The sequence below is a fragment of the Lygodium microphyllum genome, chromosome 6 (genome assembly GCF_053477565.2).
Source record: "Lygodium microphyllum isolate KBCC chromosome 6, Lygodium_microphyllum_v1.1.10, whole genome shotgun sequence".
NCBI classification, from domain to species: Eukaryota; Viridiplantae; Streptophyta; class Polypodiopsida; order Schizaeales; family Lygodiaceae; genus Lygodium; species Lygodium microphyllum.
Genome location: NC_141140.1, coordinates 34235536 through 34307624, shown reverse-complemented (window position 1 = coordinate 34307624; position 72089 = coordinate 34235536). Strand labels below are relative to the sequence as shown.

The following is a 72089-nucleotide window of genomic DNA, read 5'->3' as shown; positions in this document are numbered from 1 at the left end:
ATTCGGATTATTCATAGCTATTCCTTGATTTCCATTTCCATTGGCCAACGCCAAATTATTTTCCGAAACCAAACCCATATTAAGATTGGTTCAAGAGGCATAAGCCACTTGTAGTTGAGATTCTACTTCTTCTGCTCAACTAATGGCAGTGTCTACATCTGGCAAAGTGACACTACTCAACTGCACCTGGATATTGAAATCTAGACCATGCAAGAAATATTGCAGTTGGGCAGTTGCTGGAATAGGGATAGAGGCTTGCAATTTGTGAAAGACCTCTTTTAACTTCTTGGCATATGCTCAGATATCCTCATGTGGCTCTTAACATCTCACGTTTAATACACGCAGCCAATATTGACCACCCCTTTCAAGGGCAAACTCCCTTTGAAAAGCTTCGAAAAATTAATCAATGGTAGTTATGGTTTCCGCCTCTCAGACATGATACCATATGGCAGCTCTTCCTTTGAAAGTCATATTAAAGAACATCACTAGATATCTTTCATCCTAGATGCGACAGTTGAACATCAACTTTTGGAACTTGTTAATGTGCAGTTCCACATCCTCCTCCACTAACCCATTGAAGATGGGTAGGGGGAAACCTAAAGCTGGCAAATCCACCGTTCCAATAGGTATGGCAATAGGTTGTGCCGCCATGGTAACAATCAGATTCGCTACAATTACAGGGGTTCAAACAACTAGAACTAGAGGTCCACTCGAAGTGGAGGGACTGATTGGAGGGGGGGAAAGCTAAATCTTCCTCCCCATAATGGACTATGTGCCAAGCTAGGGTTATTAAATCCTCGCCCTTGCAAAAACCATTTTTCACCTATCATAATCAGTCAATAATCATAGATTAGAAAAAAACCTGTTTTTATGAATAAATAAATAGAAAAATAGAAAAAATGAGAGAAAAATAGCTTTTCGTGCTTCAAAAAAAAAAGAGATTAATGTTTGTGGATGTTTAGCAAGGTTGAGGAATGAGGTATAGCCTCAACTCATCCTTGTTTGTATGTTTTAGTACATTATTATTACTTTATACATTGAAAATTTTTATTAAAAAAAACCCTACACCTATGCAACGATGCAACACATAAACGGTAGGGGGAAAGAGGGGTTGTGGAAGCGTCCAAGTGTTAAAAATGATGCAAAGTCTGATCTTTTGTTTGTGCATGTCATATAGGTGATAAAAACTTAAGTCTAAATAGACTAGTAGCACGAGGAAACTCGGTGCTAGTCTCTAGCAATGCAGCAACAACACATAGATTGAAAATCATTGAAGGGTTGATTTTACACTCCACTTTGCTGAGTTGTTTTAGAATAAAATGTTTGTGCATAATAGGAATCCACATTTGCATTTTGCATACCACATGGTATAAAACCTTGGATGTATAGCACATGTATACCAAACATTGACCAACGCTGAGAGTGTGAGAAAGTCCTTGCTGTAGATAGAGGAGCGGTTCCTTGGGGTAAGTTCAGTGAGGAAATATCAAATCCTTGATTGTTTGATATATCAAACATTGAAGCTTGTACGCCTTTTCTTTAGCGCATCAAGGGGCCAATCCCCAAGATGTAGGAGAGCTGCAGTGTTTCAGCCGAGAGGTTGCCCCTCCTGTGTATGTAATACATGATATATTATACCAATGTGTATGGGATCTTCCTCTGAGGAGTAGGGGAAGGTAAATGTTGGACGGTGTCCTGTTACAAATGCAAATTTCGATATTAGAGTTTAGTGTAGCATGTGCCTTAGATGCTCCTGGTCACAAGGCCATGTGGGATATCTTGTGTATCTTCTCCTGGTCACAAGGCCATGTGGGATATCTTGTGTATCTTAGAGGCTACTGTTGGGCCTGCCATCTCACGTCCCGATAGGTGGCCGCGAGGCCGTGTAGGATTGCAGGTGTCCACTTTTTTGTGAACTTCATTGTCATGAAGGGAGTGGATTGTGATATTCTATTAGGCCAACCTTGGATGTGCAACAAACGAGTAAAAAAAGATTGGGGCAACGGTCTGATCTTCCTAGGCAAACAAACGGAAGCAGTAAGGGTAGAGATGAATACTTGGAAGACTACGCTAGTTGACTGAGATGCCATCTCAGCCATGCTGAAGGGTGATGTGCAAGTTAGAAAAATGTACTCACCAAGTATATCCCTGGATGAGCGAGATTGGATGCATGTGCTAGCTATAATCAATCTGTCATAGTGAGGAGTACGAGCAAGCTGCTAAGGCAATTGGTAAGCCTAGTGACACGCCCCCAATACCAATCTGCATGATGGCCACCATCACGAAAATTGAAGATGAAGATGAGGAAGTGGTGCACCTGCCTACCCTACGCATATAAGTGACTGCCCAAAAGACATACATCTTTGGCATACACATTGACGAGGGAGCTAAATGTAACATCCTTATGCACAATCATTAGACCCTCATTAGTTAGCCTCATTGCTCATCCCCAACTATACCCTACCAACCCTAAACTCAATTCATTTGGAGGACAATCCTACTCACTATTGGCAAAGTGCAAAATAGTGATCTCTATCAAGACTGACACTGCAATGTCGACTATGACTCACAATGCATTCACCTTACCATTGGCAATGTTCAGATAGTGATGGCTTTCAGCAAGGGTGCGTAGCTCCATCAAAGCCTACAATGCCACCAATGGAGGAACCTAATCCAAGGTCTAAGGAGGGGGGTTGTAACTTGACCCATCCTGCAAAGACAAGTTGGCTGCAGCCTAAAGAAGACACATCCAAAACCATTGAGCAGGAGTTCAATTGGGTGCCCAAACAACAACCGCAACCACCTAGAAGCCAACCCTCACGAACCTGTGACTACAAAATATCACGTCCTAGGCCTACAAGGCAAAGCTAGCACTACCAAAGTAGATGGACAGTTAAGCCACTATGGATATCCAAAGACTTATTGCGTGCTCAAGCTACTACGAAGGCAAAAACTAGATTTGGTTGTCCAAGTCCAAGAACGGTACGCATGCTCCTCAATCCAAGCCCTTTAGCCCATCTCCACAAAGTGGTGAGCCAACTAGGGATGAGAAATCCATTGCTTCAAAAAGCACCAAATCCATAGAACTTCACGGAGTCTATCAACCAAAGCCGCAACAACTAGTCGGTCCTAGGTCAACTCAACCTAACACTTCCAATGTCCTAACTTCTCCACAATCCAAGAGCAGTATATCAACCAAGTCGTCTAGGACCAATCTATCACACAAGTGGCTAACAAACTCCCCATTGAACAACCCATAAGACATGCATCATTAGTTGAGTTATCCAACTCATCCAAACCCCAACCTCCCATAGACCTCAAACTCTCCTATAAGCGTAAATATATCCTTACGATGGACATGGATCTAGCCACAAACATGAGGACGGTTTAGTCACCTATATCAGATACTTCGATGCCACGTTCACCATGCTAGCCAAGAACTATGAACGACTAGCTCCTCGATAAGACATTAGCAATGGAAGTGCACTCCTTTCCATGCACTTAGGAGAACTATGAGTTCATGTTTGTCAAGATTCCCGAGGTAGCCAAGGAACTGATTGACAATGAGATCTCTTGGGAGCAAGCTTGCACACAACGACTGATCCCATCATATCGCAGGAGCAAAGTCACTGCAACAAGCCAAGAGCTAGAAGAGCTTACAAAGCTAGCCGACTCTGACTCCTCATTCTTGAGGAGAAATGGTATTCTCTTCGACTTCAATGGGAGCAAGAGAGCTGCCAAATCATGACCAACGTTGAGCAATGGCGTGCCATCAAAACCTCAGGGTATGACTCCACTTATGTAGCTCCAATCTCCTATAGGGTGTTGACCACCATTCGTAACCGACCCCTAGAAGAGCATCTCCTGACCCACCTGTATTTAGATCACATTCTGACTGAGGAGGAGTTGCACATTGCCAGTCGAATAAACTTCGGTGACTTCCTCATAAATGTTCTCACCTACATCACTCAAGTTGTCAAGAATGGCATGGTGGGGGGAGTTGCTCAAGATGATGCGTCGAACACACACATAATGCACAAGGAGAAGCTCACTCAAGAGACAAGAAGAGAGATGGAGGTCAAAACGTTTTCTTGCTGATTTCTTCTTCTTCTTCCACACACTTTACAATGTACACAAAGTATAGATAAGATACAACATAAAAGGAAAGTGGCCTACTAAGTCAAACAATGCATAACCGACTACACTAGTCGACTGGCGCTATAACTATGCCAGCTGTAAATAGGTATAACAACCTGAATATAATAAGTAATGAGTTAGTGGCCATGTGAGAGTCATAATGACCACCAACGTGCTAAGTGTAGACGTGTGGACCCATCTAACCAGGCGGTCCATCATCAATGTCCTCATGTGTTGAGCTTGTCATCTCAATACTCCCCCTCAAGCTCAACTGTATCTCTGCAACTCCAAGTAAGCTTCGAAACTTTTGAAGCTTCTCTGTACCCAATGCCTTCATGAAGATGTCAGCTATCTGATCCTGTGTGCTGACATACACCAAGTCAATCTCACCTGCTAGTACCTTCTCTCTCACAAAGTGGTAGTGTACCTCAATATGTTTTGTCGTGGCATGGAACACAGGGTTCCTAGCCAACTGTATACTGCTCATGTTGTCACAATAAATGACAACTAGACCTTCCACCTGCACATCCAAATCAGCCAATAGCTTTTGTAGCCATACTACCTCACATGCTGCAATAGCAGCACCTCTATACTCAGCCTCTATACTCGACAAAGAACCTGTAGATTGCTTTTTGATGTTCCATGCAACTGCTGCACTACCAAGAGAGAACATGTATCCGCTGGTAGATCTTCTATCAGACATACTACCATCCCAATCTGCATCTGTGTATCCAAACACATGTACATCTGTACCTGCCTCATAGAAAAGTCCATAATATAATGTGAACTTCACATATCTCAATATGTGTCTGACTGCATCCAAATGTGGCTTTCTAGGTACTTACATAAACTGACTCACAAGACCAACAGCGTAGCTCAAGTCTAACCTTTTAATGGTCATGTAGATCAAACTCCCCACTATCCTCCTGAACATAGTAGGGTCTTCTATCTCATCCCCAACATCAGCACTCAGCTTTACATTCTGCTCCAACGGGACTGAAAGTGGTTTGCATGCAGTCATACCATACTTGGACAACATATCCAAGCCATACTGTCTTTGGGACAGCCATATACCATCATCACATCTGATCACCTCAATTCCAAGGAAGTACCTTAGCTCACCTAAATCATTCATCTCAAACTTCATCTTCAAACAGCCCTTGACTTTAGCAATCCCACTATCACTATCACCTGTAATAATCAAGTCATCCACATAGATGACTATGATGACCAAACATGCATCTCTCTTTCTCACATAAAGTGAGTAATCAGCATCAAAAACATAAAAGCCAATATTGACAAGATACTCTCTGATCTTGTCAGACCATGCTCTAGGTGCTTGCTTGAGCCCATAGAGTGCCTTCTTCAACGTGCACACATACGTGGGATGCTCTAAATCTTCATAACCTGCTGGCTGATCCATATACACTTCTTCTTGCAAATCACCATGCAAGAAGGCATTCTTTACATCCACTTGCTGCAACCTCCAACCTTTGGCTGCTGCCAAAGCAATCACATATCTGACAGTTGCCATCCTAGCAACTAGACTGAAGGTTTCATCATAATCTATGCCATATGTTTGGGCATAGCCTTTTGCAACCAGCCTAGCTTTGTATCTGCTAATAGAACCATCTGCATTGTGCTTAATCTTATAAACCCACTTACATCCAATAGCTTTCTTTCCCTTCGGCAATGATACTAGATCCCAAGTCGTATTGGCCTCTAATGCAGCCATCTCCTCATCCATTGCTGCATCCCAATGAGCATGACCAACAGCCTCCTCAAAACATGTGGGCTCAACATCCTCAACTATTTTCACCATATAAGCATAATGGTGAGCTGCATAACCTTCAAAACCAAATCTTTTAACAGGGTATCTCACCCTGCTAGACCTGCGTACCATTGGATCACTCAATGGAGTCTTTGGATTAACGCATGCTCTCTACACACCTGGAGTCCTCACTGAAGGAATGCCAAGCTCATCATCCAAGATCTTTGAGCCACTGGAGTCTCCATCAAGAACTGCATCAATGCCTTCTAATACTTTATTCTTTTCTTTGTCTTTACCTGTAGTGCTACTAGATGCACCTAAAGATGTAGAGGTACTCCTTAGTCTCCCAGACCAAGGACTACTAGATAATGTCTATGGTCCACTAAGAGTCCGTGATTCTTGCTTTTCAGCCTGCACATGAGTATCATGATCATCATCAACATCCAATGCATCACCACTAGATGCATACCAACTACTCATTTCATCAAAGATGACATCCCTGCTCACTCTGAACTTACATGTGACAGGGTTGTAACAGCGATACCTTTTCTGCTCTAAAGAGTATCCAATAAAGATACACTTTTCAGCCTTTGGATCCAGTTTCTTCTGCAACTCATCTGGCACATGAACATACGCAATGCAGCCAAATACTTTCAAGTGTGAGAAATCAGGCTTCTTACCTGTAAAACATTCTTTGGGGGTCATACCATGAACTGCAGTTATGGGAGTTCTGTTCATAATATAAACAGCAGTATGAACAGCCTCAGACAAAAAATGCTTAGGCATATTCTTTTCAGCCATCAAGGCGCGTGCAACTTCTGCAATATGCATGTTTTTCTTTTCTGCAACCCCATTTTGCTGTGGGGTATACCTACATGTGAACTGTCTCTTTATCCCATGAGACCTCAGAAAATCACTGAACTCATTTGAGAGGTACTCTCCCCCTCCATCTGACATCAAGCACTTTACTTTTAAGCATGTTTCTCTTTCAACTGCAACCTTGAAAGTTCTAAAGTGCTCAAACGCGTCACTCTTTTCCTTCATAAAATATACCCACAGCTTTCTAGAACAATCATCAATGAATGTGACAAAGTATGAACTGCCTCCAAGAGATATATTTTGTGTAGGCCCCCAAATGTCTATATGCACAACATCAAGGATATTTCCGCTTACATCTCTATCATGTGAAAAGGGTTGTCTTGCCTGCTTACCAAATTGACATGCTTCACATAACTTCTAAAATTCTGCAACTCTAAATGTAGGCAAACCTGTAACCAACCCTTTGAACTGCATTAATTTCAGCCTCTATACATTTGCATGTCCAATGCGTTTGTGCCAAATTTCAATGTCTGCAACAACACCTTTTCCTTTTGCATACATAGCAGCATTCATGGGTAGAAATTCCAGCATCCAAAGTAAACATACGTCCAACTCTACTTCCCTTTGTTACCAACCTGCACTTATCATTGAAGTCTTCTACAAAGCAGCCCTTTGCATTAAATCTGACTTGCAGCCCTTGCTCTACCATTTGACCGACTGACACCAAGTTCTTTGTAATAGATAGCACATGTAATACATCTGAAAGACTCTTTGTCTTACCATCATACAAGTACAAGGGAACTTTTTCAATGTGTGAAATTGGGTGGCATGAATCATCACCTGTCTACACATAACCTGCATTTTGCAAATCCTACATCTCTCCAAACCATTCTGCATGGCTGGTCATATGATTGGATGCACCTGAATCAACATACCAAACATCTTCAGGTGTTCCCTTTCCTGTAACAGCATTCAGCATATGCTGCATAACAAACAAACGTTCATTTTTGTCTTCATTCTGTCGTGAAGACGATGTATAGTTTCCTTGCTGCAACTTACCACTCCGAATATCATCTTTCTTAGCATAACATTGGGCTGCAATATTACATATTTTGCCACAGTAGTGACACACAATACCAGAGTTGTTAGAACCTCTGTTCTGCCATTCACCTCTTCCTCTAAAGCTCCCCCTGCCTCTAAAGTTACCACGACCTCCTGAAACCTGCATATCGCCAAATTGCTGATTCAATCTATTTTACTGGTTGTCACTACCACGTCCTGTACCATGGCCTCTTGAAGAGAACCTGCCACGTCCCCTTTCTGAACTAGAGTAGAAAGCCTGGACCTGTTCACCACTTCTTTCAAATGTCTCACTCTGCATGTTGATTTCTTCAGTGATCATTAGAGAGACCAACTCATCGAAATCTGGGAATGGCTTTCTAACATATACGGAAGTTACAAAAGGCTTCCAAGCCATTTCATTGTTAAGTCCACCCAAGGTTAACGACACCAAATCATCATCATCGGGCATTGCATCAATCGCTACCAATGCATCTGCAATGCTCCTTATCTTCAATGCATACTCATTGATAGACATCTTCCCTTTCTTTAATGTATTCAACTCTTGCTTGAGTTAAATCTTTCGCGCCTTTGCATTTACAGAAAACATACTTTCAAGTATGGTCCAAGCTGCATATGAATTCTCTGCATTTCTAATGTGTCCCAGTATATTATTGTCAATTACTGCAGACAACCAATACATGACCTTTTTATCCTTTGCATTCCATTCCTTCCGTGCCTTTGTCTCTTCGGTAGTTGGAGGATCACTCACCTCCGGCTCCTTTTCTTCACCTGAAACAAACTCGTAGAGGCCTTTTCCAATAAGGAAATTCGTGACACGGAACTTCCATGAAGGGTAGTTGTTCTTTTCGAGCTTCTCAATGATGGGGCTTCCACTGTTCTCTGCCATTATCACAGAACTAATACCAAACAACAAGCAAATCTTCTGCAACCCTCAACCTGTAGTGCACAGCAATACACCAGACAACCTTTTTCACTGTCTGCTCAACAATACATGCAATCTGCAACCAGTTTGCAGATAAACCTTGTGTTTAATCACTGGTAAACACCTTTGAACTTACAAAACTGAAATCTGTAACCTGTGCACCTACTTTCGGTCAATACAGTCAAAGTCACAGCGTACCCTGAAACTGCTGTCCGCAACCTTGCGGCTCTAAAACGGGCCCTGAAATGGCCTCAAATACAACGCTCTTCTTGCACACCAAATCTCACTGCAATCTGAGACTTTTGCTCTGCCCTGCTTCCAGTGCCTCCACAGGCACTATCCAAGAGAAAGAGTGGAAGGATGGGAGAGCTTCTTACCCGTGGCTTGCTTGCTCGAACCTTGCTTCTTCTCATTTGCTTCAACCTTCGAAATCAGCCTCTCTCAGTGGTGCAGCTCTGATACCATGTCAAGAATGGTGTGGTGGAGGGAGTTGCTCAAGATGATACGTCGAACACACACAGAATGCACAAGGAGAAACTCACTCAAGAGACAAGAAGAGAGATGGAGGTCAAAACGTTTTCTTGCTAATTTCTTCTTCTTCTTCCACACACTTTACAATGTACACAAAGTATAAATAAGATACAACATAAAAGGAAAGTGGCCTACTAAGTCAAACAATGCATAACCGACTACACTAGTCGACTGGCGCTATAACTATGCCAGCTATAAATAGGTGTAACAACCTGAATATAATAAGTAATGAGTCAGTGGCCATGTGAGAGTCATAATGACCACCGATGTGCTAAGTGTAGACGTGTGGACCCATCTAACCAGGCGGTCCATCATCAATGTCCGCATGTGTTGAGCTTATCATCTCAACACAAGTAGGCATCCATCCTTTCGACATGGACCACTCTGCTAATCTAGAATACAATCTGAACTTCTATGATTGGCTCGTGAGAAAGTAAAACGCTGCGAGCACACGCTAAATACCCTTGACCTCTCAAACCTTAATCCTATGAAGGATTCTTCTCAATTATAACGGGGAGGAGGTAAGGTGAATCAAACATGTAAGGTGAATGAAACATGCAATGAAAAAAACCTCAATCAATAGCCAAAATCAGAAAATAGTGGATGAAAATCAACTTGTAATTGAGGAAAAGCATCATAAAGTTTTAGAAACTGATAGAATTGCTTAAAGGAAAAGTCTCTTTTTATACTTAAGCATTTCAATTGCCCATAAGCACATAATCTTTTCGCAAGAAATTGTTTTAAGATAACTAATTGTGATCATGGCTTCATGACACGCACCTATAATGGCACGACATGAGAAAACCAGCAAGTTATCATTCTTGGATGAGGAGCAGGCTACGTACGGTCTCTCAGTGGAAACAAGGGCCCACAACCACTTCAAATTCAAGCACATCCTAAATTTAGAAGACATCGTAATGAGAGAGCCAGTCATCAAGCAACTCACGAAGTAGTGTAAGCTACAAAAGTACATGGAGAAGGTGGGCCAAGCCGTCAATGACGAGAAGTGTGCAAAATTCCTTTGGACTTTCAACAGGAACCGCAACACCGTCACCGTGCGAAAAGGAGAGGAAACTCACCAAGTACAGATTAAGTTGACACTCGAGTTGATGGAGAAGGCATTGGGCATAGCCAAAAACAAGGTGGAAAGATGGCCGAAGAGAGACGTATATGCCTTGCTAGGAATAGACAAAGTGATGGTCCACACTAACGATGCTATCAACTTGGCTAATAATCCTGATCCAAAAATCTAGCTACATGCCAAAATGGTGTATGCACTGTTCTCTGGCCAAAGGTACAACTCACTAATGAGCCGGATCAATGTGCCTATACTAGAGAGCATCACCGCCAGATCTCTACATGAAGTAAACCTGAATGGGTTCATGCGAAAAACCATTGAGTCTTCAACAAAGGCATTGGCAACAGGAGGAAGATCCGTAGGGGGGGAGTACCCTGCTTCTAAGGCAACAAGAAAGGCATCATCCTCAAAGGCCTTGACCTTGGGTTTGGTGGGGTCCTAACTACTATCATCAGGAAAGCCTTGGGGGAAGGACAAGGAGAAGGAGAAGGAGTTGACGAAACACCTGACCGGTCGCCTCCCTACTACCAGGAATGAGAACAATCCAGTGAAAGAACAGTGAGTGACGGGAATGGAGATAAGCAAGCACCATCTAGCCGGGAAGCGGCCAAGAAATCAAAGAAAAAGACTCCATAGAAGAAGGCCAAAGACGAGAGCAAGATAAAAGAAAAAGTGAATATGACAAAAGTCCAAAGGGAGTCCAAAAGTACCGAGAAAGAAGAAAAAGAAGAGAGAAGAAGGAGATGAAATGAATAAAGGAGGAATCTAGGAAGGCTGAAGAGGAAAGGAGGAGGAAAGCAGAATAGGAGGCTAAGGAGTTAAGGAGGAAGGAAGAAGAAGGCATAGCCCTCACCATGTGCCTCTTAGTGGAGTAACCTTCAAGGGCAAAAGAGTTGGCTACCAGGAGTCCACCCAGATGTGAAGGTCCAAGCACTAACTCCAAAGCACCCAAAATCGTGCCACCCCTAGTAATAACCGAGGGTAAGGGAAAGGGTCTAATCAACCCCATCCCACCTTTCCTACTACCCACCACCCTAGTTACTACACCCACCCAAGGCTCCTCTACCATGGTGGATGCTAGCAATCTTGTTTGCTAGGTGCAATTTCTGGTCAATAAAGAGACAACTCACAGTGCAAGTGGAGAAACCCCTATGAATGGAGCTAAAAGATGGCTATTGTGGATGTAGAGTCCAGACATGACTCCAAAAGGCATAAAATAGAAGCATCAATGACCACGACCCCCATCGCACTGCCATTGTCTAAAACTACAATGACTATGTGCAAGAACTCCTCTCACAACTAGAGCAAGAAAAAGAAGACAAGAAAATAGCCATCGATGAGCTCGAGGTCGAAAGGGTGACAATGGTAGCTTCTCAATTAGAAAGAACTTGTGAAGTAACCATGCATCAAAAAGAGATCAAGGAGCTAAAAGAGAAGCTTGAGGCCAAGGGAGGAGAAGAAGAGAGGCAGCAAGCAAAGCTTATGGCAAAAATGCACAGCCTCATGAGCCTCCAATGCCATTACCATGAGCTGGTAGTGCTATATACCAACCTACAAAAGGAAAATGAAAAGATCCAAAATGTCACGGAGCAACTACTAGCAGTGGTAGAAGAAGAGAGAAGCCGACAAAACCAAAAGCATATAGAAATTTTGAAAAAAAGGATAGCCTCAGAGCTTGGAGAGCAACATCGCTTGGAAAGAGAAATTGAGGAACATGAGAAGAGGCTAAGGGCATTAGCCTGCAAGCACAACAAAAGCCTAGAAGAAATGGAGAAAAAAGCAAATGAATGGGTGGATAGGAGAAAAGAAAGGATGAGAGACTTAGCGCATCGGATAGCCCTTGCAGAATGCGACAAGATGTTGATCAGGGTAGAGGCCACACAAGTGACTTTGGAAGCCCAACAACGCACCTTTCTCCACACTCTCTTGGATGCCAGGAAATCTGAGAAAGAGGTTGTTGAGTCATTAAGGAGAAAGTTGGAGAAGTTGGAGATCAGTTGCAGGGCTCTAAGGCATGGGCTGCATGTCCAATCACAAACTGTAGGGCCCAAAGAAGCAAATCCACTAGATCACAGGGGAGAAAAGAGGCAAAGGCTGACTAAAGACACATGGGCAAGTTTTGAAAGGGGACAACAAGACCCAGATCCTTAGTAGGAGGTTTTTTAGACAAGACCCTACTTCGCAAGAATGCCACCCCCCACCACTCTTTTTTAACCTCAAATTCCAGCAAAGATTTCTATGCAATGGCTAGATCAATGATGCACAAAAAAAAAGTCGCAGTCATTACACCTACGGGTCCTAACGTTAGAAATGTTCGGTGGCTTTCGATCAGCTGGCTCCATCCCTAGTCCCTAGCCCATTTTGATTCCCCACTTCATGCTGCTTAGGGCACCTCAAGGGCAAGACTTCTAGACCCGTCTCCCTAAGCCACACAATGCACCTACAATGATGCACAAATTGGGTCCTCAAGTGTAGGACAGCCCAACTCCCAGTTCCACTAGCACCGAGTACAATGCACCACACAGTAAGGTAGACATACCCCCAGATAGTGTACCTTCTTTTCTTTTTAGGTAAATACAAATGTTGCAAACCTACCAACTTCAGAGGCCCCATCATCCACTCAATTAACTCTCAGCCCCCACCACCTCAACTGATTGATTAGTTTCTTCCCAAGACCAATCCCCAACCATGAAACCCCATCATCATCGACTTACAAGATCATTGTTGCACGACATGTCACCAAGTAGCCAAAACAAAGGTTAGACCTCGGTTCTTCATCTTTCTTTCTTTCTTTTTGTGCATCTCCTTCAAAGAGTAGATGTCCTTGTAGTAGGGTTTTTGGGTGTCTCTATAATCATCGCATAGACTAGTTGGATTGGTACAGAGGGTCCTCTATTCTGATTTTGATTCAAAGCTCTTGTTTGGACTATTGAGTTGATTCCAGTCAGTAGGGTTCCACTATTATTGCCAATTTGCCATTGGAAAAACTATTTGAATCCATGATATTGTGGTTGAACCATCATTTGAGACACTATCTATGGCCATTGTGGATTTGGTGCACTATATGGAGGCACTGTTGGTATCTATAGATAGGGGTAGGGAATAGTCCTTGGGACTAAAATTGGTGGATATACCATTCCTGGCATTAGAAGAGGTAGGGCTCCTCTTCCTGAGGTTATAGACAACATTACTTCAACTTCATCATACAATCTTGCACCTTTCATTGCAATTTGTAGATTCGCTAGTCTTAACAATTCCATGAACTTTCAAACCTTTGGTTGTAGGCCTCTAAGAAAAACTCTGTTTTGAATACCTTCATCCAGGTCCATGTCTTCAATATGGATTCCGTTCTATAGGCATATACTTTCACTATTATTTAGAGAATTGACTTAAATTCATGAACTCCTTTGGCATCTGCTCTTCAAAACCTTCACCCCATAATTTGGTGAAAAAGGCCACCTTCAGGTCATCCCATGTGCCAAAAGTTTCTACTACTTGTCTCTCATACCACTAAAATATTGTGCCTTTGAAAGTGGTGGAAAATATTGCCAACTAATGCTTTAAGGTTTTAGCATTATTGGCTACACAAGCTACCATGAACTCACGTACATGAAGATTGGGATCTTCATTGTACTCTTCCTTGAAAATTGGCAATGGGACTACATTCGTTGGCCTTCCATCGATATTTCTAGGATGGATTTGGCTAGGAAGGGGATCTTGATTTGCCATTGGGACTTCTATAAAGAGTGTTGCAAGGGCGTCAAAGGAGGCTTCACTTGCTAGCTCATTCTTAGCTTTGATTTTTAGTGAAACTTGAACCCTTGTGGAGGGGAAGATGGACCATGTTTTGTATCAATTCTACCAAGTGAGCTTAAGTGGTGCCTCAAGCTCGCAAGGGAAACTGCAAAAGAGAGACAAGAACAATGACAATTTTATTGTAGGATTCAAAAGTGTACTCGATCTCATCGATACATTGTAGCTTGCATGTTGCATTTCAAAACATAAAGATCTTCAAGTGAAGGAACTACCAAGTCAATATGATGGTTACATAGGCTTTGAGTTGACACGATGAGTAATGTATGGCATGGAGAAGTGAAATGATTGCCATCCATGGACAAAATATATGACCTCTAACTATGATCTATTTGACTGTGTGGTTCGGTTCACCAAATGCTCTGGATATTTGAGATGTGCAAATGAGGATTGGTTGCTTTATGCAAGAATGTGTTACCATAATGAGAATCAGTGGAGGGGAAGACTGAAACAATCATGTCTTGTTCGTTTTACTGGGCAAGAATATGGTTCATTAGTGTGTAGGCACTATGGGCAAGGACCTCAATGTGTGTCCATATGCCCTACTATTATTTACTATTGCATGCCCAAAGATCATGAAACAACAAGTAGGTGTGTTCTTCATCTTAGCAGTCACAATCATCCATATGAAGAGGGTCAAAATTGGCTACATGTAGAGACTAGAGGAGAGTGTGATCTCAAAAGCTAAATCTAATCCTTTCACTCCTATAAAGAAATTGGAAACTTTTATGGCAAAGGACACGATATTTGAGATGTTGGTCGAAGAGAAGAGTACAAATGGCAATGTGATTGAGGATCTAGAGGTACTTAGACTATGCCAACATGCACAAAGCATCACATCCAAGGCTTTGGAGGCTCTATTGGAATTGAAGAACAAGTGTAGATATCCATTCATTCATACTATTTTATTTCTGGGTCAGTTGGAATCAAGAGACTAGCCTGATGTATTTAAGATGTCAATGAAGGGTCTAGGGGTGGCCTAGACCTAGTAAACAGAATGCAACTCGGTGGGAACCTTGAGCACATGTGAGTGCATTTTGATCATGTGTATAGGATTCGAGGTTGGCCAACAATGTCGGCCCATGTTTATGATCCATACATCCTAAACCTTCTCACCAACATGTGAATTCCAAGCTGAGGATAAAATTTCTCAAATAATATTCTAAAGGATGTTCAACGCTATGGTGGAAAGGAGAGGTTTTCAAAAGCTTGAGTTTTGAGGATTCATGCATGGGATGATGAAGCACAAGCCAATTGGATTGCTATTCACATTGTTTAATTTGGAGGGGTGAAGAAAATAGTGTAAGAGAAAGAGAGAAATTGTGTGTTTCATTGGGAGCAAAGCATGATTATGCATACCAAGATATGTATCAAACCCTCCTTACATGAAGATCATAAAAATTTGTGTCAAAAATGAAAAAATGCATCATTTAAAATGCTACTACCATATGCATGTAGGAGCTTAGAAAGTTTTGGGCAACATGGCATGTAGTGGACACTAAGATCCTTACTCTTGAGACATGGTTGACATAATGGGATACAAGAGCGTTTCATGGGAAAGATTGATCTCATCTGGTGCATAGATCGGATGCCGTATACGTGCATAGCGAGCACCGGAAGGTCCCCAAGAACAAAAGAACTCTACTTTTACACAAAAAACAAGAGAGAAGACTTGCACGACATGAAGCAAAAGACTAATTGGGTACAATCTCTCCCCATTTCATAGACAGGATGTACATGTAATTGGCCTCTAAAAGGTCGTAACAAATTACTAGGAAAAGTGTTGTGGATTTTTCAGTATCGTGGTAATTCTAATTTAAATGCATTGTCATTGATTTTGTAAATGATCTTGAAAGGTCCATAAAATCTAAGACCTAACTTTACAACAGGGTGTTTGTTAACACTTTGTAATCTTCGTTTTTCAATACATAACCAAACATAATCATCAACTTTGAAACTTGTAGCTTTTCTTTTCTTGTTGGCTTGTTTTGTATATGATTGCTGGGCTTTTGCAATCATATCTTTAACTTCATCAAAAATAGTAACATGCATGTTAGCAATATCATCAGCAACTTGAACTTTGTTTGACAATGATGTAACAGATGTAGATAATCTATATCCATAAATAATTTCAAATGGTGCTTTCTGTGTAGTTGTATGTGGTGTGTTATTGTATGCAAATTAAAGTAAATGTAAATGTGTATCCCATGTTTGTGGTTTTGAAATTGTGTATGCATGCAAAAGATCTAAAATGGTGCTGTTAGTAGCGTCTGTTTGCCCATTTGTTTCAGGATGAAATGTAGATGAAAAATCAATCTTTGTTCCTTAATTAGCAAACAAAGTAATCCAAAATTTATTGCAAAATCTAGAATCACGGTCAGAAATAATAACTTTTGGCAAACCATGATTAGTGAAAACAGTTTTCAAGAACAATTGAGCAGCTTGAGATGCAGTTAATGTTTTCTTGTATGGAATGAAATATGCTTGTTTGCTAAACCTATCGACAATAGTCCAAATCATGTCATTATTAGCTTTAGTGTTAGGCAAACCAGTGATAAAATCCATTGATATATGTTCCCATGGTCCTTCTAAAATTGGTAAAGACATTAATAAACCATATTGTTTACCATGGTGACGTTTAACTCTTTGGCAAATTAAGCATTCAGATACAAAGTTAGATACATCAGATTCCATATGTGGTCAATAAAAATCTTCAATCAATGTACGCAAAGTAAAAATAATTCCTCTATGGCCTTAGTATGGGGGACAATGAATTTCATGCAAAACAAATGATCCAAATGGAACAGTTATACATAATTTTTTTTCATAAAACATAAATCCATCAGTGTAAGACAATGAATCAATGGGAATCTAGTTATTTATAACTAATTTATTCCAATCAGCTTGAAAACTAAGGTCTTAGTCATAGGTATCTTTCATAGGAAGAAGAGAGTCAAAAGATATCACAGAGATATTATGGATAGTCGGTCTTCTACTTAAAGCATCGGCAACAACATTCTCTTTTTCGAGTTATATTGTATGAGTGGATAAAAACTTTGAATAAAAGCAGCCCATTTAATGTGTCAATCAAATATTTGTGATTGACTAAGAATATATTTAATGATTTGTTGATCAGTTTTGATCATGAATTTAGATCCCATTAAATAGTGTTTCCATTGACGTAAAGCTTGTACTACAGCTAGCAATTCCTTATCATAAGTAGAATACTTAAGTTCAGAGGGTTTAAGTTTGCAGCTAGAGTAGGCTATTGGATGAGAATCTTGCATAAGGACTGCTCCTATTTCGGATCCACTAGCATCAGTGACTACTAGGAAAATTTGTTTATTGAAGTCAAGTAATTACAATACAGGAGCATGAGTTAAAGTATGTTTCAGTAAATCAAAGGACTTTTGTTGATTATCTGACCAATGATACACAATGCCTTTCTTTAATAATTTTGTCAAAGGTAATGCAAGCAATGAAAATTTTCTCACAAATCTTTTGTAAAAGCTAGCAAGACCTAAGAAAAAACGTAATTCGTACATAATTTTAGGTATTGGCCACTTCAAAATTGCCTCTATCTTTTTAGGGTCAACTTTAATACCTTTAGATGAAACAATGTTCTAGGTATTCAATTTGTGTTTGGAAAATTTCACTCTTTTCAGAATTAGCATATAAATGATTCTCTTTCAATAATTTGAAAACCAAGGATAAATATTCATAATGCTTGTTCTCATTCTTACTGAAAACTAATATGTCATTAAAGAAAACAATGACACAATGTTGATGCTTTAAAAATATGTGATTCATCATACGACTGAATGTGGCTAGTGCATTAGTCAAATCAAAAGGTATAACAAGGAATTCATAGTGTCCAAATTGTGTTCTAAATGCAGTTTTGAAAATATCAGATGTGTCCAATCGTACTTGATGGTATCCAGATTTAAGATCTATCTTGCTAAATATTGCAGATCCTTGTAGTTTGTCCATTAGATCATCTACCCTAGGAATCAGATATCTATTCTTAACAATGATCTTATTTCGGGCACAATAATCAATGCACATCCTATAGGTATTATTTTTCTTCTTCACTAATAGGACAGATGCACCAAATGGAGAACTACTAGGTCTAATGAGTCCTCGGGTTAACAATTCTTCAACTTGGACTTGAATTTCTTTTTGTTTAATTTGGTTAGTCTATATGGTGCTTTACATGGTGGTTGTGATCCAGGAATTAGGTCTAATTTGTGATCTTCGAGATGTATAGGTGGTAAGTCAATGGCAAAACAATCTTGAAATTGTGAAAGAAATTGTGCGTGCTTAGGATGCATTTGATTTTCTTTAGCTTCAATTTCATTCGACCATATTAAATAGGATTTGCTACCTTTTTGTAATGCACATTTAACCTGTGTATGACTAAGCAATGAAAAATTATCAAAAGTGTGCATACCAAGCAATGTGATTTGTTTTCCATTAGAATGAATCTTCATTGAATGCGTAAAATAATCTATATCGGAATTGTACTGATGACGCCAAGGCATTCCTAAGATAATGTTACTAGATTGCAAAGACACAACTAAGAAATTTCTACGTTCAACATAATCACCAATTTGAATTTCTAAGTCATGCACTTCTTGTATTCCATTGTATCTAGTGTCTAAGAATGCAGCCTTGATGCGATAATGAGTAGAAACAGTATGTAAATTCAATTATTTGACCAATTTTGTAGAAATAAAGTCGTATGTGCTCCCTCATCATATAAAACAATCTTTTCTTTACCATGCGCAAGACATTTCATCATTAATAATGAATGGGGATTTGGCATACCTGGTAAAGTATCTGAAGTAGTACCGATATCGTCATCGTCCTTCGTGAAATCTGACATTTCTTCATGTTCTTCATCTTCTGTCGCTCCCAAATAATTGATGTGTACAATTGGCTTTTTGGATTGACAATTCGCCGCTAGATGCCGAGGTTGATGAAATTTGTAACAGACTGTGGATTTGGCTTTAAACACATTATTGGTAATAGTGGAAAGTTTAGGAATGTTGGGATTTGGCTGGAGAGATGGCTTAGGGTTTGGATTTGTATTTGATGGTGAAGCAGATGGTCGTGTCCAAGATTTACAGAATGAAGATGGAAGGAAACGATTTTGATTGAATCTTCGAAAATTTGAATTGAATTGTTTTGAACCAAAGTTACCATTAGTTTGAAATTATTGTGGTCGCTTCTCTCGTCCTCAAATTTTGTCTTCAACATCATGGGCCAAGGAAATTGCATCTTCGAGAGTCGTTGGCTTGAACATATTCACCTCCGCATAAAAATGTCCAAGTAAGCCATACATAAACTTGCGTTTATGAATTGTCTCAGGTACATCTTCGAGCATTCGAAGTTGCAATAAAGCATTCCAAAAACTCTTCATATATTGTGAAATAGACTCACGATCCCTCTGTTACAAAAGATCCCATTGTTTGATTGTTTTTTTGTGAAATTGGGATTGAAGAAAATTCTACAAAAATTTCCTTTGAAAAGTCTCCCAAGTTGTAGGACAATCAATGCTCTTGCGGACAACAGTCCACCATAGGGATGCTCTGTCCACTAGATGATTAGTGACACACTTAATTTTGTCTTTCTCAGCATACTGTTCTTCATGAAAATAATCATCAAATTGACTTATAAAAGCAAGTACAGTCTTTCCATCGTGTGACCCATTAAAAGTATAAAATTTAAAATTTCTTTTACTTATCTTTGCTTCTTTCCGAATAGATTGTGCTTCAAGTGTTGCATCAATTGTACGCTGTATAAGATCTTCAGATTGCGGTCCATCTTGGTCGGCGGTAGATCATTGCAGATTGGCCAATTAAGCTTGCAAAGTTTGACATGCTCTTCGTTTCTCTTGAAGTTGTATCATAATCAAATCCAATTTTTGCTCCATCGTTGGTTCGGGCAAATCACCTTTAGCCATAAAATCTTCCATGGTTTGATCGGACATGCTGCAAAATTCCAAAAGACCTCACACACTCGAAATCTTGTTAGCAGGATGAGCATAGCTCAAAGTCGGATTTACAAGGCTTATTTATTTTTTTTAAATGGATTTTTGTAGTATTGCTTCTTTTTCGATACAGAATTTGATATCACGATCGTCTTCCAAGAAGATAATTCGTGCATGCTGACTGCATATAGCAATCTGTTTTGCTAAAATTTGGCTCTGTCAGTCCACAGGTGCGAACAAGGGCTTGCCAGAAAGCTAATAATCCGTTTGAGACTAGATGTGTATAAACAACCACTATGGGAGAGGTTGAAACTTAGGAATTGGTAACCTTAGTAGTTTTAAACTTTAAAGCTCTTAGTTTTTTTTTTAAAACTAATCGTTTACTGTCGCCGTGATAAGAGGGGCCGTTTTTTTTTAACGTTGTTCTTCATGACATGCTCTCGCCACAAAACGTCAAATTCCAAGAGCTTTAAGCTCTTACAAGCTTTTAAAGCTTATCTCTAACTTAAATAATGATAACCAACTTCTTCTCTTATCTGTGAATAGGCAACTTGATGTAGGAGTTTATCTGCTGGTCCTCCGCCTGTAGAGGCTGGTCCTTCATGATCCAACAGCGTAGCAGGGGGTTCTTTACTACTAGGAACGCGCTGGTATTGACGGATTGCTACGAGACTGACTGTAGAGCTCGATCGCTCCAAAAGCTCCCCCTTTGTGCGAGATGGTAAGCGATTGGAAGCCCTCAATCTCAACTTCGCTTTGATATCACTGGTGCACAAATCGGATGTCGTATGCGTGCGTAGCGAGTGCCAGAAGGTCCCCAAGAACAAAAGAACTCTACTTTTGCACAAAAAACAAGAGAGAAGACTTGTACGACATGAAGCAAAAGACTAATTGGATACAATCTCCCCCATGCCTTGTGTGAGCGCTCCACAAAGCATGTATTTGATATATTATTCATCTCTAAGCTCAAAAAATAGTCCAATTTACAATTAGCACGCTTTAGCTTTTATGTTTGCTTTTGTTCCACTAAAAATTAAAGCTATTGAGTATCCAAAGAGTCAGACTGTGCCCAAATACAATGTCTAATAATAAATATTTAAATCGTACGTCCATACGCATACAAAGTAATAAATAAATGTCAAGCACTTCAATAAATAAGCGCGTCAAAATAAATATTGACGCCACGTGTAAGATGTGCATCCATCAAAAATAATATTTTTTTCTACATAACTTGAATACACGCTATTGCTAAGTGCTTTTCAATGTCACCGCTGCCTACTCTCTACACATCAACTGAAGCATTCACAATTGTTAGAAAATAATAAAAGTAAAGTGACAAAAGTGAATACTTAGCAGTCTTCAGCTACAAAATAAATAAATTGGTTAGAACTCAAGCTTAACCTTAATTTATTATGAGTGTGCACTCTAAGCTCATAAACGTCTATTAATTTAAATATGTATTTTACGAAATCACCCGCTATGGAATCACCCACTTGCACATTAAATTAATAAGACATCCGAAAAGGACAGATGTCTCCATCAACTTTTCGCACAAGGAATCCACCTTGTGTATGAGCTCTGACAACAAATATAATTTTACGGAATCCACTGCAAAACCTCATGGAATCTGCCGTGGAATATACCTCCTAGCATCATCATCTTCCTTAGACAAGTCTTCAATATTTTTCATAAGTAGCTTTAGTTTGGCAATAGCCATCTTAGTATTACTTAAGGAGATATTATAGATTTTAAGCAAACATAGAGGTCCATATAGCCAAGAGCAACCAAATCAAGGTGTCATCTACTGTGCTACATCAACATACAATATACTTTTAGCAAAAACATATTGGTTCAAAATAGTTGTGATTAATGTATAGGGATTAAAAATAAAGCTTAATGAAGTTGGCGGCATTTCGCACCAACTTCACAAATCAATGTTACTCCAAAGCAATAGAATATGTCACATCAAGCAACATATAGAATTGTACAAAATATTTAAAAAATATAACTTTTGATAAATAATTTGTAATTGTATACATCAATTTGAAAAGAGAATACCTCATAAAAGTTGTGAAGTACTGCCTTATCATTTTGGTACCATAAAACAAGATAAAAATTGCTTGAAAGTGAGATAGACCATTCGTTACCTACAATCCAAACAAGTAAATTGTTGGTAAGAACTAAGTGACATATACATGTGACATAGGCATCAATAATAATTCCTAGTTGTTATCCATGTCGCCCTTGCAACTAGGTGTATTATCATGTTAAATTCCATTTTCATAAATATTGAGATTCAATAAGATAGAAAGAAAAGGAAAGGTGACCAAATTTTACTCAATTGTTGCAACATTAATAGCAAGCACTTAGCTCCAAGAGGGAGTGATAAAAAGTCTTCATGAAGGCTAGGGAAGTTATGCTTGTAAGATAGGTAAGGTATCTAATGTATAGCCCCAAAATTAGGGCATAAGAATTATGTAAATGTTATCAACAAGTTATACATCTTAATAAGATAGTGAGATATGGAAAAGTAAGATATATAGATAGGGTGGCATATTAATGGCTACAGGTAGGCACTTACTCGTCAACAAGAACCTTAAGCAAGTGTGCTTCATATTGAGTCCAAAAAAAAAAGTTAAAGTTGGAAGAGCTATCAAGCTTTAAAAATAAATCCCATGAAAATAAGTTGTCATGTTGCAAATATATCATAAAGATAGCTCATTAAATTTGCAATACTATATAGACATAAATTAGCATGTATCTGGCTCATGACACAAATACTACAATAAGCAAAAGAATATTGTGACCTTATATTTAATTGTTGATGCAAGGCCATTGTGGGTAATTTACAATCTTAATAATAACTAAAGCATGCTTACAATGAGCCATTATTCTACAGCATGCAATCATTTCGCCCAGTGCAATCTATTATCTACTTCAATCCTTTCATATAATGGAACATTATAATGCTCTCTGTATTAAAGTATCATAGTAAAGAGCAAATGCAATAAATTGCGCAACAAGTGAACTACTAAATGTATCAATATCATGACATTATTGGTGATAGACATAGCAAAATCAGTCAAGTTTTACCAATCAATAAGTTAGTGGCAAAAGAAGATTCTACAAAGCTCGTGAGGATGAGAGAAGGAACTAACAAGATAACCATCATCACATCCAAAGATGTTCCACGCTTAGTTTGTGAATAGGGAGAGTGATTGTCAAATCAAAAAAAGATAATAAATTAAGGGTAAAAGAGGATATTTACATGTGTATAAAGGAAAAACCCTAAAATTTGAAGCAAGGGTGTCTTTTGAGTGCAAGCACCACAAGAACTTGGTCAAAAAATAGTGAGCCACAGCATGAGCAATGAGAAGGGGGAAGAGGATAACTCCTCTAAAACTTATTGATGGGAATCCATTTTTACCTCAATTGTATTGCGTGCGTGCGTGCGTGCGTGTGTATGTGTGTGTGTGTGTGTGTGTGTGTGTGTGTTGCTTTTAATTTCTATGGACACCAATAGCTTATATTTGCCCAACACAGAGTGAATAGGCCTCTATATGGATTGAGTTTAGTGTCCAAGGATACTAGGGAATTGGCCTACATAATGCCAAAACTCATAGGGTAAGTGTGTTAAAATCCAAGTCTTCATTGATGAGGGTGTCTACTAGGTTTTTCTTATTAGCTATGAGTTTAAGTCAAAGATAAGCTAGTGGTACAACCAAATCATCTTCTTCATCCAAGTTACTAATTAGGACTACTCTTACTTTGATGTTATCTAGCTTCATTGAGTGCTTGTGGTTTTGCTACAAAGAATTCAATTATGTATTTTAATCACCAATATCTTTGATAAGTCCTAGTGATTGTTTATATTTTGGACTTTCCTACAATATAGTATTTCTTGATGTGACAACCATTGAAGTGGACAATCTCTTTTCCTTAAAGGGTTTCTAGTTCTACATTCCTAATTTGGCCAAATTCATTGACTTAGTGAGATCCCAACCCTCTAATTTTAGCTTCTATTTTTGTTCCTTTAGCAAATAGAGGAGAAATATCTCCTAAAGAAGTGAGAGAGACACAAAAAAGGAGATATGAAAAGATAAATACAAATAAAGAGAGATGGATAGAAGAGATATATTTATTTTTTTGTATTCAAAAACTTTTTAGCCTAGGAGACAATTCTAGCCTTCAAATTTTTCAAAATACCAATCTATCTCTGTACACACACACACACATTTTTTTGTTTATTTATGTAGAGATACCCTCCCCTATGTTGCAATCTTTTTGTGCAGCAAAGTATATATATGTCTTATCACTCAATCTTCACATATTGTGTGTGTATGTGTGTAAATACACATGAAGTGTTTCTATGTATGTATATGTATACATGTGTGTGCGTGCGTGTGTGCGTGCGTACGCGCGCGTGTGCGTGTGTGTGTGCGTGTACACACATACATATGCATATATGTGTACATATATGGATATCTATATGCATATAAATGTGTACACACACACACACACACACATGTATACGGGTATCTCTCTCTCCCTTTGTGTATGTGTGTATGTACACATTTATATGCATATAGATATCCATATATGTATATGTATGTTTGTGTATATGTGTGTATCAACTTTGTCATCTGTAACCATATTTCTTTTTAAATAATGCAATTGCAAAAAAAAAGTTATGCATAACAATAAGCTACACTCCACTCACATTGCAATATACCATACCAAGGAATGTATGTATGTGTCTTGTTACCCCATCTTTGCACATTGTTTGGTTCTCTCTCTCTCTCTCTCTCTCTCTCTCTCTCTCTCTCTCTCTCTCTCTCTCTCTCTCTCTCTCTCTCTCTCTCTCTCTCTCTCTCTCTCTCTCTCTCTCTCTCTCCCTTATTCAATTATAGAGGATAGGCATGAACATATTGACTTAGGGTAAAAATGTCTAAGTTTCTATATAATACAATTTGTAGAAAGCAAGACACCAATATTTGTTCTTAGAGACGAGGCAAGCAATACAAATTAATACATACAATAGCACTTTACAATATGGTTATTTATGTATATAATGTAGGTGCACGTTGTACATGCACTAGTATACATATAGACGAACAATAGTTACAAGGGATTCATCCCTCCAAATTTTATTAGTGATGAGATTGCCATGGCTAATTGGATACAAGCTACTACCAGAAGTCTAAAAAGAGATGGGCATGTGATTCTTTTTCTTCCAATCTTAAGATAGAATCCAAAGACAAGCTTTTTTTAAACTACAAATATTTGTGAAATTATCTACAAAGTAACATGCAACTTATCAATGCTTTCTAGAGGGCATTACTATAGACCTTACACACAAGAATGGAACAAAATTACAGACTAAAATGCAAACTATGGAGATCTTGTATCAACAGCAATGTAAGATGATAGAAAGGTCATGCTTACATCAACCAACCCAAGATGAAAATCTATTTAAAGAAAAGGTATTGTAAGAAACAAAGATTTCTTTCATTGTAGTAGCCTATAGTCGTTTTCTCCTAATATTACATATCTAACTTCTTTGCCCATAGCTACCCCTAGCAACAAGGAAGCTTTTCATATTTTCTCTAATCAAGATGCTTCTATATAGGTGGCTAAGGCAAAGAGGGTCCTTGCAAATCTTGCCCTTGAAACTAAGCAAATACTAGATCATCATGAGACCAAGGCTCACTAAACTCCTTAGAAAGGGACGTTATCTCTAGAGCTTGGTCTAGAAGAACAACTTGAAGAACCTACTTCAACTTCTAAAGAAATAATGCAAGAGAAAGATGTGTGTATTAGTACTTGCCTTCAAGTCCAATCAAAGAATATGTAAGGCAGTAGGTCTTGATCAACGACAGGGAAAGAAACAAGGAAAGCCACAATTCATAAAACGTTTTCTAGTACTAAGTTGCAACGCTTCTACCCTCAAGCGACCTTGTTAGTTGAAAGCAATGTGGAGAAGCTCTTAATAAACCCACCCAATTCTTTCATGTTCCCCTCGTCTGTTAAGAGAAATGCAATAGACAATATCCTTTTGGATTTTTAACTACAATATCTCTATGCATTAGCCATCTTTCCTAAGAGTGTTCAAGAGTTTGTAAGAGAACACTCATTCTATGCTCCACCTATGGACGTGGATTGACATTTTTTTTTACTATATTGCAATTTTTAAATGAAAATATATTAATTAATGTATTGTATTTCATTGCAATATGACATCCCTTTTATGTCTTACATTGTTTCATTTTTACCAAGTACTAGATGTTTCAATCCAAACATAAAGAAATTTTTATTTAAGAAACACATGAACAATATTCATTACTTAATCTATGGTTTTATCAAGCCATATGAGAAAACAAGGTTGTTGTATATGATTAAATAACTACATATAGTTTGTTTACTTTAAGAGTGAGGGAAAACAAGGATGAGAGAATTCATGTTTGGTTTTATTATTTATCTATTAAAATGGATGAGAGAGAGAGAGAGGGACGAGATAGAGAGAGAGAGAGAGAGAGAGAGAAAGAGAAAGAAACAAGGCACAAAAACAATCTATGAGAGAGAGAGAGAGAGAGAGGTAGTGGTTGTGGCAAGAATGACAATAACGACAACAGCAATAGCATTGGTAGTGGTAGTGGTGGTAATGGTGGTGGAAAAGGGTAGACTATGTTAAAACACACACAGAGGGATTTCCAAGAAAACACTTGCTTCAAAAGCGTGCTTCCCCAAAAAGGAATGAAATCAAAGGGAACTAAATGTGCAAAGTATAGAGAAAGAAGGTAATGATTTAAGACCTAAGCTCCTTACAAGTCCCAACCTCTAGTTTGGTGAACCTTGGAAAAGGATACTAAATAAAGCAACATGGGTTAAAAAGCTAAAACACAGAAGAAGCAAAGTGTCTTCTAGCCATGGGCATTCAACCCATCACTTGCAATGGATGTTAGAAATAAGCTAAAACGCGGAAGAAGCTAAAACACAGAAGAAGCAAAGTGTCTTCTAGCCATGGGCATTTAACCCACCACTTGCAATGGGTGTTAAAAAGAAGCTAAAACATAGAAGAAGCAAAGTGTCTTCTAGCCATGGGCATTTAACCCATCACTTGCAATGGGTGTTAGAAAGAAAGGGGGAGGAGAGGGGGACACAAGTAAAGTATGGAGTGAGTAAAGTTTGTCAACAAATCACACCAAATGGATATATATTGATATTCGATGGTACACTTTGGCTAGCAAGAAAAAGGTGAAGTGAGGGCTTCATGCTAAAACAATAAACACATGTAAGCAAACACGAGCCTAAAGTGGACACAATATACAAAGCATGGAAACTACAAATACCAAGGGATCAATTGAAAATTCTTAAGAATCAATGGACCTTCAAGCTACCACTAAAGGACAAGGTCTTTGTATGGAAAGGTAGCCATGGGGGCTCTCTAATGGTAAATGCTTTTGTAGGAGAGATAAATCACTAAGACCACCCTTTTGGAATGGATGTAAAGGTTCCAAGGCATAACAAGACATTCTATCTCCTCTTAGTTGAGATAGTGGAGTTTTGTATATTTCACAAGCTTGGATTGCATGGTATATACAAAGAGTTTTAGTTATTAAACTCTCAATACCCTAGCTCTTCAAGCTTTTGAAAAGCTAGAGTGAGGCTTGTTGGGGAGGATAAAAGCAAAAGTCAATTGACAGGTGATAGTATACATAGCTAGATGGTGTTGCAATATAGCATGTATGCTAGGAAAGCTATAAAGAGAATTTGGCTTCAAGTGTAGAATCGATAGCTTAGCCAAACATGCTCAACCTTTGTACCTAAAGTTAATTTTAATGTTATTATCTTTTAGAGCTTAAAAAGTGTTTATAACAAATGTTAGATTTGTATGGAAGGTAGTCATGGGGGCTCTAGTAGCAAGAAATTCTCTCTCACCTTAGTTTTTCAAGGTTGAGAACGTGAGGTAGTGGAGTTTTGTATATTGAGAGGCTTGGATTGCATGGTATGTACCAAGAGTATTAGTTATCAAATTCAAAATCTTGGCCCTTCAAGTTTTTGGAAAGCCAAGAGTGAGACTTGCTTAGTGGGGACAAAAAGCAGAAGTCAAGTCAGAGGTGTAGGTAGTATACAGAGCTAGATGGTATTGGAGTATAGCATGTATGCTAGGAAAGATGGATAAAAAGAATTTGGCTTCATTAATATGTTTTTGCAGTTTTTTAAGTTTATAACAAATGTTAGATGCGACAGTTCTTTCTTGTATCAAACTTCAAAAGTTTTAGAAGTATTGGTAGAGTGTCGGTGATTATGGGTGTGTGAGTTCAAACCCTACGTTCCACCTAGCCGGTGATTATGGTAGCATTTATTGATTGAAAAATGGATGTGCAATTGTGTACTTTATCAACACCACCAAGTCCAATTAACTGAGCATGAATAAACACTGACATGAAGAAGAATGATAGACTAACATACATGATTAAAAAACAGCATCAGTGGCAATAGACTCGTTTACCTTGGACTCATTTGATCGTGAAGTTGTTTCTCTCTTGCATCAATCTTCAGCCACAACTCACAAGAGCGCCGTTATTCTTCAAACAAGAGAAATGCTGCATAAAGGAAGCACCTACAATCCTTGACAGAGTACACCACATAATGTTGACCTGGCTTAGAGACAGCATTACTCTGCTAATAGGTGTGTCATATCATTAGCAGAGGCATCTCATTGCCCTTTCAAAGAGTCATTGTAAAAAGGGTAAAAGCCAGCTGCCATACCACAAGCATTTCCCTATCCCCTGGTGACTATGGCCCCAACACCTAATGTTTACGAATCCAAGCACTGACCACCAAGTTTCTCAAGGCCATCTTCACAATTCTTTGGTTAGTGTTTGCACCATTTTGTCCACCAAGTTTTCTTTTGGGCATAGGCATCGTTTGCTTTTCAAGTGTTACAGCAACTGTATACACAACCACCAGATCTACAAATGGAACATCATACAGCAGAATGCATCAACATGTCTTCAAAATATGCATTTGCACTTACCTGAATGAATGCCAACCAAGATGACTTTTAGCATCTTATCCACCATACCAGAAAGATCACGAACAGAAGACTAACTTACAGCCAAGTTGAGACAAATAAGTCATGGCCACAATGCAAGGAGGATGATTTGAGCATCTTTACAACGAAGGTGGAAATTTTCACAAAGATGAGAATGCAGCCAGAGAAAAACAAACCTTTATGACAAGCATCTCAGTAATGCTGCTGCAATTGCACATTGAGCACAGCATTGGCTATTTGAGGTTACTTTCACAATTCTTGTTTGTTTTGGAGAATCTGCAGCGAGCTTCCCTCTTGCTTCTTGATGCCACATTGCCAAGTAGAAGCTCATTGCAAGACTTGACCTTGGTGCTACATCACCAAAGAACACATCTTTATACAAAGCGATGTGAAGCATACCCGGAAGCACAAGCATCGTGTTGTGCCAGAGGGATTACCCATATCTGACATGACAGTGAGTGGTAGGTTGGTAAGTTGTGAATATGGTGTGGGAATGTCCATTTGCGGCAGAAACTATAACCTTGCTAAAGACGTGTACAGGAAGAAGGTAATTAACGATACCTCCACCAGTCTCTTGTTGCATGCACCTAGATAAGGTCCAGAACTGTAAAGAAGACTGGACTGCACACATAACAAATCCATGCAAGCTTGAATATATCCTCTAGTAAGTAATTGTGACTCTCTTTGGCTGGAGATTACGAGTATGGACATGAAGATCGTCTGCCCGCCGATCCTTGCAGAATCTCCAAACACACATATACTTGGTTGATCAGTGAAACTAGTAAGCTCGACTCATATTTACACATGCCCTCATTGCGTTTATGGCATTGCGCTACCACGGACCAGTGCAAGTCCTCCTTAGAGGAGGCCATTTACCTCCTTCCTTTTCAATCAACGAAGGCATCACAGCCATTATCTACAAGAGCAAAAATGTTTTTAAAAAGGTAAGTTAGTACATCAGAAGATTTAAAAGTGGATCAAGCATATTTAAGAATTAAAAAAATCACTAACATAATTATGTCCCAAACTCCAGAACTGACCCTTCATTAACTCAGGATACCAAATAGCTCATTCAAGAATAAGCACTTTCCTTCTTATTATGATTGAAGCATGGGTATTATTACCATCTACTAAGTGAGCCCTTGATGAGCCCTCCTTGCATGAAAGGTACACATAAGTAATGCTTACTGTGTGAATCAGTCATAAGACCTTTTGCATGAAAGATACACATATGGTCTCACTAATTATTGCTTACTATGTGAATCGGTCATGAGATCCCCTTGTATGACTACTACTTGCACTGAAGGATTTCCTCAAGTTATAAGCACGCTCTTCACTTAAGTTGACACAAGTGCCTCCAATGAGCACATCTTATTTCCATTCACTCTAGATCTCGTGTGTACTCCATGGTCATCCAAGTTTCCAACAAGTGGCAGACAATGCCAAGTAAGGCCATACGCTTTTTGTTACAGGAAGAGCCATGCCGTCAAATTTGTAAACAAGCCTCTTGTACGTGACACGTACAGTCACAGGCACTAATTAGTCCCAGAAACCTTGAAACTTGTACCCACAAATTTCTAAACCAGACCTAGTAAGGGCAGTGCTATGTGATCAAGTCTCAACAACCTGATTATGCGCATATTAACAGTGTTTACATACTTGATACAACTGCAAACGCTTTTGGGAGGCTGATCACATGTTTACTACATCTTTGTATGTGATGAAAAACCTCTTTAATTAACAGCCTATAGCACAGATTACCAAACTCACGAACTGTTGAGACTCATGTAAAGCTGTTACAGCAATGCCTGAAAGCTGTCATTTAAACCAGGTGGACAAAGTAGTCATAGCAAAGAGCATGTCTTTCCTTTTCTTGCCAGCCTACAATATCCACTTCCAATTCCTTAGCTGTGTGCATAAGGCAACCTTCACCCACATGTGAGAACATGTATGAATCAGAAGACATTTAATAGGTCTAAGTGTAGAATAGCATTTCCATTTTCACTAAAAGTGAGATTATATGGCCAGTAATACATGCTCATTCTAAGCAAGCCTCTGTGCAGGAGACACCAGCTTTGTCATCTCACTACACAGGAGAACCTAACACATATAATGGTAAAGGCTCATTAATATAAAATCTACAAGCTTTCCAAAGCGTTTTGGCCTTACAATCATTTGAGAAAGACCTGCTATCCCTGCAAACATACATGTCATCACCACATTTAAACAGCACTACCTTTATGAAGCTCAAACTCCTTAATAAGCAAGATGTTCCAATTCATGAAGTAGATTTTCTGCACACCACAAACAGAACAGGCTCAATAAGAGCACGTTTATACATGAGTAGCAATTGATTAGTACCTGCCTTTTCCGACGTTCAGCTTCTTCTTCCTGTAAAATGTCAAGAAACACAAGAAATGAGCCATAAGTGAGAATCTTTACAGGCAGTATGAAGCATCAATGTTTGAATTATTGTTATAAAAGTCGTTCTAGTACTATCTTAACTATTTGGGAAGTTTTAGGTAGTAAATTCATCTATTTACTTCATGTCTAATAGAAATAGCTATAAACATTGAGGCTTGAAACAGTGAAAGCACAAGATGATACTGTGACTAACAACATAAAACAACAATGGTTTCACTTAACATGTGTAAAGGACATGTAACAAGCCATGTGACAAATCAAATGTGGCAAGACAAATGCTTGGACTTGCTGTGCCCCCAACACCCCCCCACACACATACCCCCTCCCCCCCCCCCCCCCCCCCCGCGGATGCACGTGCACTCGTTCACTCACTCAACACAGCACAAAAAGGTAACACGATATATGAGAGCAAGGTATACTCTTGTAGTATTCAATGAAAGAAACGGTACAACATAGGCACATCACAGGACTACACCCTCGTGACGCCGCACATATGAGGGTTCACCACTAGGTATAGGGAATCACACATAGAGTGGAAACCAAGTAAGGGTCAAAGTCACTACTACTCCCTATATAGGTGTTTCTAGTAGCAACGCCATGGCTTAGCTACAAAGCCCTTACACTCACCTCCACTTACTGGATTGTTGTCCTCAGCAATTTAAGGGTAGAGTTCATTGACTCATCCGGGGTCTTAGCACAGCTTCTTCTAATAAGCTGGCCAGTGTTTGCCAGTTGACACATTAGCGGGGTCTTAACACAGCCTTTACTATCAGACTAATCAGTGTCTACCACACTATGACTTGGCGGTCTTAACACAGCTTTTCATATCAAGCCAGTCAATATTTGCCCATCTAGACTGCTTTGTTGCTTGGTTTATTCTTACTACCATGCGGGTCCACCCTCGACTCAATTACATTTGAGGGGTGGAGGTGTTACTAGGCCTATGATAAGGCAAGTGATGACTCAAGGGGCATTGGAAGCATTGTTAGGATTCTCCTTGAGCCAAATGGTGGTGAAGCCGTCATTGCCATGTTCGTGAGTCTCCGCTTCCAAAATCCAAGTGGCTTCTTTGAGAGGGCACCCTTTCCACTTGGTGAGGTACTCGGGGTACCCTTTGTGTTGCCGGCACCGAACGAAGGCTTCTACTGAAGGGGACATTGGAGTAAAATAGTGGAACGTGCCGCCCCCATTGGTTGTCGCAATAGAACCGACACAAAAGGCAGGCATGAAATGCATTATGGACGCAAATGCTTTCTGGGAAGTTGAGCTTGTAGGACTTGAGCGATGCGGTAGGATCCATAGTAGCGGTGATTGAATTTGGGACGCGTATTCTTTGGGAGAGACATATGCTTGGAGCTGACAAGGACCATGTCTCCATTGGTAAAGAGTATCGCCTTACACTTCTTGTTTGCCTGTTCTATCATGGTGATTTTGCTCCTTTTCAAACTCTGCTTAGTTGCTTTGTCACAGTCTCTCCATTTCTTCAAGAATTCTTCTGCATCCTAATCTTCAACTTTGGCAACTCCTGAGGCTAAGGCAAGGGGTGTGATTACTTCTTTTCCCATAGCTAACTTCAAAGGGTGTGTAGACCATAGTGGAGTGGATTGAGCTCTTCTAGTGAAATTCGAGCACATCAAGGTACAAGGCCCAATCTTTTTGGTCCACGCGGGCATAGCTCCTAAGATAGTCTTCAATGCCTTGGTTCACTCTCTCTGTTTGCCCATCTGTCTCGGGGTGGAAGGAGGATAAGAATCCCAACTATGTTTCCAGAGTCTTAAAGAGTTCCTTCCACATGTCACTCATGAATCTACCATCTCTATCTGAGACAATGGCTAAGGGAAAGCCATGCAGCTTGAACACATCGTGCAGAAGAGGTGGGCTACCTCCTTGGCATTCAATGGTGGCTTAGCAAGTATAAAGTGAGATTGCTTAGGGAAATAGTCCACCACTATAAAGATGATGGTGATACCATGGGATTATGCAAGCTCCACAATAAAATCCATGCTAATGACATCCCATGGCCGGCTAGATATTGACATTGGTTGAAGTAATCCTACTAGCTTGGAGCATGGCGCCTACACAAGTTGGCAAGTAGAACATGTTTTGATATAGTCTATGAGTTCTTCCTTCATGTTTGGCCAAAAGAACTACTTTTTGAGTGCTTCAAGTGTCTTTCTTTGTCCCTTATGCCTACCTAATTTTTCATCATGCACTTCATGTAATATGACCTCCACACTATTGGAAATGTACAACCTCTTGCCTACAAATAGAATTCCCTCCTCTAGGGTATACATGCCATGCGGTACTTTGTCAACTTTCACCTCTTCTATAATCTTCTACATTTCTCAGTCATGTTCCAAAGCCTCCTTTACTAACTCAAGGAAGTTGCTATTGACCACACTAACAACTTTCAAATCGGCCTTGTGACTTAGAGCATTTGCGATCGTGTTGGTGAAGCTTAGCTTGTGTTTGATCTCCAAGACGAACTTTGCTAGAAAGTCGAGCCATCGAGCTTGTTTGGCAAACAACTTTGGTTGGGATTGAAAATTTTTGAGTAATACGTTGTCTGTGAAGGCCACTGTGTGTTTGTCTTGAACATAATGCTAGACAGTGAATCACTGCTGGCATCTCCTTCTCGTGTGTGCTCCATTTGGTTTCTGTATATGTGAACTTCTTGGATTCATAAGCTATGGGGTGGCCATCTTGCACCAACACTCCCCCAATGCCAAAATCTGATGCATCTATGGGGATTTCGAAGGTCTTTGTAGCGTTAGGCACTTTGAGTACGAGGGTTTGACTCATACATTTTTTCATCAACTCAAAAGCGGCTTGTTGCTTGCTTCCCTACGTGAAATTGCCATCTCCTTTGGTGAGATGGAATAGTGGTGCAGTTACTAGGCTATGATTCTTGATGAATCTTCTATAAAACACCATGAACCTTAGGAATTCCCGAAATTCCCTCACGACAGTCTTTAACACAGGCCAATTCTTTACTACTACTTTCTTGGGATCTACTTTGATGCCCGCCTCGCCTACGATGAAACCTAGGAATTCTAACTCCTTCACTACAAACTCACATTTTTCACACTTGGCATACAATTTGTGTTGTCTCAACTTCTCAAAAACTAGGTGTAAGTGTCTTTTGCGTTCCTCTGGAGTTTTACTATACACTAGGAGATCATCTGTGTAGAAATGATAAAGGCATCTATTTTGAGCCGGAAGACTCCATCCATTAGGCCACAAAAGGTGCACTGCCCATTACTCAATCCAAAACCTTGACGAGCCATTCAAAGCTTCCATATCGGGTACAAAAGGCTGTTTTGAAAATGTCTTCTTCTGCTATACGAATCTAATGGTATCCTGACCTAAGGTCTATACGACTGAAATATTTGGCTCCATGTAGTCTATCTAAGAGGTCTTCAACTAAGGGCATGGGATACTTGTTCTTGATGGTGATCTTATTAAGGGCCGCATAGTCTACACATAGTCAAAGTCCCCTATCCTTCTTCTTGACAAACAACACTAGGGCACCGAACAAGGATTTGCAAAGTCGGATGAAACCTTGCTCTTCCAATTCATGTAGTTTTTTCTTCAACTCCATGAGTTCCGTGTGATTCATATGATAGGGGGCTCTAGCCGGTGGGACTACCCCTAGGATTAGCTCGATCTTGTGGTCTACTTCTCTTTCGGGTGGTAGGCCTTTGGGTAGTTCCGTTGGCATCACATCCATATACTCCTCAAGTATTGCTTCCACTTCTATATTGCCAACTTGGGGTTTAGGCTTCTTGGTGACCTCTTGCTCAATGGGTCGAATCATACATAAATACACCATGTCTCCCTACTTTACTCATTTCTCCACTTATTTGGCGCTGCAGGTCATGATGCCTAATGTGGGTAACTTGGTGAGACGGTGCTTGGGTTGGTGCTCCTGGTTTGTTAGCTACTCGTTTCGCCGTTTGGCATGAGACTCCAGCTTTGTTCTCCTTCATCTACACTTTGATTGATGTCTTGCCTGGCAATTGCATTCTTTCACAGGGTGCCAGCATCATCTCATTAACACCCTTCCCAAACATTGCAATGACATACTTGTCATAGAACTTCAAACCTAAAATGACTTCAAAATTGTCCATGGGAATGACTAAGAAGTTGAGTTTGGCTTTCCATTTCCCTACTTCTACTTGCACTGCAAAGACCTATTTGACTTGACAATTTGAATCCATGTTTGGCTACACAATCTAGGGTGATAAAGTTGTGGGTGGCTCCTATGTCTACCATGATGGCTTGATCCCCTTCACTCGCTCTACCTTTGAGGTATTAGTCTTAGACTACTGCTACGCGGGCCACCATGCATTGGGAACAAGCACTAACTATCCCCACCCTCGGGTGGTCTAAGCTCTCTTCGCTTCCACTGGGGACATCCTGGATGCGCAAGGATTGTGGCTCCTCTCCTCCATACACACTAGTGATTGCTACTCTAGACCCACTTAATGAGGTTGTGTCATCCATGGGGCATCTGTTTTGATAGTGAAGTCCCTCGCACTTGAAACATCTAATCCCTGTGGTTGAGCCTCGGGGTCTCCACCATGATGTATTTGATCCCATGGACCCATACGACGCACTTGGAATTGGTCTGTAGTGGTTGTTTCCCCATCAACCAATTGCTCCTCTTCGCACCAAGGTGGATTGTGATGCGGCTGGGTTTATGCCTAAGACTTGACCCCGCACCTCCTGGAAGGGACCTCTAGAGGTATTGGATCTCGAGGTCCAAGAGTTGTTGGTGAGGTTGGTACTGAATCTGGTCTAGCTCCCTTGGGTTGTCCTTCTCTCTTCTAGGTCAACTAGTCTTTCAGTCATCCTCATGGCCTTGGCTAAACTGGTTGGCTCCTATCTCTCCACATCTCTTCTAAACCATTCTTCCATGCCAAATAGGAATCCATGTAACTTAGTGTCAGTGTCCATGTTGGATAGCTGCAACATCAGTTGCCTATATTGCTAACATACTCCATCTTTCCTTGTGTTTGCTTGAGATTTCTCCATTCATCCCTAACTTTGAATTTCTCCATCTTTGGGATAAAGTAGTCTTTGAGTTCCTCTTGGAGTTCTTGCCATGAAAAAATAGTGCATCCTTGATTCTTTTCTAGTAGGTACCAACTAGCAGCATCTTCCTCTAAGTAGATGACTGCCAGTTCTCCCTTCTTGTCTTCAATGATCCTAGCATACTTCAAGTATCTATCTACTTCTGCAATCCACTTCTTTAAAATCACCCCACCTCTCTCTCCTTTGTACTTAGTGGATTGGGGCATTTTGAACTTGCCATAGTTGTCTTTTAAACAGTCACTCTCCTCCTCTTCCCTATGGTTTTGTCTTTTGTCTTTCTTCTTGTCCTTTTTCATGTTGCCTGCTTCAACTACCTTCTCCTTGTCTTTCCTTGTATCTTGAGCTCTCCTAGAAGTCTCCTCTCTACCTAACCTATCCGCCAACCTATCCATCTCTTGCAATTTGTGTTTTTTCTCCTCTTCCTGTTGTTGTATCACCCACTCTTTGTAACCCTACTCCACATCTAGTTTTCTTCTCCTTTCCTCCTCTTTCTCCTTCATTTGCATGTTTCTCCAAATTGAGTCCAACAAGCCTAGCATGCCCTCCAACTACCTCTCTAGGCCGGCTACTTTCTCCTCTTGAGCTACTCCCCATTCTTAACCTCAGCTCTTCTTCCTCTCTTCAACCGTTGAGATGGGCGCATTCTCTCTGTCGTCCTCCGTGTTGTCATGGAAAGCCACACCTCGGCTTTTGGTGTTATCAACGTGGGGAAACTGTGTTTTGTCTTCGAATGGTGATTGTGCCGCAGGGAAGCCGAATCATGTCTTCAGATGTTGACTTGTGTTGGGGTCACCATGCCAAGGGTCATCACGCTACCGGCCGACACAACTTGAGGCAACACGACGTGGGGTGACACAATATGGGGCGATACGACATGGGTCATCTCAACATGATTTCTTTGGGCCACTAGATCTCCTCTCCTCCTTCCGTGAGCACTCCACTCGGAGCAAGAGTTGCTCTGATACCAGTGTAATACACCTACACTCGTTCACTCACTCAACACAACATAGAAAGGTAACACGACATGTGAGAGCAAGGTATACTCTTATATTATTCAATGAAAGAAATGGTACAACATAGGCACATCCCAAGACTACACCCTCGTGACGCTGCACATATGAGGGTTCACCACTAGGTATAGGAAATCACAGACAGAGTGGAAACCAAGCAGGGCTCACAGTCACTACTACTCCCTATATAGGTATTTCTGGTAGCAACGCCATGGTATAGCTACAAGCCCCTTATACCCCTCTCCCCTCCTCACCCAAGGGACCCCTCTCAAAAAAGTTTTAAAAAATGATTCTTAGCCTAGAAAACAATCAGATGTACAAGAGGCTGTCTGGTCCACATGCAAAAGCCATGTCCACAACTAAAGAACAAAATCGAAAAAGCCACATAGCTACTAATAGAAAAATGGAACTTCTTGAAGCCCGTTAAATGTGTCCTTCACCATGAGGCATTTGTGAGAAATGCACCAGCTATGGAGGAAAGAGAAATGAAAGAGTGAGCAATAGACTATGTGAGAGCTGAAATGGTAGAGTATACTTAATGAAGGGGTGAGAGTGTGCAATGGCATGTGAGATAAAGGCGTTAGCTGAAGGGCTGAGCTGAGCTGAGAGTTAGAGAAGTGAACACAGAGATAGGTGTACCGTTGTGATGATACATAAAGAATAAAATAATGTATTTATATGTTAGGGTACATTAAGGGTGTATTCACATTCGTAAGTCTATTTACACAGAGACGAAGGGACTTTACATCCAACAACCTCCCACTTAAAGGCCCGAAGTGGTACCTTAGAGCTAACCAACTCCCACAAAATGAATGCAATGCTCATGTTGAGCCTTTGCAAGAGACTTAGTGAGAACATCTGCAGGGTTGTCTTGGGTTTTGACCTTAGTCAGTGTGACAAGACCATCATCCAAGACCTGTCGAATAAAGTGATACCGAACATCTATGTGTTTGGTACGTGCATGTAACATGGCATTCTTAACCAGACATACTGCACTCTGACTATCACAACCAAGCACTAAAGTACGTGAAGAGAACCAAAATCCTTGACCAGACGGCCAAGCCAAATAGCTTCCTTAGAAGCTTTAGTGGCTGAAATATATTCAGCTTCTGTTGTACTCAGTGCCACAATTTTCTGCAATCTTAAACACCAAGAGATAGCCCCATCAGCCAAAGTAAAAACATACCCACTGGTAGATTTCCTAGTATCAAGATCTCCTGCCATGTCTGAATCACAAAATCCCTGTAACTCTAGTGTACACTTTCCATAGCATATACACTTTTCTTGTGTATCTTTCAAGTATCGGAAGATACATTTCACTGCTTCCCAATGTGGCTTGCCAAGGTTAGACATGAATCTACTAGCAACTCCCACTGTATGAGCAATGTCAGGGCAAGTTGCAACTATGGTATACATCAAAGATCCACAAGCTGATGCATAAGGTATACCCTTCATGGCACTAGCAACTGCATTATCCTTAGGGCAATCAGATTTGCTAAAATTGTATGTGGCGGTAAAGGCACACCAAGAGGCTTAGCAGCAGCCATGTTAAACCTATCAAGTACATTGTTGATATACTTGTCCTATGAGAGAAACAACAAATGCTGCCCTTTGTCTCTTTTAAGGCGCATGCCAAAATGTATTCAGCTGCCCCCAAATCTTTCATAGAGAAGGCTAAACTTAGCTGCCTTTTAAGAGCATTCAAAGTACTCTTATCCTGCCCTGCAATCAGCATGTCATCCACATATAAAACCAGCACAATAAGGCTGCCATCATCAACCTTTTTAGTGTATAAGCAGTGATCTGCATGACTACATTTAAATCCATGGTTGAGCATAAAGGTATCAAATTTTTTGTACCATTGTCTAGGGGCTTTTTTCAACCCATATAAGCTGTGTTTCAGCTTACAAACCAAATGCTCTTTACCTAGAATAGCAAATCCTTCTGGCTGTTTCATGTACAGCTCTTCATCCAAGTCACCATGAAGAAAAGCAGTCTTCACATCCATTTGATCCAACTCTAAATCCAAGGATGCAGTGAGAGAAAACAAAACACGGAGTTAGTCATCTTCACCACTAGTGAAAAGACCTCCTAGAAGTCTATGCCTTCCTTTTGTGTATAGCCCTTAGCAACCAGCCGTGCCTTGTACTTGGGCTTCCCATCAATACATTTCACTTTGTAAACCCATTTATTAGGAATAGCTTTCCTATCGTTGGGCAAAGCTACAATCTCCCGTGTGTTATTTGCATATAGAGACTTTATCTCTTCCTACATAGCAAGCTCCCACTTTCTCTTGTTTTCACATGACTGTGCCTCTTTAAATGTCAGAGGCTCACCCTCATCAATCAACAAAATGTAATCCAAAGATGGCTGAAACCTCTGTGACTGCCTTCTGACACATGTAGACCTTCTTACCCAATGATCTGTATTATCATGCAATGGGCCTACATCGTGAGGAATGTGCACCCCATCACCAAGTGGTTGATTTTCAGCATTTTCTTGCTGCTGTAACCTGTTTTCAGCATGTTCTTCTTGCTATCCTATTTCATCCTGTGCATCTATTTGCTGTCCATGATCTTCTGGCTGTAGCACAATAGGTTGCTGGTCATTTTCAGCATTGAAAGGGATAGAACTTTCAGCTAATGGCTATTGAATGGCTGGCTGTTCATGCTGAAATTTAACCTTCTTTTTGTCAAGATCACCATGTGTAGCATTTTTCAGCAACTTTGCCTCATTAATTACTACATCTGAGCTGCGGACTATCTTCCTGCCCCGAGGAAGCCAAAGTCTATAACCCATCTCTCCCTCATCTCCAAATCCCATGAAGATGCTTTGCCTCATTAATTACTACATCTGAGCTGTGGACTATCTTCCTGCCCCGAGGAAGCCAAAGTCAATAACCCATCTCTCCCTCATCTCCAAATCCCATGAAGATGCCCTTGATGGATTACATGTCTAGTTTGGTCCTTTGTTCTACAAGTACATGCACAAAGGCATCACGGCCAAAGACACGCAAATAGTCATATGAAGTAGGTTTGCCAAACCAAACCTCTTTAGGAATGCCATTTTCCAATGCACAATTGGGAGAGGGATTGCATACATGAACTGCAATTTTAAGAGTCTCTCTCCAGAACTACTGTGGAAGATTAGCTGTGGACAGCATGCATCTGACTCTCTCACAAAGTGTGCAATAAATCTTTTAGCCACACCATTTGATGCAGGATTATAAGGGGCTGTCAACTCCCTCTTAATGCCATGCATCTCACAAAACCTCTTATGGCTTTCAACTTAAGCCCTTTTTGTGTGGTAACAAAAGCATGAAACTTTTTAAAAGCATCCAACACTTCCTTTTTGCTCTTAAGTATATACACCCATGACTTTCTACTGAAATCATCAATAAAAGTAACAAAGTAGCCTACACCCCCATACAAATTAACGAGCATAGTACACACATTAAAGTGTACCAAGTCAAGAGCATTAGACTTCTTAACGACACGAGAGTAATAAGAAAACTTCACTTGTTTTTCATATAAGCAATCATTACAAATTTCGAGACCAGAGCCTTTTACAACAAATCTCCCTAAAGAGGAGAAAACCTGAAGGCCTTTCTGGCTCATATGACCAAGTCTTTTGTGCCAAAGCTCCATCTGTGAATGGACTTCAACCACAGCCAAGAACTTGCCAAGCAATGCTTTACAATGCAAGTAATACAAAGTCTCCCTTTTGTTGCCTTTAACAATTAGCATAGAGCCCTTATGGACCTTCCAAGATCCACCACCAAAGGTAGTAAAATACCCTTTAGCATCAAGCTGTCCAACTAATAGTAGACTTTTCTTTATGCCAAGTACAAATCTGACATCCTACAAAATCAGCTCTTGGCCATTTTCAAGAGCCAAGTGAATGGTGCCAACACCCTCTATCTCACATGCAGAGTTATTACCCATGTAAACCTTGCCTAGGCAACCTACAGTATTCAGAAAATGACTCCAAAGAGGGGGTAACATGAAAAGAGGCACCGATGTCCACTATCCATGATTGTAACAGCCCATCATGAGCTGAAAGTAAGGCATCAATTACCTCCTTTTTCGTGATGTGCATATCACGTATTACTGCCATAATGTTTGCATCATTACATGAGGCTACAACAAGTATCTCTTCAGGTCAGGAAGCTCTTCAATGACCATACTAGATGCAACATTTGCCTTTGCAACTTCTTTTGAGGAAGAACTGTCATCATCTTTCTTATCATCCTTCTTTTTCTTACTCTGCTATTTCTTTCTTTCTTGCTCTTTCTTGAAGTACCGGCAATCGGGCTTTTTATGCCCTTTACACCCACACTGATAGCATGTGACATCCTGCTATTTGCCCTTGCTTTTGCTTTTGTTTTTCCCTTTATTGGTTGCATTACCCCTCTTTTCAGACCTGCCTCTCACATGGTAAGCTAAGCCATTGCTTTCACCACTAGACTTTCTTCTAATTTCTTCATTAAGAATTGAATCTCTTACACCATCAAAAGTCAAAGCAGGATTATTGCTAAGTGACACAACCAAAGATTCCCATATGTCAGGCAAAGTCATCAGTAAGAAAATAGCTTTCAATTTATCATCGAAAGCCGCCAAACCAGAGTCCTGCAAAACTAACTCAAAACCCCTGTGAAAGCACTCAAATGCTCAGATACTGGCTTAGACTCATCCAACTCCATGTTCACAAGTTTACGCATAAGTTACACTTGATTTACAGGAGTTGTATTTTCATAAGTGTTCTTAAGCTTTTTCCATATAGCATAACCTGTGTCAAGAAGCTTGATATCTATAAGTACATCATCAGTCACTGCCATCTTAATGTATGCAATGGCCTTCTTATTAAGTCTTGCCCAATCCACATCTGCCATAGCTGCATGCTTAGTCTCCAAGAGAGTATCTTCATAGTCCTTGAGAAACAAAATGCCTTGCATCCTATCCTTCCACAAGTCAAAGCTAGTGCCATCAAACCTCTTGATTTCAAATAGGGATTTAGTGTCACTGCTGCTAGAAGCGTTTGCAGCCATTTCTCAGCAATAAACCAGAAATTCAATGCTGCAATTTATGATAGAAAAAATGAGCTGAATATTCAGCTGATTTCAGTCCAATTTTTCAGCAAATAATAGCAAGATTCAGTCCAAGTACATGTACAGCAGTAGAATGAATGACTTTCAACAGTATGACTGCAATTTCAGCATACATTAAATGCATACATCACTGCCAAGTAACTCCCACTTCAGCAATATCACCAAAAATACATCTGCACCAATCTCAAATCTACAAATGATCACTAAGACTGCTGCAACATGAATAATCAGCAATACATCAACTCAATGGGAGCTGTCCAACAAGTGTACTGCATACGTATGTGCTCGTATCATCTTGTGATACCCAAAACACCAAGAAATCTCTGCAATTTCTCCAAACTCGCACAAGCGGGAGATAAAAATGCTCAAATCACTCTGCTTGTAACCACAAATTTTCTTCAGCAATATTCCCAAAGTGCATTTCATGCATTAACTTGCCAAAATCCACAGATTTCAACAAAAGCCCCAAAATTTCACTAAGCGATCTGCCTTGATTGCATTAGTACATGTTTCCAAAAGCATAAAATGGGCAAAATTAGCAAAATTTCACAAAATTTTGCAAAAGCCCCAAATTTCTCGGGTCCAATTGTGCACCAATGTCAACCAATCTGACTCAATTGAACAAAATTTCACCAATACAACAAAAGCCCTAAATTTTATGGGTCCAATGTTGAGAAATTTCACTCGAATGAGTAAAATTTCAATAAATTTGGTGAAATCCCCAATTCAAATGCACACAATGTCTACAATTTCTGACACAAATGCCTCAATTTTGCATAAGCAACACTCAACTTGAAAAAACCCCAATTTTTTAGGCCTAAATCTACACAAGTCTACGCACTATTCTTGCATGTGCGAACACCCAGAAGAGAGGAGGTAAAAATAACTCAAATATTTTTGAAAAAAACGGAATATGGGTCCGTTGACTCGCCGTCCAGGTCCATGACCTGTCAGGTGAGGTGGCGCCCGCCAAACTGCCGCCCATGCTGGTCGCGTTGCGCTTGGGGTCACTAGCGTGTCACGATTGGACGTGAAGTTGACTGCCTTTCTGTTGTCACGCTAGTCGTGCTGCACTTGGTTACTAGCATGTCGTGACTGGACGCGAAGTCCACTGCCTTTCTACCGTCACGCTAGCCGTCACACCCGTTTTTGTCTGGCTATCGTTGTCCACGCTAGACCTACCGTGGTCCTGCTTGACTGTCCCTGGTCCATGCTGGACCTGTCGTGGTCAGCCTGAATGTCGATGTCACCTGCGACTGTTTCCCCTCGCCTACGACTGCTTCCTCTCTCTTGTAGTTGTAGCTATCGCCTACACCTATCAATTGTGAGTGCTAGCTATTGCTTGCACCTGTCTTGGCACCTGCTTGCACTTGTCTCGTCTGTGAGCTTGGACTATCGCACTTTGATACCAGTTTGAAAGGGTGAGAGTGCACAATGGCGTGCGAGATGAAGGCGTTAGCTGAAGAGCAAAGCTGAGTTGAGAGTTAGCTTCACACTACAAACTAAATGACTAGGACATTATGCACTACCAATAGAACTACCAAATTCTAATACCCCCCTTAGTGTCAATGTGATGGAAGTACAAGAAGATTGATCACCAAAGGGTAGCAAGTTCAAGTACTTTCAAAAAGCCTCAAACTTCTCACGAGGTAGTGCTTTGGTGAAAATGTCGGCAACATTTTCCTGTGTAGGAACAAACATCAAACTGATATCTCCTACATAGTATCTCTCTCTAACATAATGATAATGTACCTCAATGTTTTTCATGCGAGCATGAAACACAAGATCCCATGCCACTGCAATAGCACTTTGACTATCAAAAAGAATGGGCATAAGACCCTCCAATGAAATTTGTAAATCGACTGACAATCTACATAGCCATACACATTTCTCTACTGCTATGAAGGCTGCCTTGTACTTAGTCTCACAACATGAGGTAGCCATTGTAGATCCTTTCTTACTTAGCCACAAAATGCATGAGCGGCCCAAAAAGAAACGATGTCCACTCGTCAACCACCTAGTGTCTGAATCACCAGCCCAATCTAAATCCTTGTAAGCTTGTAGGTGTAGGCCTCCTCCCTTGGGAAAATAATAAAGCATATTGTTGAGTACGTTGCAAATATCTAAAGATCCACTTAACAACTTGCTAATGTACTATCCGTGGGCTATGCATAAACTTGCTCACTTGAGATACTACAAATTATATGTTAGGATGTGTGTTGCAAAGGTAAATAAGACAGCAACTGTAAATTGCAATATCAAACATCTCTTCATCATCATGTATGGACAGCTTTAGCCCCAGCTCCATAGGAGTGCACATAGATTTGTAATCTTGCATATTAAACCTAGGCAAAAACTTATCCATATACTACGATTGTGACATGATGATGCCATGCTGATTTTGATTAAATTGAATCCCCTAATAGTAGTGTAAACAATCCATATCTAACATAGCAAAAGCATGTTTCAATTCAGCATCGAAATCTACAATTTTATGCTCTTTGAGTCTAATGAGCAGCATATCATCTACATATAGAACAATTACCAACAAGTCCCCCCTTTCATTCTTAATGTAGAGAGTGGGAGCAGTTGGACTATTTGTGAAGCTAATGCTGGTCAAATAAGCATCAATCTTAGAGTACCATGCACAAGGAGCTTGTTTTATCCATAAAGAGCTTTATGCAATTTGCAAACCATGTGTTCCTTGCCTTTCACCACAAACCCTGGAGGCTGTGACACATAAACATCCTCATGTAGGTCACCATTCAAGAATGTCATCTTAATGTCCAACTAATGTACTTTCCAACCATAATTTGCAACCATAGCAATGACACACCTAACTATACTCATATGGGATGCAAAAGCAAATGTCTCCTCATAATCTATGCCTTTCCGTTATGCATAGCCTTTGGTATCAATGGCTTTCTGGCCAAGTGGCAACTCAACAAGATCCCAAGGATTGTTGATGGCAATAGAATCCAATTCTTCTTACATGGCCTACATCCAATGTACATCCTATTGGGCTTCTTGCAAAGGAAGTAGGCTCATTATCATCTAACAATGAGCTCATGACTGTATATTCATCACAAGAATCATCTACTTCTGAAATATCAGCCAAATGAGCCCCTACATGATGTACTACATGTCTAGCACACCTTCTAGTGCACTAATGTTAGGGAGCATCTATTTTACTCTCCTAGGGAGTTTGCAACAGCCATCTTGAGACTGTTTTTGTTGCATTTACAGCAGCAGCCCTTTTTTGTTGTACTGCATGTTCCACTATTGGAGGCAAAGCATCATCAACTATCTATTGTTCGCGAGCATGTGATGCAGCAACAGCTCCTTGTAATAAGTATATCTGACCATTTACAACAGGCTCAGAAACCCAAAGAAAGTGGTAAGAGGTCTTTGTGAAAACATCACTAGAGTCATAGGTGGCTCGCATTTCAAATTGATCATGCGAAAAGACTGCATTTTCAGCAAAAATAGCATCTCTACTAACAAACACTTTCTTTGTGCGTGGATCATACAACTGATAGCCTTTGCTTTCGGAATTGTGGCCAATAAAAATGCAGTTTAAGGCCTTGTCATTGAGCTTGCCATGGAGCTTCTTCAGCGAGTGTGCATAGGCTATGCACCCAAACACTCGAAAGTAGTCAACCTTTGGTTTCTTTCCATGCCAAGCCTCAAAAGGTGCAATCGTCTTTAGTGCCTTAGTTGATGCACAATTCAAGACATGATTAGCACATTGAAGGTCTTGTAAAAATTACATGGCATAACGGACAGAATCCATGCAAGGAGTAAAGAATACACAACAAATATGAGAAGAACCAAAACTACTTTAATTTCAAAAGGATAGCCTGCCACATGAGGAAATCCAACCCCTGATGAAGCAGAAACCACAAAAACATAGGTGTTTGAGGTAGCAGGTGCTTGTTGGAGCTGTCACTAATACTAAGGAGGTGTCAGACTGCGAAATACAACCTAAGAGGTTAACGCCAAGTGGAGAGCACTGTTGCTAGTAGAGAGAGGTGATCTAGCAGCAAAAACACAAGTGCCTACTAATGCCAAATGGAGATGATGGTCGCTAGGTGGAGGAAGAGAATCTACAGCCAAAAACGCAAATACAATCTAATGCCAAATGGTGGAGATGATTGCCAGGTGGAGGAAAAGAATTTGCAACCCAAAATGCATCCTAGAAGGTGAAGGAGACAGGGCCCCTAGTGTAGGGAGGGATAAAGACCAAAAACTGCAATGTCCTCGAATGGGGTGTGAGCAGCAATGGAGAGATGTTGTAGGGAGGGATAAAGACCACAAATTGCAATGTCCTCAGGTGGGGTGTGAGCAGCAATGGAGAGATGGAAGAGAGTGACAGAATGTCAGAAGGAAAGAGTGTGGAGCCGAATGCATGGGTGGAGTCAATGTTATATATAGGCATAGATTGTCTAGAGTGTCGCCCGCCAAAGTCACTCGCATAGCACCCCAAGTCTCCCAAGTGGTGCCTAGAAAGCCTTTTTTGGGGATGTAAATGGAAACCAAAAATAGACATGGAGGGAAACAGTACTGAATGATATGGTTTCTCAACACCCCTTCTTCCAATCTCTACAAATCACAAGTGACATAGTCCCCAAGATCCTTCACAAGAAGTAGATTACACATCATAAAACTCCACATGGGATAAACTTATCCTCTTGAGTGAGGACTCCCAAAATGTTGTTGTGATCCTTGGTCCTGATTTGACATTGCTGCAAATAAATCACAAATTTAGCAACCAAACACTTCCAAGCTGAAGTGTGAAATGTACTATTCCAAGTACCAAAATCCTAACACACGATACTATTACAAATGCAAAACTGTCAAAACTATCAAAATCCTTGAAAAGCATGCCCACACTGCACAAATCAACACCCCATCTGCAATTTACAACAATTCAGTGCTGCACCACTGCATGGACCTCGAAATGTGTGCCAAATATTAAATTCAGCAACTTAATGCTGAAAATCCCCAAATTTTAGTGCAATTTCCTGGATTTGTACAAATTTCTTTGCCCAATCTGACATGAACAGCAAGACAATGCTGATGCAGCTCCTGTTACCTGTCTTGGGATGTGTGCCAAGCAAAGGGCCCAATTTTCTCCAACGAAATTTCAAGAAATTGAATAAATTTTAAACTTACAACCTGAAAAAAATGATGAAATGTCGCCTCAGGATGCGACAGACAGCAATCAGCAACTTTGATTTGCCTTGGGATGCATGCTGGATGTGAAAATCACAAAATCCCCAAATCTCTTAAACAAATGTCAAAGAAATTGCACAATTTCAACAATTTTGATGAAGATTACCTTGAAGGACCTTGAATGGGGCAAAAACCCCAAATATTGGGTAACATGATTGCCTCGGGAAGCATGCTGAAGACGTTGAGAACTTTTGTGATGGCAGCAAAAAGTGCAAACACCACAGTTGAAGCAGCAGTCTTCAAGACTGAGGTGGCAAACTCACAAGGCAGGTGCAGCTGGTGACAACGCTGCCAGGCAGCTGTGTTCAGGTGGTAGGCGGCACTGTGACAGGGTGGGCGCAAGCAACCAGGGCAGCTGATGCAAGCAACAGGGCTGTCGGAGCAAGGCAGCAGCAAGGCTATGTAGGACAGTGGGGAAGCAGCGGAGTACATCGCTGGCGAGCCTGACAAAAACTGAACCAACTGCTGCAAAAATAGGCTAGAAAAACTGAACGGCTGCTTGCCTGAATATGCCAAAAAAACTGGATGCAATGCTGATGTAGCATGTGGGGCAGCCAGCTAGCAGTGACAACTCAGACAAGCACTGGCATAGGCAGCAAAACCTTAGGAAATGCACACTAAACAGTGCAAAGACAAAAGAAATGCATACACAACTACCAAAGCTCCTCTGTCTCCATCAGACTCTAACACGAGCTCACAACTAGGAGATGACTGACTACCATACAATGAAATAGGCAAGCTAACACCCTGTCTCAGATCCTGGGAGTGTTTAAATGTTGGGTGTAAAGTCCCTTCGTCTCCGTGTAAATAGTCTTACGGGTCTGAACATACCCTTATTGTACCTTGTACCCTAACATATAAATACATTCTTTTATTCTTTGTGTACCATCACAAACGGTACACCTATCTCTGCGTTCACTCTCTCTAACTCTTAGCTCTGCTCTTCAACACGCCTTGATCTTGCACTCCATTGCGTACTCTCTCCCCTTCAAACTGGTATCAAAGCACAAAGTGCACGCTTCCTGAGGTCAAAGGCAAACATGGGGCAAGCAGTCGATGGGACTTCTGACTGACGGGCGCCAGGTGTAATTGACTAGTGCATAGGAACTGCACACAACGAAGTCCAAGTCGAGTGAGCAGCTGACGGGGGCACTGAGGTGCTCCAGGTCGAGTGTGTAGCTGACAACCAGCGCAGGCGAAGGACTGGACATGACTAGACAAGACTACTAGTTGACAGCTTTGCGACAATCAACAAGCGACTGGACAGCAGCAGCCAACACGTGACTGACAGGCCAACCTACGCAACCTGCGTAACTGACGAGTGTAACCTACGACTACAGACAGACAAACGCAACCTGCAATTGCCGATGGGCGCAACCTGCAACGTGCGTGACTGACGAGCCGAAGGACAAGATGTGATTGGCAGGTCAACGGACCTCGTCACATCACTTTTCAAAGGACCACAAATTCGTTTTTTTTTCTCTTTAAAATTCTCCTTGAATTTCCCCTTCGCCTGACGGGGTTCGCGTGCATAAGCACAAAATTCAGATTTGTGCATATTTATGCCTAGAAATCTAGAGTTTTTCAGATTGAGTGCTGCTCATGCAAAATTCAGGCATCTGCATCAGAAATTGCAGACATTGTGCCCATTTGAATTGGGGACTTCGCCAAACTTACTGAAATTTTGCTCATTTGAGTGAAATTTCTCAACATTGGATCCATAAAATTTGGGGCTTTTGCTATATTGGTGAAATTTTGTTCAGCTGAGTCAGATTGGCTGACATTGGTGTGCAATTAAGCCTGAGAAATTTGGGGCTTTTGCAAAATTTCGTGAAATTTTGCTAATTTTGTCCGTTTTATACTTTCGGGAACATGTATTAATGCAATCGGGGCAGATCGATTAGTGAAATTTTGGGGCTATTTAATGCGTGAAATGCACTTTAGGAATATTGCTAAAGCAATCTTGCGGTTATAAGATGAGTAATTTGAGCATTTTTTATCTCCTGCTTGTGCGATTTTGAAGAAATTGCAGAGATTTCTTGGTGTTTTGGGTATCAAAAGATTATATGAGCACATTCATGTGCAATACACATGTTGGACAGCTCCCATTGAGTTGACGTATTGCTGATTATTCATGTTGCAGCAGTCTTAGTGATCATTTGCAGATCTCGGATTGGTGCAGATGTATTTTTGGTGATATTGCTGAAGTGAGAGTTACCTAGCAGTGATGTATGCATTTAATGTATGCTGAAATTGCAGTCATACTACTGAAAGTCATTCGTTCTATTGTTGTACATGTACTTGGACTGAATCTTGCTATTATTTGCTAAAAAATTGGGCTGAAATCAGCTGAATATTCAGCTCATTTTTTGCTATCATAAATTGCAACATTGAATTTCTGGTTTATTGCCGAAAAATGGCTGGAAATGCTTCTAGCAGCAATGACACTAAATCCCTCTTTGAAATCAAGAGGTTTGATGGCACTGGCTTTGACTTGTGGAAGGATAGGATGCAAGGCATTTTGTTTCTCAAGGACTATGAAGATGCTCTCTTGGAAACTAAGCGTGCAGCTATGACAGATGTGGATTGGGCAAGACTTAATAAGAAGGCCATTGCATACATTAAGATGGCAATGTCTGTTGATGTACTTACAAACATCAAGCATCTTGATACAAGTTATGCTATATGGAAAAAGCTTAAGGACACTTATGAAAATACAACTCTTGTGAATCAAGTGCATCTTATGCGTAAACTTGTGAACATGGAGTTGGATGAGACTAAGCCAGCATCTTAGCATTTGACTGCTTTCACAGGGGTTTTGAGTCAGTTTTGCAGGACTCTAGTTTGGCAGCTTTCGATGATAAATTGAAAGCTATTTTCTTACTGATGACTCTGCCTGACATATGGGAATCTTTGGTTGTGTCACTTAGCAACAATCCTGCTTTGACGTTTGATGGTGTAAGAGATTCAATCCTTAATGAAAAAATCAAAAGAAAGTCTAGTGGTAAAAGCAATGGCTTAGCTTACCATGTGAGAGGCAAGTCTGAAAAGAGGCGTAATGCAACCAATAAAGGGAAAAGCAAAAGCAAAAGCAAGGGCAAACAACAAGATGTCACATGCTATCAGTGTGGGCGTAAAGGGCATAAAAAGCCCGATTGCCGGTACTTCAAGAAAGAACAAGAAAGAAAGAAATAGCAGGATAAGAAAAAGAAGGATGATAAGAAAGATGATGACAATTCTTCCTCAAAAGAAGTTGCAAAGGCAAATGTTGCATCTAGTGTGGTCATTGAAGAGCTTCTTGACACTGAAGAGATACTTATTGTAGCCTCGTGTAATGATGCAAACATTATGGCAGCAACACGTGATATGCACATCACCAAAAATGAGGTAATTGATGCCTTACTTTCAGCTCATGATGGGCTGTCACAATCATGGATAGTGGACAACGGTGCCTCTTTTCATGTTACCCCCTCTTTGGAGTCATTTTCTAAATACATTGTAGGTTGCCTAGGCAAGGTTTACTTGGGTAATAACTATGCATGTGAGATAGAGGGTGTTGGCACCATTCACTTGGCTCTTGAAAATGGCCAAGAGCTGATTTTGCATGATGTCAAATTTGTGACTGACATAAAGAAAAGTCTACTATTAGTTGGACAGCTTGATGCTAAAGGGTGTTTTACTACCTTTGGTGGTGGATCTTGGAAGGTCCATAAGGGCTTTATGCTAATTGTTAAAGGCAATAAAAGGGAGACTTTATATTACTTGCATTGTAAAGCATTGCCTGGCAAGTTCTTGGCTGTGGCTGAAGTCCATTCACAGATGGAGCTTTGGCACAAAAGACTTGGTCATATGAGCCAAAAAGGCCTTCAGGTTCTCTTCTCTTTAGGGAGATTTGTTGTAAAAGGCTCTGGTCTCAAATTTTGTAATGATTGCTTATATGAAAAACAAGTGACGTCTCCTTATTACTCTCGTGTCGTTAAGAAGTCTAATGCTCTTGACTTGGTACACTCTAATGTATGCACTATGCTTGTTGATTTGTATGGGGGTGTAGGCTACTTTGTTACTTTCATTGATGATTTCAGTAGAAAGTCATGGGTGTATATACTTAAGAGCAAAAAGGAAGCGTTGGATGCTTTTAAAAAGTTTCATGCTTTTGTTACCACACAAAAAGAGCTTAAGTTGAAAGCCATAAGAACAGATAATGGGAGTAAGTATGTCTCAAAAGAATTTAACAAGTTTTGTGAGATGCATGGCACTAAGAGGGAGTTGACAGCCCCTTATAATCTTCCATCAAATGGCATGGCTAAAAGATTTAATCGCACACTTTGTGAGAGATTCAGATGCATGCTATCCACAGCTAATCTCCCACAGTAGTTCTGGAGAGAGTCTTAAAACTGCAGTTCATATATGCAATCGCTCTCCCAATCATGCATTGGAAAATGGCATTCCTAAAGAGGTTTGGTCTGGCAAACCTACTTCATATGACCATTTGCGTGTCTTTGGCTGTGATGCCTTTGTGCATGTACCTGTAGAACAAAGGACCAAACTAGACATGAAATCCATCAAGGGCATCTTCATGGGATATGGAGATGAGGGAGAGATGGGTTATAGAGTTTGGCTTCCTCAGGGCAAGAAGATAGTACACAGCCGAGATGTAGTAATTAATGAGGCAAAGTTGCTGAAAAATGCTACACATGGTAATCTTGACAAAAAGAAGGTCAAATTTCAGTATGAACAGCCAGCCATTCAGCAGCCATTAGCTGAAAGTTCTATCCCTTTCAATGCTGAAAATGACCAGCAACCTATTGTGCTACAGCCAGAAGATCATGGACAGCAAATAGATGCACAGGATGAAATAGGATAGCAAGAAGAACATGCTGAAAACAGGTTACAGCAGCAAGAAAATGCTGAAAATCAACCACCTAGTGATGGGGTGCACATTCCTCATGATGTAGGCCCACTGCATGATAATACAGATCATTGGGTAAGAAGGTCTACATGTGTCAGAAGGCAGCCACAAAGGTTTCAGCCATCTTTAGATTACATTCTGTTGACTGATGAGGGTGAGCCTCTAACATTTAAAGAGGCAAAGTCATGTGAAAACAAGAGAAAGTGGGAGCTTGCCATGCAGGAAGAGATAAAGTCTCTATATGCAAATAACACATGGAAGCTTGTCATAGTTACTTGGAACAGGGAACGGGAACGGGAACGGGAACGGGGGGGAATGTCCAAGGTCGGGAAACGGAAACAGGGGGAACAGCACATGTCTTAAGTGCCCCAAATATACCCTGCATGACCCCAAATTTCCCCAAAGAATGTCCCTCTAATTGTCGCAATACCCCTCAATGCTTGAAATTGACCCAAATGTCCCAAAATTGACTCGATTATCCCCATAGCTCCAAATTGCCCTGAATTGCCCCAATTATCCCAATTTCCCTTGAAATTAGACAATATAAATGGATGAATACCTTGGAATTGAGGATAGGCCGAAATTTGATTGTGATTTGCAAGAGTTGATAATGTATCAAATTTGACTTTGCATGGACTCCTAATTGGCTTGTGGGTTGTCTTGACACTTTGAATCTTCAACCCTAGAGAGAGAGAGAGAGAGAGAGAGAGATTAGCGAGTGCACATTAGGCAATGGAGATGGGTGAACGTGTGGTAGAAGGAGTGTGACCTAAGCAAAAAGAAAAAACCAGAAAAAATGTCAATTTTCAGTCATTCAACAGGCTTGGAACGGCCATTCCAAATAGGGAATGGCACGAGGAAGAGCAAGGATTGGTAGGGAATGGCCTTGGGAACGGCATGGAACCTTCCCTGGCCGTTTCACCTCCTTGGAGGGTTTGGAACGTGTTAGGCCGTTCCTACTAGCCGGAATGGCCGTTCTCTGTTTCTATGGAGCTTGTACCTTTGCCCAAGGATAGGAAAGCTATTCTGAATAAATGGGTTTACAAAGTGAAATGTATTGATGGGAAGCCCAAGTACAAGGCACGGCTGGTTGCTAAGGGCTATACACAAAAGGAAGGCATAGACTTTCAAGAGGTCTTTTCACCAATAGTGAAGATGACTACGCCCAGTGTTTTGTTTGCTCTCATTGCATCCTTGGATTTAGAGTTGGATCAGATGGATGTGAAGACTGCTTTTCTTCATGGTGACTTGGATGAAGAGCTATACATGAAGCAGCCGGAAGGATTTGTTATTCCAGGAAAAGAGCATTTGGTTTGTAAGCTGAAACGCAGCTTATATGGTCTGAAACAAGCCCCTAGACCATGGTACCAAAAATTTAATACCGTTATGCTCAGCCATGGATTTAAACGCAATCATGCAGATCAATGCGTATACACTATAAAGGCTGATGATGGCAGCCTTCTTGTGTTGGTTTTATATGTGGATGACATGCTGATTGAATGCTCTTAAAAGGCAGTTGAGCTCAACCTTCTCTATGAAAGATTTGGGAGTAACTGAACACATTTTGGGTATGTGCATTAAAAGAGACAGAGGGCAGCATTTGTTGTTTCTCTCACATAAAGCTTAGCAAAGTTGATTACCCTAAGCATGATGCAGCTGCTAGTGCCATGAAGGGTATACCTTATGCATCAGCTTGTGGATCTTTGATGTATGACATGGTTGCAACTCGCCTTGACATTGCTCATGCAGTGGGAGTTGTTAGTAGATTCATGTCTAACCCTAGCAAGCCACATTCGGAAGCAATGAAATGTATCTTCCGATACTTGAAAGGTACACAAGAAAAGTGTATATACTATGGAAAGGGTACATTAGAGTTGCAAGGATTTTGTGATTCAAACATGGCAAGAGATCTTGACACTAGGAAATCTACCAGTGGGTATGTTTTTACTTTGGCTGGTGGGGCTATCTCTTGGAGTTCAAGATTGTAGAAAATTGTGGCACTGAGTACTACAAAAGCTATATATTTCAACCACCGAAGCTTCTAAGGAAGCTATTTGGCTTGGTCGTCTGGTCAAGGATTTTGGTCTTTCTTCACGTACTCCAGTGCTTGGTTGTGATAGCCAAAGTACATTATGTCTAGCTAAGAATGCCATGTTCGATGCACGTACCAAACACGTAGATGTTCTGTTAGATTACGGGGACAGATTTCTTGAAAAGATGGAAGCACGAGTGTTCTTCACCTCCCAGCCACGCCTAGATAAGTGCTAGCCCTCAAGCTTATCTCTTTGCCAACCGTCAACTTCCTGGAGTCCTACTATTCCTGGACTCCCTTACTCTCTAGGCTCCCCTTAACCCCGTTCGGGCGCCCAAGAGCCCGAACGATCGTTCTCGTGCATGTTCCCCTAAATTTACCTTAATGTAACATTAAATATCCCTTTTAATGTCACATTCCACACTTATGACCTTAATGTGACATTAAATATCACTTTTAATGTCACGTTAATGTCACATTTCCTTCCCCTTAAGAATCGGTTTCGTCCTCGAAAACGATATTTGGAAGGTCTAACTGTAAATCGGGAAACCTTTTCTTTAAAGTACTTACTCGCTCCCATGTTGAGCTTTCTTCTGAACAATCTTTCCACTTAACCAAACATTCTTGATAAATAGTATTCCTCGTTCGTCTATTACGAACATTTAATATTTTTTTTGGTTCATGTGGATTAGATTGGTCATAGAATAACTCCTCAATATCATCAGTTAAGATTAGATTATCCAAATCACCCAGCTTCTTCCTTAGTTTGCTTACATGAAAAACTGGATGTATTTTACTACCAATAGGTAGTTGGAGCTTGTAAGCCAATTCTCCCACCCTTTTAAGTATTATGAAAGGACCACAATACCTCGGTGAAAGCTTTGGACAATGTCCCTTTTTCATAGTTTTAGTTTGTTCAGGCACTTTAAGATAGACCAATTCTCCTTCTTCAAAGGAGATGTCTCTTCGGTGAGGATCTGCATATGCTCTAGCTCGATTTTGAGCTTTTTTAATATTTTCTTGAGCAAATTTTAACATACTATTCATATCCTCCAAAAAGTCTTTAGCTGCCTGAACCTTTTCCTTATGCAGTCCTACTGCAAAAGGAGCTCTGGGCTGAAATCCATACATCAACATAAATGGACTATATCCAGTGGAAGAGTGTTTGGCACTGTTATATGCAAACTCTGCTATCGGTAAATACTCTTCCCAATTAGTTTGCCTTTTACTTACATATGCCCTAAGCATATCTTCAAGAATTTGGTTAACCCTTTCAGTTTGCCCATCTGTTTGCGGATGATCCGCCGTACTCATGCTAAGTTTAGTATCCAATTTCCTAAATACCGCACGCCAAAAATGGCTATCAAATTTTCTATCCCGATCAGAAATTATATTTGCCGGAAGGCCATACAATCGGTATATGTTCTCTACGAACAATCTAGCCAATTCTGGTGTTTTAACATTAGTTGAAGTTGGAATAAACCTAGCCATTTTGGTTAACCTATCCACAATTACCCACACAGAGTCGTGCCCCCTCTGTGTTCTAGGTAGAGCAACAATAAAATCCATGGAGATACTCTCCCATTTTCCCGAAGGAATTTCTAATGGATAGAGAAGTCCTCCCATTTTTAATTTTTCAGCTTTATTAACCTGGCATTTATTACATTTGACCACATAGTCAAGGACGTCCTTATTCATTCCAGGCCAATAGAACTGCCTTTTAATAAGACTGTAAGTCTTATTAACTCCTGGATGTCCCGCACTAGGGGTATCATGACACTCAAAGAGTATCTGGTGCCTTATTTCTATATCTTTCGGGACACATACCCTACCCTTGTAGAGTAAATAACCATTATCAATGGTAAAATTCTTCCACTTGAATCCAGTTTGAGCAACCCCTGATGCTCCATTTCCTAGTTGAACATCCTCAGATATTCCTTCCTCAGTAGAAGCACTTTCATTTGGATCCCCATTTTTTATTGCTTCCCATATGTTGGAATATGCCGGATCAACCTGGCATTTCCCTTTTAAAGATTCAAGCAAATTGGAAGTGAACTGAGTAAAACTCAATTCATTAATGATGGGCATTCTGCTGAGTGCATCAGCTACTATATTATACTTTCCTTTTCTATATCTTATCTCATAGTCGAACTCTTGGAGGAGTTCGGCCCATCTGGCTTTACGCCCATGTAAATCTGGTTGATCATTAAGCCACTTAATGCTTTCATTATCCGATAAAATCAAAAGTTTGGCACCATACAAATAGTGCCTCCATTTCTTCATTGCATGTACTATTGCATACAGCTCCCTTTCATAAACAGAATAATTCTGTTTTGCACGATCTAATTTCTTGCTTTCAAAAGCAACTGGTCGACCTTCTTGTAATAAGACCGCGCCTATTGCCTTATCACTGGCATCAGCTTCAACCACAAATGGTTTATTGGGATCCACTATTAATAATACTGGAGCTGTAGCAATAGCTACCTTAAGTTTTTGAAAACTTTCATTTTGTTCTGTTCCCCAATTAAAACTTTTTCCTTTTTCTTTAAGTTGGTCTGTCATTGGAACAGCTATTTTGGCATAATCTCGAATGAATCTACGATAAAATCCAGATAAACCTAGGAAGATCTGCAGCTCTTCCAGGTTCCGTGGAGGTGGCCATTCAATAATTGCCCTTACTTTTTCTGGATCCATGTTGATTCCCTCTTTCGAGATTATATGCCCTAGATATTTGACCTCTTGTGCAAAGAATTCACATTTAGTTTTCTTCGCATAAAGGGAATGTGTTCTTAACAGTTGGAATACTAATTGTAAGTGTTCCAAATGTTCTTCTCTTGATTTACTAAAGATCAAGATATCATCTAAGAAGACTACTACAAAATGTTGTAGATAGGGCCGTAAAACACTATTCATCAGCTTCATAAAGGTAGCTGGTGCATTAGTGAGGCCAAAAGGCATCACCAAAAAATCATAATGCCCGTATCTAGTACGAAATGCCGTCTTGGAAACATCTTGTGCCTTAATTCTTATTTGGTGATAACCTGATCTTAAGTCTATCTTTGTGAAGAATTTTGCCCCTTGCAATTGATCAAAAAGATCTTCCATTCTGGGCATAGGAAATTTATTCTTCACCGTTATTTTATTAAGTGCTCTATAGTCAACACAAAGTCGCATAGAACCATCTTTTTTCTTTACCAATAAAATTGGTGAAGCCCAAGGTGAATTACTAGGTTGAATAAATCCTTTATCCAGGTAATCCTTAATTTGTCTCTCAACTTCTTGATGCTGTGTTTCACTTAACCTATACGGTGGTTTTGAAATTGGGTGTGTATCCTTATTTATATCAATTGGGTGATTTATTTCACCCCTATCAGGTGGAAGGCCACTAGATAAATCAGAAGGAAACACATCTTTAAAATCATCTAACAAACTATTCAATTCATTATTTACATTTAATTCACAAACATAAGAAAATTGTTGCTTTATATTACAGAAAGTAAAAGTACTCTGTACAGGAAGAGACCATAGCATATATACCTCACAAACTTCCTTCTTTAACAGCTTCTGAACTTCAGTAGAACACAGCAAAGGATTATCAGATACTTCATGTTCACCTTGAATGACAAAAGTCTTACCATCCCTTTCAAATTCCACTGTATTATGGTGATAGCTACGTTTTAAGGATGGTTCCAATCCCCATAGCCACTCCCTCCCTAGAGCAATATCAGCTCTTTCCATGTTCATTATTTGGAAATCAAGCTTATCTTTATATCCTTGAATCTCGATTTCCAAATTGGATACCATTGTATCCCATATTTTATTGTCTTGGCCTTGCATCATACGAACAACATATTGATGCTCACTCTTTTGTTGGGGAAGTTTCAATTTTTTTATAAGTGCATAATTTATAAAATTATGTGTGGCAGAGTCATCAATCATGACTCTAACCCGTTTTCCAGCTATCAATTCATGTACTCTAAGTAAATCATGTGGCCCAAAAGTAGGCTGCCACAAAGAAGTTGACATACAACACTTATGTTGTACATCCATGTGCAAGACCTTTAAAGATTTATACTTTTCATGGCCCTTTAATTCTAAGGTCTGCACTACATGGATTTGTTTTTCTTTTCCCTTGCCCTTGTCCTTTCCTTTATCTTCCCCCTTTTTCTTTTGAGGGAAATTCCAAGCAGCATGGTTAGGGGATAGGCAATTGAAACACAATTTTTCTTTTTTGGCCTTATCAAAGTCATCAGGACTTAACTTTGGCCTCATATATGGTTTCTTTTCAAAAGGTTGTTTTTTACCCTTGAAAAATGGCATTTTTCTTTTAAATTTGCCCACAAATTTTGAGATTTCTAATTCCTTAGACTTGGGCTCCATATCAGTGAGACTGGTGAGTGTACCTGGACGCATACTATCTTCATAAATTAATGCAAATTTAATTGCCTCTTCAAACGTCTTAGGTAAACTCCGTTTTACTTCCTTTTTACAGGCTTTATCCAGTCCCCTAATGAATCCTCTTGTTTTTTGGAATTCATCAATTCCTTCCAGTTTGAGGATTATCTCACGATATTCCTCCAGATATGTCAGTAGGGGCCGTCCCTTTTGTCTGACATAATCCCAATCTTCCCAATTTCTTTCCATTTCATTTTCAGGAAGAAATTCTTTTAAAAAGACGGATTCAAATTGAGCCCAAGTTTCAGGTATTTTATTCGCCTCCTTTAAAGTTCGCCACCACTTATATGCTTTGGGCCCCAAAGTTAAACTGGCCTCCAGTGCTTGGAGATGTGGTGGGGTATTTTTTAATTTATGTAAATCTTCCCATTTTTGGAGGAAATTAAAGATTGTATCTTTATTCCTATCTTTTTCCTCTCCGTAAAATTGAGGTGGTTTCATATCCTTTAAAACCGGATTATCCCTCAATTTATGATAAGTTTGGGGTTCTTTAGAATCTCGAATGGTCACATCTAAATCTTTCGATGAAGATGGGACATCTGAGATTTCTATTTTATTTTTATCTTTTTCCAACAATAAAGTTAACTGAGATTTTATTTCAGTAAGTGTTTGAGTTAAAAATTCCATTTGAACCCCCTGAGTTTGCACACGAGCAGAAAGATCATCAAATTGCTCTCTCGTGGCAAAAAATTCTTCCCATTGTTCTTCTTGTATGTCTAGTTCATGGGGGTCTACCATAGGTTGATCCCCAGAACTAGAACTTTCCATTACCCTTTCTTTCCCTTTTTCTGCCATTAATACACTGGAATTGGAAAGCAAAAATAAGAAATTTGCATACAAGATAGAATACTTCCCTGATTTTTAATGGCAGGCTGTGGCTTCAGTTATGTATGAAGGCTGTAGCTTCAGTTGTGTATGAAGTTTTTCTGCCTGTCCCACAGCAGTCGCAGTCCTATCCGTCTCAGGAGCAGTCGGATTCACCCGTCAACAGCCATCATAACAGAATCACGTTTTTGTTTGTTTTTCAATGATCCACGTCTGATGCTGGCGGCTCCACTTCTGATCTGGTTCTCGTGGATGCTGGTATCTCCACGTCTGATCTGGTTGGTCCTCGCGACCCTCTCGCGACTCTGATTCTCCCGCCCGAACGTAACGTTTCTGCCCGTAACGTTTTCTACCACGGGTCCCCGTAACGTTAGACCAATATTAGATGTCACTTACGTGACGTGGCGCTGTACTTCTAATATGACAAGTCGCTTCTCCGTTTTCTTCACGGCCCGTCGATTCTCACGCGACGAGACGGGGCGCTTCTGGCTTCCGTTCTTCTTCACGACCCATTTTCTCACGCGACCCTTTTTCTTCCAATTCGTCACTGCTCTTCTGTTGAAGACCTTCAGGAATTCTCACGGCTTCTGATACCAATGTTAGATTACGGGGACAGATTTCTTGAAAAGATGGAAGCACGAGTGTTCTTCACCTCCCAGCCACGCCTAGATAACTGCTGGCCCTCAAGCTTATCTCTTTGCCAGCCGTCAACTTCATGGAGTCCTACTATTCCTGGACTCCCTTACTCTCTAGGCTCCCCTTAACCCCGTTCGGGCGCCCAAGAGCCCGGACGGTCGTTCTCGTGCATGTTCCCCTAAATTTACCTTAATGTAACATTAAATATCCCTTTTAATGTCACATTCCACACTTATGACCTTAATGTGACATTAAATATCACTTTTAATGTCACATTAATGTCACATGTTCGGTATCACTTTATTCGACAGGTCTTGGATGATGGTCTTGTCACACAGACTAAGGTCAAAACCCAAGATAACCCTACAGATATTCTCACTAAGTGACTTGCAAAGGCTCAGCATGAGCATTGCATTCGTTTACTGGGAGTTTGTTAGCTTAAAGGTACCACTTCGGGCCTTTAGGTGGAAGGTTGTTGGGTGCAAAGTCCCTTTGTCTCCGTGTAAATAGTCTTATGGGTGTGAACACACCCTTATTGTACCTTGTACCCTAACATATAAATACATTCTTTTATTCTTTGTGTACCATCACAAACGGTACCCCTATCTCTATGTTCACTCTCTCTAACTCTTAGCTCTGCTCTTCAGCACGCCTTGATCTTGCACTCCATTGCGCACTCTCTCCCCTTCATTAAAGACCCAACAACCTCATATGATGAAGCATGGAAGCCTTGGGCAAAGGCTTCATAAAGAGATCCGTTGCATTGTGAACTGTGGGATAGTAAGCCACTGCTAACTCAGAATCCACGATCCGCTCCCATACATAGTGGTATGAACCTCAATGTGCATCTTGCAAGCAGGAAACACCAGGTTCTTCACTAGGACAAGGGCACTCTGGTTATCCACATGCAACTCCATGGATCGTGTCTATGGAAATCCAAGCTCCACCAATATTGACAGAGCCATACCGCCTCCATAGTTGTAGAACAAAGTGCACAATACTTAACCTCTACAGAAGAAAGGGCAACAATAGGCTGCTTCTTATTGCTCCAAGAGATAACTCCCAATCCAAGGGACAAGGCATAACCTATAGTGGACCGTCGTCTCATAGGCTGTTTTGGCCACTGGTAGTCATTAATGCACCTCTCTCTCTCTCTCTCTCTCTCTCTCTCTCTCTCTCTCTCCAGCCTAAAATGAGGAGCAACACAAGTTTATATATTAGAAGTTATGCACACCCTCCCTTCGAGCTTGAGATGGTAACCCCTATGTGTCACACTTTCTTGCATGTAGTCCATGCTTATTCAATATGCTCTTGCAGCTGCTGCCAAGAATGGGGCCCTTCCTTTCATAGCTAATATAATTGATGACAATTTCTTATTTCTATTAGCAATCATATTTGTCACGCCTTGTCATCTCCTACCTGTGAGCCTCAGTTTGAGTCAGATGAGGACTTAAGGAGCTCTAACTTGTTCGTCACTTGTTTTGATGAAGGAGATAGCTCATTCTAGAGCCATTAGTTTAATGCCTTTCAATGCATTTTTCTCCTCCAATCGAGATTTTGTGTCCATTTCCCAAGGAGTTTCTGCATACATCAGTTTGCCTCACACTTGCCACACACTGTCCACCTTTTTGGGGATTTTTTTTTAGCTTGTCTAGCATTATTACTAGCACTAAATGCTAGTTGGGCATATGCCATATTTTTGGCCCCAGATTGCAATCAACCAGTTTTCTATGGTTGTGCCTATATATTTGGCACTCCTCCCAATTGACAAACACATTCTCCCACATCTTCCTCCTTCCTTGGCAGGTACACACTCTGACTTCATCATCTTCCTCTGTCTCCGGTGTTGGCGTCATCATCAGCTTGATCCAGTGCTCCCATCGACACTGTGGACTGCATGCAGGGATTAATCAGCCCTTTTGTATTCAACATTTGCTCCTTGTTCAATGGAAGTTTCGTTTCTTCTTTCCTTGCAGACTCTCTCTCTCTCTCTCTCTCTCTCTCTCTCTCTCTCTCTCTCTCTCTCTCCCCGATTCCTTCTTCCGTTGTGCACTCACATAGTATCATTGCCAAATGAGAGGACAAACTGGAGATTGTTGCAAAAGTGTCCCTCTAGGCTGAAAACACAAACATCAGTATTTGTGTTTGCTGCAAATACAGCCTCCTCTACATTAGGCAACCCCTTCTAGTTGTCGGCAATAGCTCTTCTTCCCCAAGCGTACAGGTTTCTAGGCAACCAACAGCCTATCTTGGCCAAGTGGGGCATCTACACAATGCTTATAGCTGATTTCTCCTATCTATTGCAAATTTTGGACCTTGTGGTGTCTTGCATGATATCAAAGATGTCTTACAGCCGGTTTCGCGACTTTGATTATACAAATGAGGAGCCTTCTCATCACTCCTCCAAACGGCAGCAAGATTATCATGAAGACTATCGCACAAATCATGAAGAACGGAGGTCACCTAGCCCCTTTAGTCGAGAACCCTCCGTTCTCTCTATGTTTCACAAAAGGTCCATTGCTGGCCTCCATATCCCATCCATGCCACCCTCTATATAGGTGGCCGTACTCCCTTCTTTACTCAAAGAAGACCGGCTTGATGGTTCAAACTACTCACTTTGGTCATGTAAGGTAAAGTGTATCCTTGATACCTTCGATCTTTGGGAGTTTGTTACCCACCCTATTCCCCATGTAGTGGAGGATCCCACCGTTGGATCATCATTGGATTGTGCGGCCTTATGGGATCAGCTCAACTCTCAAGCTTGATTTTTCCTCTTTATGAGCTTACAGGATTATGTCCTAGTGCATGTACACAAGTTGTGGAAAGCAACGAAAGTGTGGACAAAGCTTGCTTCTTTGTACCATCAAAAGACATTTGTCCATCAAATTACTCTTGAGAAGAAGTTACAGATGCTTGTTGTTAATTATTCTTCTTCCATGAGGAATCACATCAGCACGTTGGAGGATATGCGGGATTAGCTTGCATACCTTGGTATGATAATCTCTTCAAAGGATATGGGCATGATTCTTTTGACTCAGTTGCCATCTTCCCGGTTTGATGTCTTCTACACTAGCCTTCTTACATCCAGGACCCGTGAGAAGCTTCTATGGGAGAAACTTGCCCCACTTGTTTTGGAGTATGACGAGTGCGCTAAAGAGGTAGCCATTGGATCCACTTCCACCAAAGCTTTTGTTGTAGGTTCGGGAGGGGGGAAGAAGAAGGCAGGGAAGTCAAAGGCTAAGAGACAAGACAATTCTTTAAGCTCTAACTCCGACTTGAAGAGGCCTAAATTCCCATATTGTGGGAAGGGGACACATCCAGAGGAGAAATGTTGGAAGAAATACCCTTACCTTCATTTGGAAGCAAAGGATGGAACTAAAACATCCGAGCCTTCTACCTCTACTCCAATAGTTATCCATGAGTCAATTCATATTGTTAAGTTAGAGGAGCCTTATTTTGTGGTTGCCTTGTCTTTTGCAAGGCCTTGGTTGGTTGATAGTGGAGCTTCTAGCCATATGACTCCACAAGGGGATTTGTTGCAAAATCTATGCCCTTTTGTGGATTCAATCACTATTCTGACATTGTATCGATGCCTATTGGTGGTGTTGGCACTTTGCCTTTGTTTCCCAAGACCACGCGTTGAGCTCCCTTTCACATGTCCTTTATGTTCTGACCTTAGGCTTTCCACTCCTCTCAATTTATGGCCTTACTAGGCTTGGTACTCGAGTTGTCTTTATTGAGCAAGCCATTTGTATTGAGGATTCTTCTACAAGGGATGTTCTTGCGACAGGTTGGCAAGAGAGCGGGCTTTACATGCTCCATTCCCCTTCTCTTATGCAAGATCCTTTGAGGCAATTGTCTATTGTTGCACCTGTTCCCAATTATACACCCTCTATTCCACATGTTCTTTCCCATCCCCCACCCTCTCCTTCAGTGGTTCCCTCATAACCCCCATCCCTTTCAAAGGGGACGATCTCGATGATGCAGTTGTGGATTTCCTGGTCCCTAGTGTTCCCAAGGGGGGTTCCTGAGATCATGAGGAGCTTCTTCATTGACAGTCTTCATTGGTGAATCTCATCGACATTGGCATTCCTCTTGCCACCCCAAAATCCATTTCTCCCTTGGCCTTCCGCTACATCCAAGATCTGAGAGGGGGTGTTAATAGTCATGTTTGTCATGCCTTGTCATCTCCTGCCTGTGAGCCCTCCGACTCCGTCATCTTCCTCTATCTCCGATGTTGCCGTCATCATCAGCCTGATCTGGTGCCCTCACTAACGCTATGGGCTGCGTGCAAGGACTGAAGAATCCTCCTTCTGTATTCAGCATTTGTTCCTTGTTCAGTGCAAGTTTCTTTTTTTGTTTCCTTGCAGATTCTCTCTCTCTCTCTCTCTCTCTCTCTCTCTCTCTCTGTCTCTCTCTGATAAAGCTGACCATGGGTGTTATGTGCCCACATAACTTATCCCATACTCATGTATTTTTAGAGTTGGGCACCACCTAAGTTTTAGGCATATTATTGATAGAGTAGATATGGACTATGCTTTAAAGTCAGTTCCTTCTCCGAAGTTCTCATGCCCACTGGCAATCTGAATTACTAATATCAGTTTGCCTCTGCATCTGTAGCAAATATCTAAGAGTAAAGGACATTCCAAGAATTATATGCACCATAGCAAAGCCAAACAATTGACCCAAGAAGCATCCCAAGTAAATATGGACAAGGGATCACCTGTCCCAAAAAATCATGTTTGGTCTCATCATCAATTTGGGCAAGTGACGCAACTCTCTGTTATCATTTCTGAAGAATGACAATATCATCGAAATGCTACACCCATCAAGTCTAAGTATACGATGATAGCACTAAGTTGTATGCAGAGATCGTAACAACAAAAGCCAAACATCACCATCTTACAAATCAAAAATAGGATCACAGATTATCTACCTACCACTTAAACTAAGGGTGGGAACCTTATAGGGCTATTAAAAAGCTTTGTGGTTGCTATCATTCTCCCACCAACATTATAGAAATATTATAATTAGAAAATAGTTTTACATGAGGTATTGGATAAAAGTGTGACCCTCATTGAATACTCTGCACTCCTAAATAATGTATTCAGTAGATCGAATCCCTACATTAATAAGCACTGGATTGTAAACTATCTGTTAGTTAGAAAAATGATGCCATAGATTATTCATGAAAACCAAATCCACTTTTAGAAATCATGGACGCCTTATGAATAAGCTGACAAAAAGGGCAAGACTACATAGCAAGTGCCATGCATCATAAAGTATGCCCCAAAAAGCTCAGAAGGAAGTCCGCAATCATCAACATCGAATGCTGAGAAGGAAGTTCCCAATCACCATAAAGTATGTCCCAAAAAGCTCAGAAGGAAGTCCACAATCATCAACATTGAATGCTGAAAATCAGAAGGCTAACAACCTGGCTATCTATTATGCAGTACAGAGGTAACATCTAGTGACTAATCATAAACTATCCCAGACAAGTCTGAAGAAGAGGGATTTCCCTCCTAACAATATCCCCATGCTCATCATAGATGGCTTAATTAATCCTTGTCTCTAGGCTCTAACATGTTTATTCATCACCTTCATCTTCATCTCTTGCATTCGGCATTCATTTTGCTTGCATCCATATGCATGCATCTAGACATAGTCTTTGTATGCATCATTTTTCTGTTAAAGTTTTAAGTGGGATTTGGTAAAAGAGGGTGAAATGAATTTCAAGGGTAAACCTGCTTCCTCAAAAGTTTTAAATTTTCTTCCTTAAGTTGAGAAACTTCAGCTTCCAACTCAACTGTGTAAGCCTGCAAATTTCCAACAGACAATTTAACAAAATATTCATGATTAGGAGGAACCTCATTTGATGAAACCATTATATTCACATTTCATAAGTGAAACAAGAATTGCAGCCTGGCACATAGATGTTTCATGGTAAACTTAATTAAAAGAAGAAGTAATAGATTGAGTACAACACATCAAAATATGGTGGGGAAAGGGGCCCTTCTTTAAGGATATATTCCTTAATAGAAAGGGAAATCTAATTGGATCACAGGTAAGATGGAATGTAAATCTAAAAGTAAAAGAAAGATATCGTTCTTTTGGCTGACAATCTTTTCTTTATCCACAGAATCCTAATAGATCCTTCTGAGGAACTTCCTGAACAATCAGTTCTAAAGCCAACCTGGAGATGACAGAGATGCTGTTTGCATAATCCTTGGGTAAGCACTTCAACTGCACTGTCAATAGTACACTTTCATGCATATTGGACATACAAGATATTTTAATGCAAAGAACCACAATGTGCACTGTTGTATCCAAATGCAAACTATACCATTTTCCCACGTTGCACTAGCCCAGCTGGTAGATAAGAAAAAGATGAAAGCCTCTCGCAAATGAGAGCACCACTCTTCTATGGCTGATTCAAGTACTTACACACCCAACTAAGCTCTTACACAATCCGTGGCATTGTGATCAGTGTTATGGTTTCAAACCCCCAGATCAGTACACTTTCATGCATATTGGACATACAAGTTATTTTAATGCAAAGAACCACAATGTGCACTGTTGTATCCAAATGCAAACTATACCATTTTCCCACGTTGCACTAGCCCAGCTGGTAGATAAGAAAAAGATGAAAGTCTCTCGCAAATGAGAGCACCACTCTTCTATGGCTGATTCAAGTACTTACACACCCAACTAAGCTCTTACACAGTCAGTGTTATGGTTTCAAACCCCCAGATCAGTGAAGCTTCTTACTGTTATGGGAAGTTAAGGACTCACTGTTGTGCGTGAGATAATTAGTTAGTCTCTCTGCTGTATTCCCTTACTATGCCCATCTCAATCTAGTCATAGTTGTGAGCATTCCAAACATGGACTGATAAGTTGTTACGTCAGCTATTGAGAATATAATTTTAACCATACTAACCTTTACAATATGAACAAAGTCCATTTTTGGCTTTAAACTGTTACTACTTCCACCACTAGTCCCCCTTCACAAATCATTAACTAGGACTGCTAACTATCTATACATTTAGGGGGGTGAAAACTTGCTTAAGTTTGCAGTACTACCACTGAAGGTTTGTGTTCTCCACAATGTTCGGGGCCTATGAAGATAACACCATACTTAATGAATATGTGTTTCTATTCCAACACCCCTAAAAAGGATTGGTTGCCAAATATAATTCATTATGACTTCCATCAATGAACCCCCTCCTCTGTGACTGCTTTTTGATCTCACAGAGCAGTTAACCATGGATTGTGTAGCTTGTGGATTTACTTGTGATAAGAAAAGAGACAATGCACATAAACAGTACACAGTGACAAGAAACCACTATGAGAATCAAGAGTACAATGGGATTCCCAGCTTGCTCACTCCACATGTTCCCTATCTCCACACCAAAGATTTGTAAGCACAAGTGTATGAATGCGGCCATGCACCTTGCTCCCTCCTCTTATAGGGAAAACGTGGCACAACCTACAAGAAGTAGGTCAACAATCAGCTAACAAATAAAGAAACCACCCACATAATTAGGCCTTGGGCACTCATCAACCTATGTAATGACAACTACCAACTCCCTCTCTAAAAGCACAAGTGAGCAAGCAAGCAAGAAGAGCACCCAATATGCATCATCGTTACGACAACATGATCAAGATAGAATGCACCTTAGTATTTATATCTTTGAACTAGAAGTCCTCCAATGCCACAAACCATCTCTTAAGTCGAAATAGTTAAAATATCCACTATTGCACAACCTATAGTTCACCATTATCCTCCAAATCCCTCATACAAGACCAAGTGAACACATCAGACCACATGTCCCATCAAGAACTTGGAGCTAGACACACCTAAGGGATTGATCAAACACCGCAAAATTTTGTGTTGATGAACCATATAGAGGTCCATAACATGTACCAAAAAAGGTGAACCAAAGACAAACATCAAGTCCACCACAACATGAAAGGCTATCAATATGCCCTTCCTCCACCCTTGCACTTGCCCCTCTATGCTAGGAGCACATTACTAATTAGGGTATTGGGCATTTACTATAGTCAAAAAACCTTTCACTTGGGCCATCAATAAGCCCAAAGTTAAAAAGTCCAAGACCTCTATGTGATCTCATACTCCAACAAGCATAACTATGATTGCCACAATAGGGGGGATCACAATGTCTTCTAGATCTTTATCATTTTCAAACAGTGCGACATGTCACGCTATTCCTTCTCTTCACCTTCATCAACTATCATCCTACAAGAAATTGGAAAAAGAAGAGACTCCTCTGGAAGTCTGGCATCCTCCTGCAGACTTGCCCAGCATTATTAGGCACCATGGTACTTAACCACAACTCCGTGATTATATAAGAAAAACAACGAATCCCTAGATACAAGGGTACCAATACAATAATAATTAAGTAATATGAGAAGGAACAAAGATGAAATTACTCACATGTTACCTAGTGTAGAAAGTAGCAAAGGGAGTTCCATTGCCTACAAAGATCTTGGGCACAAACAAGTGATAGCACACACATACAGATAAATACTTCATCACATCCCATGCATCCTACTCTGAAGTTAGCTCTTGCAAAGTACGCAAGCACTTGAATGATGGAAAGACAGCTACTCCGTGCATTCTACATGGGACATTCTGTCAAGAGTTGGTTGTTTCAATGGGGAATCACTCGAACTTACTTAAAAAGACACTCAAGAATACAGAAAAGATTTGGAAGAACATTCTTAAAGCTATCAAGATTATAATCACTAAAGTGACTTCTAACCTGCTTTCTAGCTCGTGACCGAGCAGCTGATTCTCTATTTTTTATCATTCTGCGTTGCCGTCTTTCTATCACCTTCTCTACTGGTCCTTCTGCACATCTTTTCCTCCCTTGGCCACTCATCCCATATGGAGAAGCCATGGCTAAAGTTGGACTTGAACCAGCGCCATCTGATGCAGGACTGAGGGGGGGGTTCACCCCATAGCTGAATCCATTGAAGGCTGAACCAGCCATAGTATTTATGCCTTGTCCCCCATTGGCTAGGACTGCCTCCAGCCCTCCTCCCGTAGGAGGCAATCGCCCTTGTATAAAGGGCCCATTGCTTGTGCTTTTGGGAATGTTCACATATGCAGATGCAGCATCCATATGAGAATACCCAGGAAAAGGTTGCTGACCATGTTGTTGAGAGTCTGACATGCCATTCTTATATTGAGTGTTCATCCAACCATTGCCATCCTGCATTGAAGAAGTAAAGGTTTGCTCAGCATCAAACTGCCCTTGAAGTACAGAAGAAGGCCTTGAGGCAACATTCATAGTCCTTAAACTAAGGTCCGAACCAGCAGGATCAGCCACTCTACCAGCACTCGGTAGGCTGAACCTTCTTGCAGTGTCTACTGATTTTGGCCCTCCACTGACTCCACTGAAACCAGGGCTCCCTCCAAAAGAAATATATGCTTGATTAGCTGGAACTACTTCATCCCTTACTACCCCTGCTCTAACCAAGAAATCTTCTAGAGTCATTTCTCCAAGTGTGGCCTGGCGTGCTGTTGTACCTGCTACGTTAGCCATCTGGCCTTCCTGTTGGAGGCTCTTCCACACCTCCTCAACAGTCTTTGTGCTTAGAGTTCGGGGGAGAGACATAGACCCATCCTTCTGCAGACTGCGCTGTGATGCAAGACCAGCCTGAGCACCCTCCAAAGATCCCATGGCAGCAGCCATGGCCTGGCTTTCCTCGGCGGTCCATATGTTCTTCAGCAATTCGTCCATGTTCATAGATCCAAGAATCTTGCCCGGTTCTCCGAGTGCATTTTGGAATTCCTCAAAGGTGAGCGAATACACAGAGCTTCCCTGCCATCCCAAGGGGGCATCCCCGGTCAGGAAGGGCCCATTCCCTGTGTGTGAGAAGGCCATAGGTTGAGCTGAATGGTTGCAATTAACAGTTGTCTTTGCTTCTGGCTGGCAGATTGCTCTCTGAGCTGCAAAAAGGTGCGGAACCACGCTATAAAGGGAAGCTGAGACAATAAAACGTGGAGAGCTGGAAACAGAAATGGAGGGGCAAGGAAGTCCACTTTTGAAGTCTTGTAGTAGGTGCTACATTAGATGATGCTTCTGAGTGTGCTTAGTGGATGCTGGTTGATCTTATTGTTCTTGTGCGGCGGCGGTGGCTTATACTTCTTTTTCTGCTGCTGCTGCTGCAGCACCTGTACTCTCTCCTCTGGAGAAAATGAGAGAGCCGGAGATTGGATATGAGATGAGAGAATTCTTCTTCTTCTTCTTCTTCTTCTTCTTCTTCTGTTGTTGGTGGTGCTGCTGCTGCTTCTTCCTCTGCTGCTGGCACCTGTACTTTCTCCTCTGGGAGAAGAGAGAGCATAAGATTTGATATATTTGATGATGAGAGAGGCATCTTCATTCGAGGCAAGAAAAACATCAAAAGAAAGGAGACATTGACCAGGACGGGGGCACGTGTCGTCGCCCTACGGGATGGTTCGGTGGTTTGCCATTTACCAAGAAAAAGGAGAAAAAAATAAAGGGAAGAAGTCGACATTGATATTGACTCGAGAACCGGCCACGTGTCGACTCTCCACAGTCCGTCGCCATAACAAGGCACCGCGACCCCTTGCGCTCAATGATTTGGGCAGCCAGTTAGGGGACACACAGTGCCCCTACTACCAACACAGATCCGCCCCCGCCCACTTGTTTTATAATTTATATATATAATATATAATACATTGCAAGCCCATTTTCCTTGTTTACATCTTTAAGCAATATGCCCATTTTTGCGTGTCATTTTGTAAACTATGCTTATGTTTATATATAATACAATTTGTTTGTTTATATTTTTTGGCAATTTGCCATTTTTTGTTTTCAAAACGGCGCTTTAACTAACAATTAAGATAAAGACTTGTTTTCACCACTTTCAAAGAAAATTGGAAACTCATTGTGGGGCACATGGCCATTTTTTTGCTTTGGGGTGGGATGTAGGTTTTGAGATTGAAAAACCCTCGCTTTGGTCTTCTGAAATGGAAAGCATCATCATCATCATCATCTCTCTCTCTCTCTCTCTCTCTCTCTCTCTGTGTGGAGAAAGAAACGAATGTCTACAAGACAACATGGTTAAATGAGATAATGAATGAGAAAGTATATTATATTTACTT

General features: G+C 40.6%; 1 protein-coding gene across 9 annotated transcripts; it reads right to left on the bottom strand.

The window, feature by feature from the left end:
- Positions 1-22157: 22157 nt before the first annotated feature.
- On the bottom strand, positions 22158-71329 carry LOC148034451 (bZIP transcription factor TRAB1-like). Of its 9 annotated transcripts, XM_087679389.1 has the most exons (7): positions 69718-71325; positions 66679-66750; positions 31566-31595; positions 29381-30120; positions 29187-29256; positions 28659-29100; positions 22161-22293 (listed from the first exon to the last, which is right to left on the bottom strand). In XM_087679389.1, exons 1-4 carry the CDS (start codon positions 70843-70845, stop codon positions 30037-30039), a joined length of 1314 nt encoding a protein of 437 aa, XP_087535515.1. In that variant the 5' UTR covers positions 70846-71325; the 3' UTR covers positions 22161-22293; positions 28659-29100; positions 29187-29256; positions 29381-30036. The 9 variants fall into 9 exon arrangements, with proteins under 9 accessions (XP_087535522.1, XP_087535520.1, XP_087535515.1 ...); XM_087679396.1 differs by adding an exon at positions 68384-68420 and having other exon boundaries at positions 22158-22293; positions 28659-30120; positions 69718-71328; XM_087679394.1 differs by having other exon boundaries at positions 22160-22293; positions 28659-29555; positions 29642-30120.
- Positions 71330-72089: the final 760 nt, after the last annotated feature.

Coding starts and splice junctions, on each gene's coding strand:
- LOC148034451 (XM_087679394.1), bottom strand. CDS start 70,845: ATGGCCTTCTCACACACAGGGAATGGGCCCTTCCTGACCGGGGATGCC. Junction 66,751..69,717: donor GGTCACGAGCTAGAAAGCAG/GTTAGAAGTCAC, acceptor GGAAATTTGCAG/GCTTACACAGTTGAGTTGGA. Junction 31,596..66,678: donor TAAAACTTTTGAGGAAGCAG/GTTTACCCTTGA, acceptor GACATTTTACAG/GAAGAAGAAGCTGAACGTCG.